Source organism: Orbicella faveolata, unplaced genomic scaffold, assembly GCF_042242905.1.
Source record: "Orbicella faveolata isolate gen_17 unplaced genomic scaffold, um_ofav_v1 contig_2, whole genome shotgun sequence".
NCBI classification, from domain to species: Eukaryota; Metazoa; Cnidaria; class Anthozoa; order Scleractinia; family Merulinidae; genus Orbicella; species Orbicella faveolata.
The window spans coordinates 32,721,339-32,793,161 of NW_028301547.1; the positions used below are offsets into that span (position 1 = coordinate 32,721,339).

General features: G+C 46.0%; 3 protein-coding genes, 2 long non-coding RNA genes and 1 other non-coding gene across 6 annotated transcripts; 4 read left to right on the plus strand and 2 right to left on the minus strand.

Annotated features, from left to right (window-relative positions):
• Nucleotides 1-5,656: 5,656 nt before the first annotated feature.
• Nucleotides 5,657-7,750, minus strand: LOC149112858 (uncharacterized). Its single transcript, XR_016207000.1, has 2 exons — nucleotides 7,464-7,750; nucleotides 5,657-7,066 (listed from the first exon to the last, which is right to left on the minus strand). It is a non-coding gene; the product is annotated as an uncharacterized LOC149112858 (long non-coding RNA).
• A 43-nt stretch (nucleotides 7,751-7,793) lies between these two features.
• Nucleotides 7,794-8,578, plus strand: LOC149112859 (uncharacterized). The gene is made up of 2 exons (XR_016206999.1): nucleotides 7,794-7,939; nucleotides 8,364-8,578. It is a non-coding gene; the product is annotated as an uncharacterized LOC149112859 (long non-coding RNA).
• A 36,443-nt stretch (nucleotides 8,579-45,021) lies between these two features.
• Trnam-cau (transfer RNA methionine (anticodon CAU)) lies at nucleotides 45,022-45,093 on the minus strand. The gene has a single exon. It is a non-coding gene; the product is annotated as a tRNA-Met (tRNA).
• Nucleotides 45,094-47,712: 2,619 nt separating this feature from the next.
• LOC149112861 (uncharacterized) lies at nucleotides 47,713-50,095 on the plus strand. Its single transcript, XM_089289382.1, has 2 exons — nucleotides 47,713-48,479; nucleotides 49,124-50,095. The coding sequence occupies exons 1-2, from the start codon at nucleotides 47,901-47,903 to the stop codon at nucleotides 50,093-50,095; spliced, it is 1,551 nt and encodes a 516-aa protein (XP_089145508.1). The 5' UTR covers nucleotides 47,713-47,900.
• A 2,321-nt stretch (nucleotides 50,096-52,416) lies between these two features.
• LOC149112862 (uncharacterized protein F54H12.2-like) lies at nucleotides 52,417-54,049 on the plus strand. Its single transcript, XM_089289930.1, has one exon. It carries the CDS (start codon nucleotides 52,607-52,609, stop codon nucleotides 53,987-53,989), a length of 1,383 nt encoding a protein of 460 aa, XP_089146056.1. The 5' UTR covers nucleotides 52,417-52,606; the 3' UTR covers nucleotides 53,990-54,049.
• A 1,097-nt stretch (nucleotides 54,050-55,146) lies between these two features.
• LOC149112863 (uncharacterized) lies at nucleotides 55,147-55,821 on the plus strand. The gene has a single exon (XM_089289629.1). It carries the CDS (start codon nucleotides 55,151-55,153, stop codon nucleotides 55,802-55,804), a length of 654 nt encoding a protein of 217 aa, XP_089145755.1. The 5' UTR covers nucleotides 55,147-55,150; the 3' UTR covers nucleotides 55,805-55,821.
• The last annotated feature ends 16,002 nt before the right edge of the window (nucleotides 55,822-71,823 follow it).

Genomic DNA, 71,823 nt, shown 5'->3' on the forward strand with positions numbered 1-71,823 from the left:
GAAATGGACACAGCCAATTTTTTTGAACGCATACTGTCGAAATTCTGGGGAGAAATATAGCCCCACTTCACTTTAAAACTGAAAGAGTAGCCGAGACCGCCTTTAGGCGCATCGTGATTTTGACCAACTTCGGCTCGAGTTTCCGGAACTTAAGGGATATTTTTCAGTCCCAGGAACTCTAAACTAACTCACGATGGCCTTGGTTTTCAGTTAAATTGAGAGAGCAAAACTTTTTGAACGCTCACTTTCGAGCTTCTGGACCGAAATATAGCCCTACTTCACTTTAAGACTGAAAGAGTAGCCGAGACCGCCTTACGCGCATCGTGATTTTGACCAACTTCGTCTCGATTTCGCGGAACTTGGGGGATGTTTTCCAGTTCCGGGGACTCTAAACTAACTCCTGATGGCTTTGGTTTGCAGTGAAATGGACACAGGATAACTTTTTGAACGCTCACTTTCGAGCTTCTGGGCCGAAGCATAGCCCTACTTCACTTTAAGACTGAAAGAGTAGCTGAGATTGCCTTACGCGCATCGTGATTTTGGGTTACTTCGGCTCGATTTCCCGGAACTTGGTAAATAATTTCCAGTCCCGGGCACTCTAAACTAATTCCTGATGGCCTTGGTTTTCAGTGAAATGGACACAGCCAAACTTTTTGAACGTTCACTTTCGAGCTTCTGGGCCGAAATATAGCCCCACTTCACTTTAAGACTGAAAGAGTAGCCGAGACCGCCTTACGCGCATGGTAAATTTGTCCAACTTCGGCTTGATTTCTCGGGGTTTGGGGGATATTTTCCAGTCCCGGTAGCTCTAAACTAACTCCTGATTGGCTTGGTTTTCAGTGAAATGGACACAGGTAAAAGGAGCGCACGCTAGGTTTCCAGGTTGTAGGCCGAAATCTAGCCTCACTTTATTTTAAGACTGAAAGGGTAGACGAAACCGCCTTAAGCGCATCGAAATTTTTAGCCACTATGGCTCGATCTGCCAAAACTTGGGGGATATTTTCCAGTACCGGGGACTCTAAGCTAACTCCTGATAACCTTAGTTTGCAGTAAAATGGTCACAGCTAACAGGAGAGCACGCTCCCTGTCGAGCTTCTAGGTCGAAATAAAGCCCCACTTCATTTTAAGACTGAAAGAGTAAAGGAAACTGCCGTACGCTTATCGTAATTTTAAGAAACTATGGCTCAATTTGCCGAAACTTGGAGGATAGTTTCCAGTCTCGAGGACTCTAAACTATCTCCTGATGGACTTAGTTCTTAGTGAAAAGGACACAGGCAAAAGGAGCGCACGCTCGGTGTCAAGCTTGTAGAACCGAAATATGGCCCCACTTCCTTTTTAGAGTGAAAGAGTAGCCGAGACCGCCTTACTCGCATCTTGATTTTGAGCATGTTTGGCTCGATTTGCCAGAATTCGGGGAATATTTTCCAGTCCCGAGGACTCTATGCTAACTCATGACAAACTTAGTTTTCAGTGATATGTACACAGGCAAAAGGAGCGCACGCTCGGTGTCGAGCTTCTCGGCCGAAATATAGGCCCACTTCATTTTAAGACTGAAAGAGTAGCCGAGACCGCCTTACGCGCATCGTGATTTTGAGCAACTTTGGCTCGATCTGCCAGAATTTGGGAGATATTTTCCAGTCCCAAGGACTCTAAACTAACTCCTGATGGCCTAAGATGTCAGTGAAATGGACACAGGTAAAATTAGCGCACGCCCGGTCTCGAGCTTCTAGGTCGAAATATAGCCCCCCTTAATTTTAAGACTGAAAGAGTAGCCGAGACCGCCTTACGCGCATCGTGATTTTGGGCCACTTTTGCTCGATTTCCCGGAAGTTGGCGAATAATTTAAAGTCCCGGGCACGCTAAACTAACTCCCGATGACCTTGGTTTGCAATTTAATGAACACAGCAAAACATTCTGAACGCTCACCTTCGAGCTTCAGGGCCGAAATATAGCCCTACTTAAATTTAAGACTGAAAGAATAGCCGAGAGCCCGTTACGCGCATGGTGATTTTGATCAACTTTGGCGCGATTTCCTGGAACTTGGAGAATATTTTGCAGTCCCAAGTTCTCTAAACTAACTCCTGATGGCCTTGTTTTGCAGTGAAATGGACACAGCAAAACTTTTCGAATGCGCACTTTCGAGCCTCTGGGCCGAAATATAGCGCAACTTCACTTTAAGACTGAAAGAGTAGCCGGGACCGCCTTGCGCGCATCGTAATTTTGACCAACTTGGGCTGGATTTCCCGGAACTGGGGGGATATTTTCTACTTCCGCGTACTCTAAACTAACGCCTGATGGCCTTACTTTGCAGTGAAATGGACACAGCAAAACTTTTTGAACGCTCACTTTCGAGCTTGTGGGCCGAAATACAGCCACACTTCACTTTAAGACTGAAACAGTAGCCGAGACCGCGTTACGCGCATCGTGATTTTGATCAACTTCTGCTGGATTTCCCGGAACTTGGGGAATATTTTCCAGTCCCGGGGACTCTAAACTAACCCCTGATTGCCATGTTTTGCAGTGAAATTTACACAGCACAAGTTTTTGAACGCACACTTTCGAGGTTCTGGACCGAAATAGAGGCCCACTTGACTTGAAGACTGAAAGAGTAGCCGAGACCGACTTACGCGCAATCCTGATTTTGAGCAACTTCGGCTCGATTTGCCGGAACTTAGGGGATATATTCCAGTTCTGAGGACTCTAAAATAATTCCTGATGGCCTTGGTTTGCAGTAAAATGGACACAGCAAAAGTTTTTGAACGCTCAATTTCGAGCTTCTGGGCCAAAATATAGCCCCACTTTACTTTAACACTAAAAGGGTAGCCGAGACCGCCTTACGCGCATCGTGATTTTGACAAACTTCGGGTTGATTTCCCGGAACTTGGGGGATATTTTCCAGTCCCGGGGACTCTAAACTAACTCCTGCTTGTCTTGGTTTGGAGTGAAATGGAAACAGCAAAACTTTTTGAACGCTGACTTTCCAGCTTCTGGGCCCAAAAGTTTAGCCCCACTTCATTTTAAGATTGAAAGAGTAGCCGAAGCCGCCTTATGCGCATCGTAATTTTGACTAACTTAAGCTCGATTTTCGGAAACTTGGGGGATATTTTCCAGTCCCGGAGACTCTAAACTAACTCCTGATGGCCTTGCTTTGCAGTGAAATGGACACAGGAAAACTTTTTTAACGCTCTTGTGCGAGCTTCTGGGCCAAAATATAGCCACACTTCACTTTAAGACTGAAAGACTAGCCGAGACCGCCTTATGCGAATCGTGATTTTGACAAACTACGCCTCGATTTCCCGGAACTTGGGGGATATTTTCCAGACCCAGGAACTTTAAACTACCTCCTGATTGCCTTGGTTTGCAGTAAAATGGAAACGGCAAAACTTTTTCAACGCTCACTTTAAAGCTTCTGGGCCAACACATAGCCCCACTTCACTTTAAGACTTAAAGAGTAGCCGAGACCGTCTTAAGCGCATCGTGATTTTGACTAAGTTCGGCTCCATTTCCCGGAACTGGGGGGATATTTTCCAGTCCCGGGGACTCTAAACTAACTTCTGATTGCCTTGGTTGGCCGAGCAATGGACACAGGAAAACTTTTTGAACGCTCACTTTCGAGCTGCTGGGTCGAAATATAGCCTTACTTCACTTTAAAACTGAAAGAGTAGCCGAGACCGCCTTGCGCGCAACGTGATTTTGATCAACTTCCGCTTGATTTCCCGGAACTTGGGGGATATTTTACAGTCCCGGGGACTCTAACGTATTTCCTCTTGGCCTTGGTTTGCAGTGAAATGGACACAGGAAAACTTTTTGAACGCTCACTTTCGAGCCTTTGAGCCGTAATATAGCACATAACGCCTTCCAAACTAAAATGTGGTGTTCCAATTTGATAAAATTCAGAGTAAATACCAAGAACCACTTCAAAAATGGCTACTTTTTCGGTGTAAAATAGAAACCTGTCTCGGAGAAAAGTTATTTTTACGTTGCAGGCTTGGAAGTTCCGTTGGAAATGAGTGCAAAATTGGCCTAAAGTGAAACGTGGAGCTTAGACGGAAGTCTATGATTGCCATTTAATTCCAAAGACGATTTTTGCAATATACTAAGAATCTTAAACTGGTGTTAAAACTCAGAGGAAAAGTTTCCCTGTTTGCAAGGAATTAAAAAATTCTTCCAAGCAATTTCCTATTCTTTATTTGAACTGAAATGTAATGTTTAAGTCACGCATAAGACACCAAATGATTTTTTTGAATTTCTCGTCTCGAGAGGTACCTCCATAGAAAACGATTCAAAATTTCTGATCCCCAAACAACACAAGAGAGGATTCAAAATTTCAAATCCCCAAAAGAACACTAGAAAGGGTTCAGAATTTCTGATCTCCCAAAGAACATTAGAAAAGGTTCAGAATTTCTGATCCCCCGAAGAACACTAAAAAGGGTTCAGAATTTCTGATCCCCCAAAGAACACTAGAAAGGGTTCAGAATTTCTGATCCCCCAAAGAACACTAGAAAGGGTTCAGAATTTCTGATCCCCCAAAGAACACTAGAAAGGGTTCAGAATTTCTGATCTCCCAAAGAACATTAGAAAAGGTTCAGAATTTCTGATCCCCCGAAGAACACTAAAAAGGGTTCAGAATTTCTGATCCCCCAAAGAACACTAGAAAGGGTTCAGAATTTCTGATCCCCCAAAGAACACTAGAAAGGGTTCAGAATTTCTGATCCCCTAAAGAACTCTAGAAAGGGTTCAGAATTTCTGATCCCCCAAAGAACACAGGAGAAGATTCAGAATTTCTGATCCCCTGCAGCAAAGCCAGTGTTACATCCAATGTAGCCACATTAAATCATAACATTGAAGACAGGGTTTAGATCTTGCTGCCTGCCTGAACAATGTCTAATCAAAATATTTTTTCTTGATAACAATATTCAATTAGAAATTTTATACAAATATAGCATAATTCTTAACAGATTCCATACACAGTCTCAGATTATACTGAGAGAGTGATGAAGAACAAGTTTCTTCACAGCAGTCCATTAATATAAGTAACTGTAAACATCACACATTGTATTACAATGATCTATGCACTTCAAAATTACAGTAGCTGTAAGTCTAAAAAAACAATATCAAACAGTACCTAAGAGGATAGGAAAGTTCAGAATTGACCAAAAAAGTGAGATTACTCAAACTGCACAACTGTAGGCATAAATGCAGACTCCACCTCCTCTGGCAGAATTAGCTCACCTTGTGTGAAGGAAAAATTTCTAACAATTTCTGTTTAACATGGAAACAAGGCACCTCACTGTTATCAAACAAAAAGAGCGTTCAGGAACACTGCAGTGCATTACAGGGATGACAATTAAAGACTGCAATTTACATGTACATTTAAATTTGCAGTTGATACATTTAAGTGGGTCAATGTACTCTACATACATGTATACAGTGTCCTCCAAAAACCTGTTGTCATATAGCAGCGGCCATGGACTTTAGCTTTGCCCAACATGTTTTTACATCTTCAGTCTAACTTTTTGAGTGGGCTACCAGTTCATTCACACTTCAGTTACGCAACCAGTTTAACCATGCTCAAAGGAGAAGGGTGTGGGTAAAATTGTTTTTATAAAGACCTGACAGATATGGATGCAAGTATTGCAGCTAATGCTACAAGCAATTCTATTCTTTCTTTTTTAATTTGGCACACTCATCTTGGAGATGTTTCCTGGTAGCTGGCAATAGTTTGCTGTCCTCAGTTAAAGAAACCCTCCCAAAAACGATCATATCTTATTACTAGTTTATTACTAACTTCATGCTACTTGCAACTATCTCATTCCTGGTTGACGGATGAAAATCTCTATCTTTTTCTATCCAAGAGGTTTTGTAGATAGAGGATAGCTATCTTTGGCATGGCTTAAAGTTAACTAATATCTATCCATCAGATAGTTAGGAAATAGATAGACTAGCTAAAAACTAGCTTCCTGTATAGATATTCAACAGATACTTAGATGGCCTAGCTATCCACTAACTTGTCTATCCAAAAACCACCACTACTGTAGTAAGCCAAAAACTATCTGAAGTCTAGTCCTTATATTGAACAATAAAACACTATCCCATCTGAAACCTACCTCTGCTGTAGTTAGTAAAAAGATAGCCTATCTGAAAACTACCCATCACTCATATCGCACTGTGATAAGCTACCCAAAAGCCAGAGATAGTAAAAAGATAGCAGCCAATCTAAAAATTATCCATCACTCATGTACACGTAGCACTTTAATATTAACCTAGCCAAAAGCTTTCTTAGTCACAGGTGGTGAATATATAGCTAACTATTGAAAACTCTTCATTACTCATTTTATATTGAACTTTGATACCTGCTCTTCAAATCCTAAACCTGAGTGAAATCTCTGTATTTACATAGGAAAATGTATAAATAACTCATAGTTTTATTTAAACCTGCTACAGTTGTACATTAAAATTTAATACCAAAAACCAGGCACATCCAGATGCAAAAGGAGGACAAAATCTGCCTGAAAATGAGTTTCCATTATGTTGTGATTTATCACAAAACTTACTTAAATTTAATATATATCTTTCAAAAATCCTGTTTGAAACACTTCTCAGCTACTTAAATTGGAGTCTAGTAAATGTTTACATTCTTCAGTAAATTTTCATGAAATGTAAACAGATTTCGTGACCGGAAAAGCACAAAATATTCTTGAAATGAATTTCAAATTTCAATTACATTAATTTCTTCATGAAAGTATTTTTTTCAATTAATTTTATCCATGAATCATGTGTTTTTCAAATTATGGTAAGCCTTATGTACAAATTTCTGGAAGTGGTGAAAAGTAATTTTCCGTAACCTAGCTGTGAATTATATCTGCTGTTCTAAATAACCTCTATTTGCATAATGAAATGCCAAATTATAAAAAAACCTTTGAAATACTGCCCAATTAAAGAGAACTTCAACCACCCTAATGAAAATAACATCAGTCTTTTGCAACTCAAGTAATAGGTGGCAAACAAAAGGTCTTGATAATGTAATATGCACATCTAACATAACCTCAAGAGCACCACCATCAACCTGAAAATCAAAAAGGTGAAGGATGTTGCTTTTTGATATCTTGTGTTTTAGTTGTTGTATAATAAATACATGTATGCCCACTTGATCCTAGACAAGATATACACTAGCTATATGAAGTATAGGTAAACTACATGAGAGAGCTCACATTTATTGCACTTATTGTACTTTTACAATGAATGATTTTCCCAACGCGAAATTGTTTGTATTTTGTTGTGTTGAATACAGTTGCTTTCATAACTCCTTTAGGAAATGAACATTTGCATTCACGAAATCAACAAGACTTAACAGTGTGTTAAAGCATCTGCATCTTCTGTAATCTTCCACGATCAATTGAACCGGCCAGAACGTTTCCAGTATTTCAAGAACCTTCACAAATTATGCAAGAAAATCAGTTTACCTTGGAAAGCTGCAGGGACCATAAGCTTTCTGTAAACCTGACGAGTGTAAGAGAAACCGCCAGCTGCTGGCAAATAGTTTGATTGCCACACTGTTTTGCCGACGAAACTTCATACTTTTCCACCTTTACTGGGATTTGACTCAACTGGAATAACAACGGACATCTGTAAACAATTTGTGACTGCTTTCCAACGTAGAGCAAGGCTATAAAATAACAGAGCTTTGTTATCGAATCCTAACAACATTCACCACGATCTTCGCCCGCCATTTTGGTGTTTCCGGCCGATCCCATAATCCTTCGGTGAATCTGATAAATGAATACTTTTGACCAGCAGATTCCCTTTCTAAAGGAGTCGGTTATTTGCGCGCAATTTCGAATCCAACATTGTCAATAGCAGCAAGAAACATGGAATGATTTGTCCAAGTTCAAATGAGTATCTTGATTGCTTCGGTGAAAGAAAGGCAAGTCGCAGAAAAGTAAGTATATCATAATTGTTGCTCAACATTATAGTTAGCTGCTCAATCTTTGAATCGAAATCAATGTTGTGGCTGAAGAAATTTCGTTGTTATATTTATTTCGCGATCACTGAAACACAAGAAAAACGTTTGTTCTCCTGATTTTATTAGCACCCGTAACAAGGAAATTATTCACACGCATTTCCTATGTATGAAATGCTTGCATAATAGCTTGTTAGTGTGCTTTTTGAAGAGGTAACTTAAAGTTCACACTGAATTGATTTGAAGCTACAGATCACGCTCGATACACTTCACTACCGCATTGCCTACATACTGCTCTTTATTCTTTACAAAAGAATACACTCCCGATCAATTGATTAATGAAAAATAATGTTAATTCTATCGCTATTTATAAAAATATTTAGCTTCAATTGCTTCATTGCAGAGCAGAGGGAAAAAAAAGGCAAGAATAGCGGCCGTCAATCCGAAACGAACACATTAAAGCAGAAACGGAGGTGGCGCAGACGGCAGCTGAGTCCTGATTAAAATTCTTGTTATCTTTGATGTGAACTTTAAATAACATCTTGTAATTCTGGAGCCTAAATTCATATCTTTTTGAATTGAAAATAAAACCTTTCACTGTCCGGCATGAAACTGCAATTTTTGTCTCGATCCTTTGGCGTGGTTTTAAATCGTTATAAATAATGACCTATCTGTGAATATTTCATTTGTGTACTTTTCTGATGCCCTTTGCTCTGTGATCCATTTTGTCTGTAATGTGTTTAAAGTTACTATCCAATCGTTACTTTTTAGCTATCAGACATCTAGTTAATTTCTTGTGAATTATAAATAGACGGCTATTTCTGTCCTGTCACCTGATAAGGGGGATCAGAAATTCTGAATCCTTTTAAGAATTATAGGTAGATGACCGTTTTGTTCTGATAAGTTGTGCAGTGGGGGATCAGAATTTTTGAATCCCTTTAAGTCATGTGGGATCAGAAATTCTGAATTGTTGTAGAATTATAAATCGACAGCTCTTTCTATCGTGTTGGCAGATTTGGTGGGGGAGGGGTATCAGAAATTCGCAATACTTTTAGAACCATGAACAGATAGCCGTTTTTGTCCCGTGAAGTGATGGGGATCAGAAATTCTGAATGCTTTTAGAATTATAAGTAGATGACTGTTTTGCTCTGACGGGTTGTGGACTGGGGATCAGTTTTTTGAATCTATTAAAGTCTTGGGGGATCAGAAATTCTGAATCCTTTTAGAATCATAGATAGATGACCGTTTTATTCTGATAAGTTGTGGGCCGGGAGATCAGAAAATCTGAATCTCTAAAAAAGGAAAGCGCGATGGGTGCACGATCTTTTTTACATTAAATTGTACATTTTGGTGAAATTGGATGTATTGTCCCTGGCGGACTCAACTGAACACTTCTTTTTCTCCTTCCAATAAGCCAAAACCAATCGGAAACACAAACTTTTTCGGCGTCAAATACCAGTACCCTTCGGAATTGTTCCAAATTGGAATGCCACATTTTAGTTTGGAAGGCGTTACATTTCATTTTAAGGCTGAAAGAGTAGACGAGACCGCCTTACGCGCATCGTGATTTAGAGCCTCTATGGCTCGATTTCCCGGACCTTGGGGGATAGTTTCCAGCTTTGGGAGCTCTAAACTAACTCCTGATTGCCTTAGTTTTCAGTGAAATCGACACAGATTAAATTAGCGCACGCTCGGTGCCGAGCTTCTAGGTCGAAATATAGCCCCACTTCAGTTTAAGACTGAAAAAATAGACGAAACGGCCTTACGCGCATCGTGATTTTGAGCAACTTTGGCTCAATTTGCCGGAACTTGTGGGATATTTTTCAGTCCCAGGGACTGTAAACTAACTCCCGATCGCCTTGGTTTGCATTGAAATGGACAGGGCAAAACATTTTAAACGCTCACCTTCAAGCTTCTGAGCCGAATATAGCCCCACTTCACTTTAAGCCTGAAAGAGTAGCCGAGACCGTCTTACGCGCATCGTGATTTTGACCAACTTTGGCTTGATTTTCCGGAACTTGGGGGATATTTTCCAGTCCCGGGGACTCTAAACTAACTCCTGATGGCCTTGCTTTGCAGTGAAATGGACACAGCAAAACTTTTTGAACGCTCACTTTGGACCTTCTGGGCCGAAATATAACCCCACTTCACTTTAAGACTTAAAGAGTTGCCGAGACCGCTTTACGCGCATCGTGATTTTGACCATCTTCGGCTTGATTTCCCGGGACTTGGGGGATATTTTCTAGTTCCGGGGACTATAAACTAATTCCTGGATGCCTTGGTTTGCAATGAAATGGACACAGCAAAACTTTTTGAACGCTCATCTTCGAGCTTCTGGCCTAAAATATAGCCCCACTTCACTTGAAGACTGAAAGAATAGCCGAGACCGCCTTAGAGACATCGTGATTTTGACCAAGTTCAGCTCGATTTTCCGAAACTTGGGGGATATTTTCCAGTCCGGAGGACTTTAAAATAACTCCTGATGGCCTTGTTTTGCAGTTAAATGCACGAAGCGTAACTTTTTAAACGGTCACTTTCGAGCTTCTGGGCTGAAATATTTCCCCACTTCACTTTAAGACTGCAACAATAGCCAACCCGCGTTTCGCGAATCCTGATTTTGACCAACTTCGGATCGATATCCCGGAACTTGGGGGATATTTTCCAGTCCTGGGGACCCTAAACTAACTCCTGATCACCTTGGTTTGAAGTGAACTTGACAAGGGAAAACTTTTTGAACGCTCACTTTCGAGCTTCTGGGGCGAAATATAGCCCCACTTCACTTTAAGACTGAAAGATTAGCCAAGACCGTCTTACGTCCATGGTGATTTTGACGAACTTAGGCTAAATTTCCCGGAATTTGGGGGATATTTTCCACTCCCTGGGTCTCTATACTAACTCCTGATGGCCTTGGTTTGCAGTGAAATTGACACAGCAAAACTTTTTAAACACTCAGTTTCGGGCTTCTGGGGCGAAATATTGCCCCACTTCACTTTAAGACTGAAAGAGTAGCCGAGACCGCCGTACGCGCGTCGTGATTTTGACCAACTTCGGCTAAATTTCCCGGAACTTAGGGGATATTTTCCATTCCCAGGGACTCTAAACTGACCCCCGACGTCCTTGGTCTGCAGTAAACAGGACACAGCAAGGCTTTTTGAACGCTCATTTTTGAGCTTCTGAGACGAGATATAGCCCCACTTTACTTTAATACTAAAAGAGTAGCCGAGCCCGCCTTACGCGCATCGTGATTTTGACCAACTTCGGCTCGGTTTCGCGGAACTTGGGGAATATTTTTTAGTCCCGCGGACTCTAAAGTAACTCCTGATTGCCTTGGTTTGCATTGAAATGGACATAGGAAAACATTTTGAACGCTCACCTTCGAATTTCTGGGCCCAAATATAGCCCCACTTCACTTTAAGACTTTAAGAGTAGCCGAGACCGCCTTACGCGCATCGTGATTTTGACCAGCTTAGGCTCGATTTCCCGGAACTTACGTGATATTTTCAAATCCGGCGGACTCCAAAGTAACACCTAATTACCTTGCGTTGCAGTGAATTGGACACAGCATACCTTTTTCAACGGTCACTTTCGACCTTCTTTGCCGAAATATAGCCACACTTCACTTTAAGACTGAGAGAGTAGCCGAGGCCGCCTTACGCGCATCGTGATTTTGACCAACTTCGGATCGATTTCTAAGAACTTGAGGGGTATTTTCCAGTCCCGAGGACTCTAAACTAAACCCTGATCGCCTTGGTTTGTATTGAAATGGACAGAGGAAAACATTATGAACGCTCACCTTCGAGCTTCTGGGCCGAAATATAGCCCCACTCTACTTTAAGATTGAAAGAGTAGCCGAGTCCGTCTTACGCGCATCGTGATTTCCCGGAACTTAGGGGATATATTCAAGTCTCGATTTCCCGGAACTTAGGGGATATATTCAAGTCTCGGGGACTCTAAACTATCTCCTGATTGCCTTGGTTTGCGGTGAAATGGACACAGCAATTTTTTTTGAACGCTCACTTTGGACCTTCTGGGCCGAAGTAGAACCTCACTTCACTTTAAGACTGAACGAATAGCCGAGACGGCCTTACGCGTATGGCCTTCGTTTGCAGTGAAATAGACAGAGCAAAACTTTTTAAACGCTCACTTTCAAGCTCTTGGGCAGCAATGTAGCCCCACTTCACTTCAAGACTGAAAGAGTAGCCGAGACCGCCTTACGCGCATCGTGATTTTGATCAACTTCGGCTCGATTTTCCGGAAATTGGGGGATATTTTCCAGTGCCGGAAACTCTAAACTAAACCCTGAAGTATTTATTTTTTGCTGAAATGGACACAAGTTAAAGAAGCGCAAGGTAGGTGTCGAGCTTCTAGGCCGAAATATAGCCCCACTTCATTTTAAGACTAAAGGAGTAGCCGAGACCGCCTTACGCGAATGATGATTTTTGGGCATCTTTGGCTGGATTTGCAGGGACTAGGGGGATAGTTTTTCAGTCCCGGAGACTCTAAACTAACTCCTGATTGCCGTATTATTAAGTGAAAAGGACAGAGGTAAACGAAGCGGACGCTAGGTGTGGAGCTTCTAGGCCGAAATATAGCCCCACTTTAATTTAAAACGGTAAGAGTACCATAAACTCTTACGCACATCGTGATTTTCAGCAACATTGGGTGATTTCCGGATTTTGGTTGATATTTTACAGTCCCGGGGACTCTAAACTAACTTCTGATGGCCTTAATTTTTACTAAAATGGACACAGATAAAAGGAGCGCTCGCTCGGTGTCGAGCTTCTAGGCCGAAATATAGCCCCACTTCACTTTAAGACGGAAAGAGTAGCAAAGAACGCCTTCCGCGCATCGTGATTTTCACCAACTTCGGCTCGATTTGCCGCAACTTCGAGGATATTTTCCAGTCCCGGGATTTCTAAACTAACTCCTCATTGTCGTGGTTTGCAGTGAAGTGGACTTAGCAGAACTTTTTCAACGCTCACTTGTGAGTTTCTGGAACAAAATATAGCCCAACTTTACTTTAAGATTGATAGAGTAGCCGAGACCGGCTTAGGCGCATGGTGATTTTGACCAAATTTGGCTCGATTTCCCGGAACTTGGGGGATATATTCCAGTCCCGGGGACTCTAAACTAACTCCTGATGGCCTGGGTTTGCAGTGAAATGGACACAGCAAAACTTTTTGAACGCTTCCTTTCGAGCTTCTGGGCCGAAACATAGCCCCACTTCACTTTAAGAATTAAAGAGTAGCCGAGACCGCCTTACGCGCATCGTGATTTTGACCATCTTCGGCTTGATTTCGCGGGACTTGGGGGATATTTTTTAGTCCCGGGGATTCTAAACTTATTCCTGATGGCCTTGGTTTGCAGTGAAATGGACACAGCAAAACGTTTTGAACGCTTATCTTCGAGCTTCTGGCCTAAAATATAGCCTAACTTCACTTTAAGACTGAAAGAATAGCTGAGACCGCCTTGCGCGGAACGTGATTTTGACAAACTTCGGCTCGATTTCCCGGAATTTGGGGGATATTTTCCAGTCCCGGAGACTCTAAACTAACTCCTGATCGTCTTGGTTTGCATTGAAATGGACACAGCGAAACTTTTTGAACGCTCACTTTCGAGCTTCTGGCCTGAAATATAGCCCACTTTACTTTAAGACTGAAAGAGTTGCCGAAACCGTCTTGCGCGAATCGTGATTTTGACCAACTTCGGGTCGATTTCCCGGAGCTTGGCGGATATATTGGAGTCTCGCGAGCTCTAAATTAACTGCTTATGGCCTTGGTTTTCGGAGAAATGGACAGAGCAGAACTTTTTTAACACTCACCTTCTAGCTTGTGGGCTTAAATAGAAGCCCACTTCACTTTAACCCTGAAATAGTAGCCGAGACCGCCTTACGCGCATCGTGATTTTGACCAAGTTCAGCTCTATTTCCCGGAACTTGGGGGATATTTTCCAGTCCGGGGGACTCTAAACTAACTCCTGATGGTCTTGGTTTGCAGTGAAATGCACAGAGCATAACTTTTTTAACGATCACTTTCCAGCTTCTGGGTCGAAATATAGCCCCACTTCACTTTAAGACTGAAAGAGTAGCGGAGACCGCCTTACAGGCATCCTGATTTTGACCAATTTCAGCTCGATTTCCCGGAACTTGGCGGATATTTTCCAGTCCCGGGCATTTTAAACTAACTCCTGATGACCTTTGTTTGCAGTTAAATGCACAAAGCGTAACTTTTTAAACGGTCACTTTCGAGCTTCTGGGCCGAAATATAGCCCCACTTCACTTTAAGACTGAAACAATAGCCGAGATCGCGTTTCGCGCATCGTGATTTTGACCAACTTCGGATCGATATCCCGGAACTTTGGGGATATTTTCCAGTCCCGCGGACTCTAAACTAACTGCTGCTCGCCTTGCTTTGCATTGAAACTGACAGAGCAAAACGTTGTGAAGACTCACCTTCGAGCTTCTGGGCCGAAATATAGCCCCACTTCTTTTTAAGAGTAAGAGTAGCCGAGTCTGTCTTACGCAAATCGTGATTTTGACTAACTTCGGCTCGATTTCCCGGAACCTGGGGGATATATTGCAGTCCCGGGAACACTAAACTAACTCCTGATGGCCTTGGTTTCCAGTGAAATTGACACAGCAAAGTTTTTTGAACCCTTACTTTGGAGCTTCTGGGCCGAAATAGAGCCCCACTTTATTTTAACACTAAAAGAGTAGCCGAGACAGCCTTACGCGCTTATTTATTTTGCCAAACTTTGTCTCACTTTTTCGGCACTTACGGGATATTTTCCAGTCCCTGGGACTCTAAACTAACTCTTGATGGCTTTGGTTCGAAGTGAAATTGACACAGGAAAACTTTTTGAACGCTCACTTTCGAGTTTCTGGGGCGAAATATAGCCCCACTTCACTTTAAGACTGAAAGATTAGCCAAGACCGCCTTACGCCCTGGTGATTTTGACAAACTTAGGCTAAATTTCCCGGAATTTGGGAGATATTTTCCACTCCCTGGGTCTCTAAACTAACTCCTGATGGCCTTGGTTTGCAGTGAAATTGAGACAGCAAAACTTTTTAAACACTCAGTTTCGAGCTTCTGGGCCGAAATATTACCCCACTTCACTTTCAGACTGAAAGAGTAGCCGAGACCGCCGTACGCGCGTCGTGATTTTGACCAACTTTGGCTAAATTTCCCGGAACTTGGGGGATATTTTCCATTCCCGGGGACTCTAAACTGGCCTCCGACGTCCTTGGTGTGCAGTAAAATGGACACAGCAAAACTTTTTGAACGCTCACTTTCGAGCTTCTGGGCCGAAATATAGCTCCACTTTACTTTAAGATTGAAAGAGTAGCCGAGACCGGCTTATGCGCATCGTAATTTTGACCAACTTCGGCTCGATTTCCCGGAAGTTGGGGGATATTTTCCAGTCCCGCGGACTCTAAAGTAACTCCTGATGGCCTTGCTTTGGAGTGAAATGGACACAGCAAAACTTTCTGAACGCTCACTTTCAAGCTTCTGGGCGGAAATATTGCCCCAGTTCACTTAAAGAATGAAAGAGTAGCCGAGACCGCCTTACGCTTATCGTGATTGTGACCAACTTTGGCTCGATTTCCCGGGAAATGGGGGACATTTTCCGGTACGGGGGACTCTAAAGTAACTCCTGATTGCCTTGGTTTGCATTGAAATGGAGAGAGCAAAACTTTTTGAACGCTCCCCTTCGAGCTTCTGAGCCGAAATATAGCCCCACTTCACTTTAAGACTGAAAGAGTAGCCGAGACCGTCTTACGCGCATCGTGGTTTTGACCAACTTCGGCTAGATTTCCCGAAACTTCGGGGATATATTCCAGTCCCAAGGACTCTAAAGTAATTCCTGATGGCCTTGGTTTGCACTGATATGGACACAGCCAATTTTTGAACGCATACTGTCGAAATTCTGGGGAGAAATATAGCCCTACTTCACTTTAAGACTGAAAGAGTAGCCGAGACCGCCTTACGCGCATCGTGATTTTGACCAACTTCGTCTCGATTTCGCGGAACTTCGGGGATATTTTCCAGTTCCGGGGACTCTAAACTAACTCCTGATGGCTTTGGTTTGCAGTGAAATGGACACAGGATAAGTTTTTGAACGCTCACTTTCGAGCTTCTGGGCCGAAGCATAGCCTTACTTCACTTTAAGACTGAAAGAGTAGCTGAGATTGCCTTACGCGCATCGTGATTTTGGGTTACTTCGGCTCGATTTCCCGGAACTTGGGAAATAATTCCCAGTCCCGGGCACTCTAAACTAATTCCTGATGGCGTTGGTTTTCAGTGAAATGGACACAGCCAAACTTTTTGAACGTTCACTTTCGAGCTTCTGGGCCGAAATATAGCCCCACTTCACCTTAAGACTTAAAGAGTAGCCGAGACCGTCTTAAGCGCATCGTGATTTTGACCAAGTTCGGCTCCATTTCCCGGAACTGGGGGGATTTTTTCCAGTCCCGGGGAGTCTAAACTAACTCCTGATTGCCTTGGTTGGCCGAGCAAAGGACACAGGAAAACTTTTTGAACGCTCACTTTCGAGCTGCTGGGTCGAAATATAGCCTTACTTCACTTTAAAACTGAAAGAGTAGCCGAGACCGCCTTGCGCGCAACGTGATTTTGACCAAGTTCCGCTTGATTTCCCGGAACTTGGGGGATATTTTCAAGTCCCGGGGACTCTAAACTAACTCCTGATGGCCTTGCGTTGCAGTGAAATGGACACAGGAAAACTTTTTTAACGCTCTTGTGCGAGCTTCTGGGTCAAAATATAGCCACACTTGACTTGAAGACTGAAAGAGTAGCCGAGACCGCCTTATGCGAATCGTGATTTTGACAAACTAAGCCTCGATTTCCCGGAACTTGGGGGATATTTTCCAGAACCGGAAACTTTAAACTAACTCCTGATTGCCTTGGTTTGCAGTAAAATGGAAACGGCAAAACTTTTTCAACGCTCACTTTAAAGCTTCTGGGCCAACACATAGCCCCACTTCACTTTAAGACTTAAAGAGTAGCCGAGACCGTCTTAAGCGCATCGTGATTTTGACCAAGTTCGGCTCCATTTCCCGGAACTGGGGGGATATTTTTCAGTGCCGGGGACTCTAAACTAACTCCTGATTGCCTTGGTTGGCCGAGTAAAGGACACAGGAAAACTTTTTGAACGCTCACTTTCGAGCTGCTGGGTCGAAATATAGCCTTACTTCACTTTAAAACTGAAAGAGTAGCCGAGACCGCCTTGCGCGCAACGTGATTTTGATCAACTTCCGCTTGATTTCCCGGAACTTGGGGGATATTTTCAAGTCCCGGGGACTCTAAACTAACTCCTGATGGCCTTGCTTTGCAGTGAAATGGACACAGCAAAACTTTTTGAACGCTCACTTTGGACCATCTGGGCCGAAATATAACCCCACTTCACTTTAAGACTTAAGAGCAGCTTTGCCTAAATATCAACTAGACTTGGAAATAGCGAAAAAATCGAATTTCTTCAAACTCGCCCAGAATGAAGCCCTACGGGCGCTAGTTACAAAAATATCGTTCTAAGTTCGATAAATCAAAAATTATTTTTTTCCGCAATTTTTTCGTTGCGATGCTCCAAATCGGCCAAAATCCATCGAAAATGAGCGGCATATTCAGAGGCTTGTAAACTCAAAAGTAAAAATCTTCATTACAAACTGATTGCACGTCGTATTTGTACTTCCCTTTTTGTCTATTTAGAGCTAAATAGATCGTGATTTGATTAGAACTTAAATATTTGACGAATTTTGTAAATTAACGACCCAAGACAGCTTTACAAGAAGTCTACATTTAGCCTATTTTCAAATGCTAAAAAGGCGTTCTGGTACACGGCTTTTCCCAAAACGACTAGTTTGGTGTGAAAGAGCATTCTTTCTTCTTCAAATTAGTGAAATAAAATTTTTGGGTAAATAAAATCGCGAGCGCTGAGATAGCGAACAAAATGCAGCACTTCTTCCTGAAAACGTGACCTTTGACCCGAGCGTAACGAAACCGATTACTGCAAGAAAACCCGGAAGAAAAGCAAACGCTTCGTTATTTTGAAACAATTTCTAGTGATATCTCTCCGAAACCATGATTGCAAGAAACTACTTCCAGATATGAAATCTTACAGGGTCAAAAAAGGAGCTAAAGGGCGCATTTTGACACAATAACTTTGTTTGCTGAGAATTGAAGTCAATGACCGTTAACGAATTCCAGTGAAATTTGCAAACTTGAAGTATGTTAGCCGATACTTACCTGAATATTTATATTAATAGAAGAGTCGTCTTCTTGGATTAACCTTCAAAAGAAGCAGGATCCAGATTTGAAAACCTCTAAAAGAGGAAATGTTTAATGTTCCGTGACCTGCCCGCTGCTATAAATTAGCGCAAATTCCATGCACATGCCGACCGCATGTTTGTCGTAAAACCAACTGAACTCCACTGACAGTTTCCAATGTGCTGCATTTTGTTCGCTATCTCAGCGCTCGCGATTTTATTTACCCAAAAATTTTATTTCACTAATTTGAAGAAGAAAGAATGCTCTTTCACACCAAACTAGTCGTTTTGGGAAAAGCCGTGTACCAGAACGCCTTTTTAGCATTTGAAAATAGGCTAAATGTAGACTTCTTGTAAAGCTGTCTTGGGTCGTTAATTTACAAAATTCGTCAAATATTTAAGTTCTAATCAAATCACGATCTATTTAGCTCTAAATAGACAAAAAGGGAAGTACAAATACGACGTGCAATCAGTTTGTAATGAAGATTTTTACTTTTGAGTTTACGAGCCTCTGAATATGCGGCTCATTTTCGATGGATTTTGGCCGATTTGGAGCATCGAAACGAAACAATTGCGGAAAAAAAATAATTTTTGATTTATCGAACTTAAAACGATATTTTTGTAACTAGAGCCCGTAGGGCTTCATTCTGGGCGAGTTTGAAGAAATTCGATTTTTTGGCTATTTCCAAGTCTAGTTGATATTTAGGCGAAGCTGCTCTTAAAGAGTTGCCGAAACCGCTTTACGCGCATCGTGATTTTGACCATCTTCGGCTCGATTTCCCGGGACTTGGGGGATATTTTCTAGTCCCGGGGACTTTAAACTAAGTCCTGATGACCTTGTTTTGCAGTGAAATTGAAACAGCAAAAGTTTTTGAAAGCAGAGTTTCGAGCTTCTGGGCCGAAATATAGCCCCACTTCACTTGAGGAGTGAAAGATGAGCCGAGTCCGCCTTACGCGCATCGTGATTTTGACCAACTTCGGCTCGATTGGTCGGAACTTAGGGAATATTTTCCAGTTCGTGGACTCTAAACTAATTCCTGATGGCCTTGGTTTGCAATGAAATGGACACAGTAAAACTTTTTGAACGCTCATCTTCGAGCTTCTGCGCCAAAATATAGCCCCACTTCACTTGAAGACTGAAAGAATAGCCGAGACCGCCTTACAGACATCGTGATTTTGACCAAGTTCAGCTCGATTTCCCGGAACTTGGGGGATATTTTCCAGTCCGGGGGACTTTAAAATAACTCCTGATGGCCTTTTTTGCAGTTAAATGCACGAAGCGTAACTTTTTAAACGGTCACTTTCGAGCTTCTGGGCCGAAATATAGCCCCACCTCACTTTAAGACTGCAACAATAGCCAACCCGCGTTTCGCGAATCCTGATTTTGACCAACTTCGGATCGATATCCCGGAATTTGGGGGATATTTTCCAGTCCTGGGGACCCTAAACTAACTCCTGATTACCTTGGTTTGAAGTGAACTTGACAAGGGAAAACTTTTTGAACGCTCACTTTCGAGCTTCTGGGGCGAAATATAGCCCCACTTCACTTTAAGACTGAAAGATTAGCCAAGACCGTCTTACGTCCATGGTGATTTTGACGAACTTAGGCTAAATTTCCCGGAATTTGGGGGATATTTTCCACTCCCTGGGTCTCTATACTAACACCTGTTGGCCTTGGTTTGCAGTGAAATGGACACAACAATTTTTTTTGAACGCTCACTCTGGACCTTCTGGGCCGAAGTAGAGCCTCACTTCACTTTAAGACTGAACGAATAGCCGAGACGGCCCTACGCGTATCTTCATTTTTACAACCTTTGTCCTCATTTTGCGCACTTACAGGATATTTTCCAGTCCCTGGGACTCTAACCTAACTTCTGCTCGCCTTTGTTTGCAGTGAAATTGACATAGGAAGATCTTTTGAACGGTCACTTTCGAGCTTCTGGGCAGAAATATAGCCCCACTTCACTTTAAGACTGAAAGATTAGCCGAGACCGCCTTACGCACATGGTGATTTTGACCAATTTCGGCTAAATTTCCCGTAATTTGGGGGATATTTTCCACTCCCTGGGTCTCTAAACTAATTACTGATTGCCTTGGTTTGCAGTGAAATGGACACAGCAAAACTTTTTGAACGCTTATCTTCGAGCTTCTGGCCTAAAATATAGCCCAACTTCACTTTAAGACTGAAAGAATAGCTGAGACCTCCTTGCGCGCATCGTGATTTTGACCAACCTGGGCTCGATTTCCCGGAATTTGGGGGATATTTTCCAGTCCCGGAGACTCTAAACTAACTCCTGATCGACTTGGTTTTCAGTGAAATGGACAAAGGAAAGCTTTTTGAACACTCTCTTTGTAGCTTCTGGGCCGAAATAGAATCCCACTTCACTTTCAGACTGAAATAGTAGCCGAGACCGCCTCACGCGCATCGTGAGTTAGACTAAGTTCAGCTCGATTTCACGCCACTTTTGGGATATTTTCCAGTCCGGGGGACTCTAAACTTACTCCGGATGGCCTTGGTTTGCACTGAAATGCGCACCGCATAACTTTTTGAACGCCCACTTTGGAGCTTCTGGGCCGAAATATAGCCCCACTTCACTTTAAGACTGAAAGAGTAGCCGAGATCGCCTTGCGCGCATCGTGATTTCGACCATTTTCGGATCGATTTCTCGGAACTTGAGGGGTATTTTCCAGTCCCGGGGACTCTAAACTAACTCCTGATCGCCTTGCTTTGCATTGAAATGTACAGAGGAAAACTTTTTGAACGCTCACTTTCGAGCTTCTGGACAGAATTATAGCCCGACTTTACTTTAAGACTGAAAGAGTAGCCGAAACCGCCTTAAGTATATCGTAATTTTGACGAACTTCGAATGGATTTCCCGGAACTTGGGGGATATTTTCCAGTCCATTGGACGCTAAACTAAGTCCTGATGGCCTTGTTTTGAAGTGAAATGGACACAGCAAAACTTTTTGAACGCTCACTTTCTAGCTTGTGGGCCGAAATATAGGCACACTTGACTTTAAGACTGAAACAGTAGCCGAGACCACGTTACGCGCATCATGAATTTGATCAACTTCGGCTCCCATTCCCGGGACTTGGGGGATATTTTCCAGTCCCGGGGACTCTAAACTAACTCCTGATGCCCTTGGTTTGCATTGAAATGGACACAGCACAATTTTTTGAACGCACACTTTCGAGATTCTGGGCCGAAATATAGCCCCACTTCACTTAAGACTAAAAGAGTAGCCGAGACCGCCTTGCTCGCATCGTGAGTTTGACAAACTTCGGGTCGATATTTCGGAACTTGGGGGATATTTTCCAGTCCCAGGAACTCTAAACTAACTCCTGATGGCCTTGGTTTGCAGTGAAATGGACAGAGCAAAACTTTTTGAACGCTCACCTTCGAGCTTCCTGGCCGAAATAAAGCCCCACTTTACTTTAAGACTTAAAGAGTAACCGAGACCACCTTACGCGCATTGTGATTTTCACAAACTTCGGGTGGATCTCCCGGAACTTGGGGAATATTTTCCAGTCCCTTGGACGCTAAACTAAGTCCTGATGGCCTTTTTTTGCAGTGAAATGGACACATCAAAACTTTTTGAACGCTGACTTTCGAGCTTGTGGGCCGAAATATAGCCACACTTTACTATAAGACTGAAACAGTAGCCGAGACTGCATTTCGCGCATCGTGATTTTGATCAACTTCGGCTCGCTTTCCCGGAACTTGGGGAATATTTTCCAGTCCCGGGGACCCTAAACTAACTTTTGATGTGTTTGGTTTGCAGTGAAATGCACACAGCAAAACTTTTTGAACGCTCACTTTCGAGCTTCTGGACAGAAATATAGCCCCACTTCACTTTAAGACTGAAAGGGTAGCCGACACCGCTTTGGGAGCATCGTGATTTTGACCAACTTCAGCTTGATGTACCGGAACTTGGGGAATATTTTCCAGTCCCAGGGACGCTAAACTAACTCGTGATGGCCTTGTTTTTCAGTCAAAGAACACAGCAAAACTTTTTGAACGCTCACTTTCGGGCTTCTGGGCCGAAATATAGCCCCACTTCACTTAAAGACTGAAACAGTAGCCGATACCGCATTTCGCGCATCGTGATTTTGATCAACTTCGGTTCGATTCCCCGGAACTTGGGCAATATTTTTCAGTCCCGGGGACTCTAAACTAACCCCTGATGGCCTTGGTTTGCAGTGAAATGGACACAGCAAAACTTTTTGAACGCTCACTTTCGGGCTTCTGGCCCGAAATATAGCCCCACTTCACTTTAAGACAGAAAGAGTAACCGAGACCACTTTAGGGGCATCGTGATTTTGACCAACCTCGGCTCAATTTCCCGGAGCTTGGGGCATATTTTCTTGTCGCGGGTACGCTAAACTAACTCCCGATGGCCTTGGTTTGCAGGGAAATGAACACAGCAAAACTTTTTGAACGCTCACTTTCGGGCTTCTGGCCCGAGATATAGCCCCACTTCACTTTAAGACTGAAAGAGTAGCCGAGACTACCTTACGCAAATCGTGTTTTTGACCAACTTCGGCTCGATTTCCCGGAAGTTGGGGGATATTTTCCAGTCCCGGGGACTCTAAACTAGCTCTTGATGGCTTTGGTTTACAGTGAAATAAACACAGGGAAGCTTTTTGAACGCTCACTTTCAAGCTCCTGGGCAGGAATAAAGCCTCACTTCACTTTAAGACTGAAACAGTAAGCGAGACCCCCTAACGCGCACCGTGATTTTGACCAACTTCGGTTAAATTTCCCTGATCTTGGGGGATATTTTCCAGTCCCGAAGACTCTTAAGTAACCCCTGATGGCCTTCGTTTGCATTGAAATGGATACAGGAATACTTTTTGAAGTTGACTTTTGAGCTTCTGGGCCGAAATACAGCCCCACTTCACATTAAGACTGAAAGACTAGCCAAGACCGTCTTGCCCGCATCGTGATTTTGACCAACGTCTTCTCCATTTTCCGGAACTTGGGAAATATATTGCAGTCCCGGGGACTCTAAACTAACTCCTGATGGCCTTGGTTTGGAGTGAAATGGACACAGCAAATTTGTTGCACCGCTCACTTTGGAGCTTCTGGGCCAAAATAGAGCCCCACTTCACTTTAAGACTGAAAGAGTAGCCGAGGCCGCGTTAGGCGCATCGTGATTTTGACCAACTTTGGCTTGATTTCCCGGGAAATGGGGAATATTTTCCGGTACCAGGGACTCTAAAGTAACTCCTGATTGCCTTGGTTTGCATTGAAATGGAGAGAGCAAAACTTTTTCAACGCTCCCCTTCGGGCTTCTGAGCCGAAATATAGCCCCACTTCAGTTTAAGACTGAAAGCGTAGCGGACACCGTCTTACGCGCATCGTGATTTTGACCAACTTGGGCTCGATTACCCAAAACTTCGGGGATATATTCAAGTCCCAAGGACTATAAACTAACCCCTGATGGCCTTGGTCTGCAGTGAAATGGACACAGCAAATTTTTTTGAACGCTTACTTTCGAAATTCTGGGCCGAAATATAGCCCCACTGCACTTTAAGAGTGAAATAGTAGCCGAGACCGCATTAGACGCATCGTGATTTTGACCAACTTCGGCTTGAGTTGCCAGAACTTAAGGGATATTTTCCAGTCCCGTGGACTCTAAACTAACTCATGATGGCCTTGGTTTTCAGTTAAATTGAGAGAGCAAAACTTTTTCAGCGCTCACTTTCGAGCTTCTGGGCCGAAATATACAGCGACGTCACTTTAAGACTAAAAGAGTAGCCGAGACTGCTTTACGCGCATCGTGATTTTGACAAACGTCGGCTCGATTTCCCGGGACTTGGGCGATATTTTGATGTCCTGGACACTGTAAAAAATCTGCTGATGTGGCTTGGTTTGCGATGAAATGGACACAGCAAAACTTTTTGAACTTTCACTTTCTAGCTTCTGGGCCGAAATATAGCCCCAGTTCACTTTAAGAATGAAAGAGTAGCCGAGACCGCCTTACGCGCATCGTGATTTTGACAAAATTCGGCTCCATTTCCCGGAACTTGGGGGATATTTTCTAGTCCCGCGGACCCTAAAGTAACTCCTGATGGCCTTGCTCTGGAGTGAAATGGACACAACACAACTTTTTGAACGCTCACTTTCCAGCTTCCGGGCGGAAATATTGCCCCAGTTCACTTTAAGAATGAAAGAGTAAGCGGGACCGCCTTACGCGCATCGTGATTTTGACCAACTTTGGCTCGATTTCCCGGGAAATGGGGGATATTTTCCGATAGCGGGGACTCTAAACTAACTCCTGATTGCCTTGGTTTGCAGTGAAATGGACACAGCACAACTTTTTGAACACTCACTTTTGAGCTTCTCGGCCGAAGCATAGCCCTACTTCACTTTAAGACTGAAAGACTAGCCGAGACCGCCTTACGCGCATCGTGATTTTGGGCTACTTCGGCTCGATTTCCGGGAACTTGGGAGATAATTCCCAGTCCCGGGCACTCTAAACTAAATCCTGATGGCCTTGGTTTTCAGTGAAATAGACACAGCCAAACTCTTTGAACGTTCACTTTCGAGCTTCTGGGCCGAAATATAGCCCCACTTCACTTTAAGACTGAAAGAGTAGCCGGGACCGCCTTACGCGCATGGTAATTTTGTCGAACTTCGGCTTGATTTCCTGGGATTTGGGGGATATTTTCTAGTCCCGGAAGCTCTAAGCTAACTCCTGAATGTCTTGGTTTTTAGTGAAATGGACACAGGTAAAAGGGGCGCACGATAGGTTTCCAGGTTGTAGGCCGAAATATAGCCCCACTTTATTTTAAGACTGAAAGTGTACACGAAACCGCCTTAAGCGCATCGAAATTTTTAGCCACTATGGCTCGATCTGCCAAAACTTGGGGGATATTTTCCAGACCCGGGGACTCTACCCTAACTCCTGATAACCTTAGTTTTCAGCAAAATGGTCACAGGTAACAGGAACGCACGCTCCTTGTCGAGCTTCTAGGCCGAAATGTAGCCCCAGTTCATTTTAAGACTGAAAGAGTAAACGAAACTGCCGTACGCTTATCGTAATTTTAAGAAAGTATGGCTCAATTTGCCGAAACTTGGAGGATAGCTTCCAGTCTCGAGGATTCTAAACTATATCCTGATGGGCTTAGTTCTTAGTGAAATGGACACAGGTAAAAGGAGAGCACGCTCGGTGTCGAGCTTGTAGAACCGAAATATAGCCCCACTTCATTTTCGGAGTAAACGAGTAGCCGAGACCGCCTTACGCGCATTGTGATTTTGAGCATCTTTGGCTCGATTTGCCGGAATTCGGGGAATATTTTCCAGTCCCGACGACTCTATGCTAACTCCTGATGAACTTAGTTTTCAGTGATATGTACACAGGCAAAAGGAGCGCACGCTCGGTGTTGAGCTTGTCGGCCGAAATATAGCCCCACTTCATTTTAAGACTGAAAGAGTAGCCGACACCGCCTTACGCGCATCGTGATTTTGAGCAACTTTGGCTCGATCTGCCAGAATTTGGGAGATATTTTCCAGTCCCAAGGACTCTAAACTAACTCCTGATGGCCTAAGATGTCAGTGAAATGGACACAGGCAAAATTAGCGCACGCCCGGTCTCGAGCTTCTAGGTCTAAATATAGTCCACGTTAATTTTAAGACTGAAAGAGTAGCCGAGACCGCCTTAGGCGCATCGTGATTTTGGGCCACTTTTGCTCGATTTCCCGGAAGTTGGCGAATAATTTAAAGTCCCGGGCACGCTAAACTAACTCCCGATGACCTTGGTTTGCAGTTTAATGAACACAGCAAAACATTCCGAACGCTCACCTTCGAGCTTTAGGGCCGAAATATAGCCCTACTTAAATTTAAGACTGAAAGAATAGCCGAGAGCCCGTTACGCGCATGGTGATTTTGATCAACTTCGGCGCGATTTCCTGGAACTTGGAGAATATTTTCCAGTCCCGGGGACTCTATACTAACTCCTGATGGCCTTGGTTTGCAGTGAAATGGACACAGCAAAAGTTTTTGAACGCTCACTTCGGAGCTTGTGGGCCTAAATATAGCCACACTTCACTTTAAGACTGAAACAGTAGCCGAGACCGCGTTACGCGCATCGTGATTTTGATCAACTTCTGCTCGCTTTCCTGGAACTTGGGGAAGATTTTCTAGTCCCGGGGACTCTAAACTAACTCCTGATGGCCATGGTTTGCAGTGAAATTCACACAGCAAGAGTTTTTGAACGCACACTTTCGAGCTTCTAGGCCGAAATATAGTCCCACATCACTTACGACTTAAAGAGTAGCCGAGACCGGCGTGCGCGCATCGTGATTTTGACCAACTTCGGGTCGATATTTTGGAACTTGGGGGATACTTTCCAGTCCCAGGGACTCTAAACTAACTCTTGATGGCCTTGGTTTGTAGTGAAATGGAGACAGCAAAACTTTTTGAACGCTCACCTTCAAGCTTCTGGGCCGAAATATAGCCCACTTTACTTTAATACTGAAAAAGTAGCCGAGACCGCCTTACGCGCATCGTGATTTTGACAAACTTCGGGTGGATTTCCCGGAACTTGGGGGATATTTTCCAGTCCCTTGGACGCTAAACTAGTTGCCGATGGCCTTGTTTTACAGTGAAATGGACACAGCAAAGCTTTTTGAACGCTCACTTTTGAGCTTGTGGGCCGAAATATAGCCATACTTCACTTTAAGACTGAAACAGTAGCCGAGAGCACGTTTCGCGCATCGTGATTTTGATCAACTTCGGCTCGATTTCCCGGAACTTGCGAAATATTTTCCAGTCCCGAGGACTCTAAACTAACTCGTGCTGGTCTTGGTTTGCAGTGAAACGGACACAGCGAAAGTTTTTGAACGCTCACTCTCGAGCTTCTGGGCCGAAATAGAGCCCCATTTTACTTTAAGACTGAAAGAGTAGCCGAGACCGCCTTACGCGAATGGTGATTTTATAGCATCTTTCGCTGGATTTGCGGGGACTAGGGGGATATTTTTCAGTCCCGGGGACTCTAAACTAACTCCTGATTGCCGTATTATTAAGTGAAAAGGACAGAGGTAAACGAAGCGGACGCTAGGTGTGGAGCTTCTAGGCCGAAATATAGTCCCACTTTAATTTAAAACGGTAAGAGTACCATAAACTCTTACCCACATCGTGATTTTCAGCAACTTTGGTTCATTTGCCGGATTTTGGTTGATATTTTACAGTCCCGGGGACTCTAAACTAACTTCTGATGGCCTTAATTTTTACTAAAATGGACACAGATAAAAGGAGCGCTCGCTCGGTGTCGAGCTTCTAGGCCGAAATATAGCCCCACTTCACTTTAAGACGGAAAGAGTAGCAAAGAACGCCTTCCGCGCATCGTGATTTTCACCAACTTCGGCTCGATTTACCGCAACTTCGAGGATATTTTCCAGTCCCGGGATTTCTAAACTAACTCCTCATTGTCGTGGTTTGCAGTGAAATGGACTTAGAAGAACTTTTTAAACGCTCACTTGTGAGTTTCTGGAACAAAATATAGCCCAACTTTACTTTAAGACTGATAGAGTAGCCGAGACCGGCTTACGCGCATGGTGATTTTGACCAAATTTGGCTCGATTTCCCGGAACTTGGGGGATATATTCCAGTCCCGGGGACTCTAAACTAACTCCTGATGGCCTGGGTTTGCAGTGAAATTGAAACAGCCAAACTTTTTGAAAGCAAAGTTTCGAGCTTCTAGGCCGAAATATAGCCCCACTTCACTTGAGACTAAAAGAGTAGCCGAGACCGCCTTGCTCGCATCGTGAGTTTGACAAACTTCGGGTCGATATTCCGGAACTTGGGGGATTTTCCAGTCTCAGGAATTCTAAACTAACTCCTGATGGCCTTGGTTTGCATTGAAATGGACAGAGCAAAGCTTTTTGAACGCTCACCTTCGAGCTTCCTGGCCGAAATAAAGCCCCACTCTACTTTAAGACTGACAGAGTAACCGAGACCACCTTGCGCGCATTGTGATTTTGACAAACTTCGGGTGGATCTCCCGGAACTTGGGGAACTTTTTCCAGTCCCTTGGACGCTAAACTAAGTCCTGATGGCCTTGTTTTGCAGTGAAATGGACACAGCAAAACTTTTTGAACGCTGACTTTCGAGCTTGTGGGCCGAAATATAGCCACACTTTACTTTAAGACTGAAACAGTAGCCGAGACTGCATTTCGCGCATCGTGATTTTGATCAACTTCGGCTCGCTTTCCCGGAACTTCGGGAATATCTTCCAGTCCCGAGGACCCTAAACTAACTTTTGATGTGTTTGGTTTGCAGTGAAATGCACACAGCAAAACTTTTTGAACGCTCACTTTCGAGCTTCTGGACAGAAATATAGCCCCACTTCACTTTAAGACTGAAACAGTAGGCGATACCGCATTTCGCGCATCGTGATTTTGATCAACTTCGGTTCAATTCCCCGGAACTTGGGCAATATTTTTCAGTCCCGGGGACTCTAAACTAACCCCTGATGGCCTTGGTTTGCAGTGAAATGGACACAGCAAAACTTTTTGAACGCTCACTTTCGGGCTTCTGGCCCGAAATATAGCCCCACTTCACTTTAAGACAGAAAGAGTAGCGGAGACCACTTTAGGGGCATCGTGATTTTGACCAACCTCGACTCAATTTCCCGGAGCTTGGGGCATATTTTGTTGTCGCGGGGACGCTAAACTAACTCCTGATGGCTTTGGTTTGCAGTGAAATGAACACAGCAAAACTTTTTGAACGCTCACTTTCGGGCTTCTGGCCCGAAATATAGCCCCACTTCACTTTAAGACTGAAAGAGTAGCCGAGACTACCTTACGCAAATCGTGATTTTGACCAACTTCGGCTCGATTTCCCGGAAGTTGGGGGATATTTTCCAGTTCCGGGCACTGTAAACTACTTCCTGAGGGCCTTGCTTTGCAGTGAAATGGGCACAGCATAACTTTTTGAACGCTTACGTTCGAGCTTCTGGGCCCAAATATACAGCCACGTCACTTTAAGACTCAAAGAGTAGCCGAGACTGCTTTACGCGCATCGTGATTTTGACAAACTTCGGCTCGATTTCCCTCAACTTGGGGGATATTTTGATGTCCCGGAGACTGTAAACTATCTCCTGATGTGGCTTGGTTCGCGGTGAAATGGACACAGCAAAACTTTTTGAACTTTCATTTTCGAGCTTCTGGGCCGAAATATAGCCCGAGTTCACTTTAAGAATGAAAGAATAGCCGAGACCGCCTTACGCGCATCGTGATTTTGACCAACTTTGGCTCGATTTCCCGATAAATGGGGAATATTTTCCGGTACCGGAGACTCTAAAGTAACTCCTGATTGCCTTGGTTTTCATTGAAATGGAGAGAGCAAAACTTTTTCAACGCTCCCCTTCGGGCTTCTGAGCCGAAATATAGCCCCACTTCAGTTTAAGACTGAAATAGTAGCCGACACCGTCTTACGCGCCTGGTGATTTTGACCAACTTCGGCTCGATTTCCCGAAACTTCGGGGATATATTCAAGTCCCAAGGACTCTAAACTAAACCCTGATGGCCTTGGTTTGCAGTGAAATGGACACAGCAAATTTTTTTGAACGCTTACTTTCGAAATTCCTGGCCGAAATATAGCCCACTTCACTTTAAGACTGAAATAGTAGCCGAGACCGCCTTAGACGCATCGTGATTTTGACTAACTTCGGCTTGAGTTGCCAGAACTTAAGGGATATTTTCCAGTCCCGTGGACTCTAAACTAAATCATGATGGCCTTGGTTTTCAGTTAAATTGAGAGAGCAAAACTTTTTGAACGCTCACTTTTGAGTTTCTGGGCCGAAATATACAGCGACGTCACTTTAAGACTCAAAGAGTGGCCGAGACTGCTTTACGCGCATCGTGATTTTGAAAAACGTCGGCTCGATTTCCCGGGACTTGGGGGATATTTTGTTGTCCCGGACACTAAGCAATCTGCTGATGTGGCTTGGTTTGCGGTTAAATGGACACAGCAAAACTTTTTGAACTTTCAGTTTCTAGCTTCTGGGCCGAGATATAGCCCCAGTTCACTTTAAGAATGAAAGAGTAGCCGAGACCGCCTTACGCGCATCGTGATTTTGACAAAATTTGGCTCGATTTCTCCGAACTTGGGCGATATTTTCCAGTACCGAGGAGTCTAAACTAACTCCTGATGGCCTTGGTTTGCAGTGAAATGTACACAGCAAAACTTTTTGAACTTTCACTTTCTAGCTTCTCGGCCGAAATATAGCCTCACTTCACTTTAAGAATGAAAGAGTAGCCGAGACCGCCTTACGCGCATCGTGATTTTTGACAAAATTCGACTCGATTTCTCCGAACTTGGGCGATATTTTCCAGTCCCGAGGAGTCTAAACTAACTCCTAATGGCCTTGGTTTGCAGTGAAATAAACACAGTAACACTTTTTGAAGGTTTATTTTCGAGCTTCTGGGATAAAATATAGCCCCATTTCACTTTAAGACTGAAAGAGTAGGCGAGACCGCCTTACGCGCATCGTGATTTTGACAAAATTCGGCTCGATTTCCCCGAACTTGGGCGATATTTTCCAGTACCGAGGAGTCTAAACTAACTCCTGATGGCCTTGGTTTGCAGTGAAATGTACACAGCAAATCTTTTTGAACTTTCACTTTCTAGCTTCTCGGCCGAAATATAGCCCCGCTTCACTTTAAGAATGAAAGAGTAGCCGAGACCGCCTTACGCGCATGGTGATTTTTGACAAAATTCGACTCGATTTCTCCGAACTTGGGTGATATTTTCCAGTCCCGAGGAGTCTAAACTAACTCGTGATGGCCTTGGTTTGCAGTGAAATGAACACAGTAACATTTTTTGAAGGCTTATTTTCGAGCTTCTGGGCCGAAATACAACCGTATTTCACTTTAAGACTGAAATAGTAGCCGAGACCGCCTTACGAGCATCGTGATTTTGACCAAGTTCGGCTCGATTTCCCCGAACTTGGGGGATATTTTCCAGTCCGGGGGACTTTAAACTAACTCCTGATGGCCTTGGTTTGCAGTTAAATGCACAAAACGTAACTTTTTAAAGGGTCACTTTCGAGCTTCTGGGCCGAAATATAGCCCCACTTTACTTAAAGACTGAAAGAGTAGCCGAGACCGCCTTACGAGCATCGTGATTTTGACCCACTTCCGTTCGATTTCCTTGAACTTCGGGGATATATTCCAGTCCCGGGGACTCTAAACTAATTGCTGATGGCCTTGGTTTGCAGTGAAATGGACACAGCACATTTTTTTGACCGCTCATTTTCGAGCTTCTCGGCCGAAATATAGCCCTACTTCACTTTAAGACTGAAAGAGTAGCCGAGACCGCCTTACGCGCATCGTAATTTTGACCAACTTCGGCTCGATTTCCCGGAAGTTGGCGAATATTTTCAATTCCCGGGGAAGCTAAACTAACTTCCGATGGCCTCAGTTTGCAGTTAAATGGACACAGCAAAACTTTTGGAAAGCTCACTTTCGAGCTTATGGGTCGAAATATAGCCCCACTTAACTTTAAGACTGAAAGAGTAGCCGAGAGCGCCTTACGCGCATCGTGATTTTGGGATACTTCGGCTCGATTTCCCGCAAATAGGGGGATATTTTCCAGTCCCGGGGACTCTAAACTAACTCCTGATAGCCTTGGTTTCCAGTGAAATGGACACAGGAACACTTTTTGAACGCGCACTTTCGAGCTTGCTTACCGAAATATAGCCCTACTTCTTTTTAAGACTGAAAGAGTAGGCGGGAGCGCCTTATGCGCATTGTGATTTTGAGGATCTTCGGCTCGATCTGGCGAAACTTGGGAGATATTTTCCAGTCCCAAAGTCTCTAAACTCACTCCTGGTTGTCTAAGATGTGAGTGAAATAGAGACAAAAATTTTTGAAGCCTTACTTTCGAGCTTCTGGAGTTAAATCTAAGCCCACTTTACCTTAAGACTGAAAGAGTAGCCGAGACCCCCTTAAGCGCATCGTGATTTTGACTAACTTCGGGTGGATTTCCCGTAACTTGGGGGATATTTCCAGTCCCTTGGACGCTAAACTAAGTCGTGATGGCCTTGTTTTGCAGTGAAATGGACACAGCAAAACTTTTTAAACACTCAGTTTCGAGCTTCTGGGTCGAAATATTGCCCCACTTCACTTTAAGACTGAAAGAGTAGCCGAGACCGCCGTACGCGCGTCGTGATTTTGACAAACTTCGGTTAAATTTCCCGGAACTTGGGGGATATTTTCCAGTCCCGGGGACTCTAAACTGACCCCCGACGTCCTTGCTCTGCAGTAAAATGGACACAGCAAAACTTTTTGAACGCTCACTGTTGAGCTTCTGGGCCGAAATATAGCTCCACTTCACTTTAAGAGTGAAAGAGTAGCCGAGACCGCCTTACGCCCATCCTAATTTTGACCAACTTCGGCTCGATTTCCCGGAACTTGGGGGATATTTTCCAGTCCCGCGGACTCTAAAGTAACTCCTGATGGCCTTGCTCTGGAGTGAAAAGGACACAGCACAACTTTTTGAACGCTCACTTTCCAGCTTCTGGGCGGAAATATTGCCCCAGTTCACTTTAAGAATGAAAGAGTAATATAATATTTTCCAGTCCCAGGGACGCTAAACTAACTCGTGATGGCCTTGTTTTTCAGTCAAAGAACACAGCAAAACTTTTTGAACGCTCACTTTCGGGCTTCTGGGCCGAAATATAGCCCCACTTCACTTTAAGACTGAAACAGTAGGCGATACCGCATTTCGCGCATCGTGATTTTGATCAACTTCGGTTCGATTCCCCGGAACTTGGGCAATATTTTTCAGTCCCGGGGACTCTAAACTAACCCCTGATGGCCTTGGTTTGCAGTGAAATGGACACAGCAAAACTTTTTGAACGCTCACTTTCGGGCTTCTGGCCCGAAATATAGCCCCACTTCACTTTAAGACAGAAAGAGTAGCCGAGACCACTTTAGGGGCATCGTGATTTTGACCAACCTGGGCTCAATTTCCCGGACCTTGGGGCATATTTTCTTGTCCCGGGGACGCTAAACTAACTGCTGATGGCCTTGGTTTGCAGTGAAATAGACACAGCGAAACTTTTTGAACGCTCAGTTTCGGGCTTCTGGCCCGAAATATAGCCCCAATTCACTTTAAGACTGAAAGACGAGCCAAGACCGTCTTGCGCGCATCGTGATTTTGACCAACGTCTTCTCCATTTTCCGGAACTTGGGAAATACATGGCAGTCCCGGGGACTCTAAAGTAACTTCTGATGGCCTTGGTTTGCAGTGAAATGGACACGGCAAATTTTTTGCAGCGCTTAGTTTGGAGCTTCTGGGCCGAAATAGAGCCCCACTTCACTTTAAGACTGAAAGAGTAGCCGAGGCCGCCTTAGGCGCATCGTGATTTTGACCAACTTCGGCTTGAGTTGCCAGAACTTAAAAGATATTTTCCAGTCCCGGGGACTCTAGACTAACTCATGATGGCCTTGGTTTTCAGTGAAATTGAGAGAGGAAAACTTTTTGAACGCTCACTTTCGAGCTTCTGGACCGAAATATAGCTTTACTTCATTTTAAGACTGAAAGAGTAGCCGAGACCACCTTACGCGAATCGTTATTTTGACCAACTTCGTCTCGATTTCGCGGAAGTTGGGGGATATTTTCCAGTTCCGGGCACTGTAAACTGCTTCCTGAGGGCCTTGCTTTGCAGTGAAATGGGCACAGCATAACTTTTTGAACGCTCACTTTCGAGCTTCTGGGCCCAAATATACAGCCACGTCACTTTAAAACTAAAAGAGTAGCCGAGACTGCTTTACGCGCATCGTGATTTTGACAAACTTCGGCTCGATTTCCCGCAACTTGGGGGATATTTTGATGTCCCGGAGACTGTAAACTATCTCCTGATGTGGCTTGGTTCGCGGTGAAATGGACACAGCAAAACTTTTCGAACTTTCACTTTCGAGCTTCTGGGCCGAAATATAGCCCGAGTTCACTTTAAGAATGAAAGAATAGCCGAGACCGCCTTACGCGCATCGTGATTTTGACCAACTTTGGCTCGATTTCCCGGGAAATGAGGAATATTTTCCGGTACCGGGGACTCTAAAGTAACTCCTGATTGCCTTGGTTTTCATTGAAATGGAGAGAGGAAAACTTTTTCAACGCTCCCCTTCGGGCTTCTAATCCGAAATATAGCCCCACTTCAGTTTAAGACTGAAAGCGTAGCGGACACCGTCTTACGCGCATCGTGATTTTGATCAACTTCGGATGGATTTCCCGAACCTTCGAGGATATATTCAAGTCCCAAGGAATCTAAACTAACCCCTGATGGCCTTGGTCTGCAGTGAAATGGACACAGCAAATTTTTTTGAACGCTTACTTTCGAAATTCCGGGCCGAAATATAGCCCCACTTCACTTTAAGACTGAAATAGTAGCCGAGACCGCCTTAGACGCATCGTGATTTTGACCAACTTCGGCTTGAGTTGCCAGAACTTAAGGGATATTTTCCAGTCCCGTGGACTCTAAACTAACTCATGATGGCCTTAGTTTTCAGTTAAATTGAGAGAGCAAAACTTTTTGAACGCTCACTTTCGAGCTTCTGGGCCGAAATACACAGCGACGTCACTTTAAGACTAAAAGAGTAGCCGAGACTGCTTTACGCGCATCGTGATTTTGACAAACGTCGGCTCGATTTCCCGGGACTTGGGAGATATTTTGATGTCGCAGACACTGTAAACAATCTGCTGATGTGGCTTGGTTTGCGGTGAAATGGACACAGCAAAACTTTTTGAACTTTCACTTTCTAGCTTCTCGGCCGAAATATAGCCCCAGTTCACTTTAAGAATGAAAGAGTAGCCGAGACCACGTTACGCGCATGGTGATTTTGACAAAATTCGGCTCCATTTCCCGGAACTTGGGCGATATTTTCCAGTCCCGAGCAGTCTAAACTAACTCCTGATGGCCTTGGTTTGCAGTGAAATGAAGACAGTAACACTTTTTGAACGCTGATTTTCGAGCTTCTGGGATGAAATATAGCCCCAGTTCACTTTAAGAATGAAAGAAGAGCCGAGACCGCCTTACGCGCATCGTGATTTTGAGCAACTTCGGCATGATTTTCTAGAATTTTGGCGATATTTTCAAGTCCCGGGGACTGTAAACTAACTCCAGATGGCCTTGGTTTGCAGTGAAATGGACGCAGGAAAACTTTTTGAACGCTCAGTTTCGAGCTTCTGGGCCGAAATACAACCGTAATTCACTTTAAGACTGAAAGAGTAGCCGAGACCGCCTTACGAGCATCGTGATTTTGACCAAGTTCAGCTCGATTTCCCCGAACTTGGGGGATATTTTCCAGTCCGGGGGAGTCTAAACTAACTGCTGATGGCCTTTGTTTGCAGTGAAATGGACACAGCACATTTTTTTGAACGCTCACTTTCCAGCTTCTCGGCCGAAATATAGCCCTACTTCACTTTAAGACTGAAAGAGTAGCCGAGACCGCCTTACGCGCATCGTAATTTTGACCAACTTCGGCTCGATTTCCCGGAAGTTGGCGAATATTTTCAATTTCCGTGGAAGCTAAAGTAAATTCCGATGGGCTTAGTTTGCAGTTAAATGAACACAGCAAAACTTTTGGAACGCTCACTTTGGAGCTTATGGGTCGAAATATAGCCCCACTTAACTTTAAGACTGAAAGAGTAGCCGAGACCGCCTTACGCGCATCGTGATTTTGGGATACTTCGGCTCGATTTCCCGCAAATAGGGGGATATTTTCCAGTCCCGGGGACTCTAAACTAACTCCTGATAGCCTTGGTTTCCAGTGAAATGGACACAGGAACACTTTTTGAACGCGCACTTTCGAGCTTGCTTACCGAAATATAGCCCTACTTCTTTTTAAGACTGAAAGAGTAGGCGGGAGCGCCTTATGCGCATTGTGATTTTGAGGATCTTCGGCTCGATCTGGCGAAACTTGGGAGATATTTTCCAGTCCCAAAGTCTCTAAACTCACTCCTGGTTGTCTAAGATGTGAGTGAAATAGAGACAAAAATTTTTGAAGCCTTACTTTCGAGCTTCTGGAGTTAAATCTAAGCCCACTTTACCTTAAGACTGAAAGAGTAGCCGAGACCCCCTTAAGCGCATCGTGATTTTGACTAACTTCGGGTGGATTTCCCGTAACTTGGGGGATATTTCCAGTCCCTTGGACGCTAAACTAAGTCGTGATGGCCTTGTTTTGCAGTGAAATGGACACAGCAAAACTTTTTAAACACTCAGTTTCGAGCTTCTGGGTCGAAATATTGCCCCACTTCACTTTAAGACTGAAAGAGTAGCCGAGACCGCCGTACGCGCGTACTGATTTTGACCAACTTCGGTTAAATTTCCCGGAACTTGGGGGATATTTTCCAGTCCCTGGGACTCTAAACTGACCCCCGACGTCCTTGCTCTGCAGTAAAATGGACACAGCAAAACTTTTTGAACGCTCACTTTTGAGCTTCTGGGCCGAAATATAGCTCCACTTCACTTTAAGAGTGAAAGAGTAGCCGAGACCGCCTTACGCCCATCCTAATTTTGACCAACTTCGGCTCGATTTCCCGGAACTTGGGGGATATTTTCCAGTCCCGCGGACTCTAAAGTAACTCCTGATGGCCTTGCTCTGGAGTGAAAAGGACACAGCACAAGTTTTTGAACGCTCACTTTCCAGCTTCTGGGCGGAAATATTGCCCCAGTTCACTTTAGGAATGAAAGAGTAACGGGGACCGCCTTACGCGCATCGTGATTTTGACCAACTTTGGCTCGATTTCCAGGGAAATGGGGGATATTTTCCGGTACCGGGGACTCTAAAGTAACTCCTGATTGCCTTGGTTTGCAGTGAAATGGACACAGCACAACTTTTTGAACGCTGACTTTTGAGCTTCTGGGCCGAAGCATAGCCCTACTTCACTTTAAGGCTGAAAGACTAGCCGAGACCGCCTTATGCGCATCGTGATTTTGGGCTACTTCGGCTCGATTTCCGGGAACTTGGGAGATAATTCCCAGTCCCGGGCACTCTAAACTAAATCCTGATGGCCTTGGTTTTCAGTGAAATAGAAACAGCCAAACTCTTTGAACGTTCACTTTCGAGCTTCTGGGCCGAAATATAGCCCCACTTCACTTTAAGACTGAAAGAGTAGCCGGGACCGCCTTACGCGCATGGTAATTTTGTCGAACTTCGGCTTGATTTCCTGGGACTTGGGGGATATTTTCCAGTCCCGGAAGCTCTAAACTAACTCCTGAATGCCTTGGTTTTTAGTGAAATGGACACAGGTAAAAGAAGCGCACGCTAGGTTTCCAGGTTGTAGGCCGAAATATAGCCCCACTTTATTTTAAGACTGAAAGTGTACACAAAACCGCCTTAAGCGCATCGAAATTTTTAGCCACTATGGCTCGATCTGCCAAAACTTGGGGTATATTTTCCAGTCCCGTGGACTCTACCCTAAGTCTTGATGGCCTTAGTTTTCAGTAAAATGGTCACAGGTAACAGGAGCGCACGCTCGGTGTCGAGCTTTTAGGCCGAAATGTAGGCCCAGTTCATTTTAAGACTGAAAGAGTAAACGAAACTGCCGTACGCTTATCGTAATTTTAAGAAAGTATGGCTCAATTTGCCGAAACTTGGAGGATAGCTTCCAGTCTCGAGGATTCTAAACTATCTCCTGATGGACTTAGTTCTTAGTGAAATCGACATAGGTAGAAGGAGAGCACGCTCGGTGTCGAGCTGGTAGACCGAAATATAGCCCCACTTCATTTTCGGAGTAAACGAGTAGCCGAGACCGCCTTGCGCGCATCGTGATTTTGAGCATCTCTGGCTCGATTTGCCGGAATTCGGGGAATATTTTCCAGTCCCGAGGACTCTATGCTAACTCCTGATGAACTTAGTTTTCAGTGATATGTACACAGGCAAAAGGAGCGCACGCTCGGTGTTGAGCTGGTCGGCCAAAATATAGCCCCACTTCATTTTAAGACTGAAAGAGTAGCCGAGAGCGCGTTACGCGCATCGTGATTTTGAGCAACTTTGGCTCGATCTCCTGGAACTTGGGAAATATTTTCCAGTCCCGGGGACTCTAAACTAACTCCTGCTTGTCTTGGTTTGCAGTGAAATGGACACAGCGAAAGTTTTTGAACGCACACTTTCGAGCTTTTAGGCCGAAATATAGTCCCACATCACTTACGACTTAAAGAGTAGCCGAGACGGGCGTGCGCGCATCGTGATTTTGACCAACTTCGGGTCGATATTCCGGAACTTGGGCGATATTTTCCAGTCCCGGGGACTCTCAACTAACTCCTGCTTGTCTTGGTTTGCAGTGAAATGGACACAGCGAAAGTTTTTGAACGCTCACTCTCGAGCTTGTGGGCCGAAATAGAGCCCCATTTTACTTTAAGACTGAAAGAGTAGGCGAGACCGTCTTGAGCGAATCCTGATTTTGACCAATTTCGCGTTTATTTCCCGAAACTTGGAGGATATATTCCAGTCAAAGGGACTCTAAAGTAACTCCTGATGGCCTTGGTTTTCAGTGAAATGGACAGAGCACAACTTTGGAGCTTCTGGGCAGAAATATAGCCCCACTTTACTTTAAGACTGAAAGAGTAGATGAGACCGCCTTACGCGTATCGTGATTTTGATCAACTTCGGTTCGATTCCCCGGAACTTGGGCAATAGTTTTCAGTACCGGGGACTCTAAACTAACCCCTGATGGCCTTGGTTTGCAGTGAAATGGACACAGCAAAACTTTTTGAACGCTCACTTTCGGGCTTCTGGCCCGAAATATAGCCCCACTTCACTTTAAGACAGAAAGAGTAGCTGAGACCACTTTAGGGGCATCGTGATTTTGACCAACCTCGGCTTAATTTCCCGGACCTTGGGGCATATTTTCTTGTCCCGGGAACGCTAAACTAACTGCTGATGGCCTTGGTTTGCAGTGAAGTGAACACAGCAAAACTTTTTGAACGCTCAGTTTCGGGCTTCTGGCCCGAAATATAGCCCCACTTCACTTTAAGACTGAAAGAGTAGCCGAGACTACCTTACGCAAATCGTGATTTTGACCAACTTCGACTCGATTTCCCGGAAGTTGGGGGATATTTTGCAGTCCCGGGGACTCTAAACTAGCTCCTGATGGCCTTGGTTTGCAGTGAAATAAACACAGGGAAGCTTTTTGAACGCTCATTTGCAGGCTCCTGGGCAGGAATAAAGCCTCACTTCACTTTAAGACTGAAAGAGGAAGCGAGACCGCCTAACGCGCACCGTGATTTTGACCAACTTCGGCTAAATTTCCCTGAACTTGGGGGATATTTTCCAGTCCCGAAGACTCTTAAGTAACCCCTGATGGCCTTCGTTTGCATTGAAATGGATACAGCAAAACTTTTTGAACGCTCACTTTCGAGCTTCTGGGCCGAAATATCGCCCCACTTCACTTTAAGACTGAAAGACTAGCCAAGACCGTCTTGCGCGCATCGTGATTTTGACCAACGTCCTCTCCATTTTCCGGAACTTGGCAAATATATTGCAGTCTCGGGGACTCTAAACTAATTCCTGATGGCCTTGCTTTGCAGTGAAATGTGCACAGCATAACTTTTTGAACGCTAACTTGCGAGCTTCTGGGCCCAAATATACAGCCACGTCACTTTAAGACTAAAAGAGTAGCCGAGACTGCTTTACGCGCATCGTGATTTTGACAAACGTCGGCTCGATTTCCCGGAACTTGTGGGATTATTGATGTCCCGGAGACTGTAAACTATCTCCTGATGTGGCCTGGTTCGCGGTGAAATGGACACAGCAAAACTTTTCGAACTTTCACTTTCGAGCTTCGGGGCCGAAATATAGCCCGAGTTCACTTTAAGAATGAAAGAATAGCCGAGACCGCCTTACGCGCATCGTGATTTTGACCAACTTTGGCTCGATTTCCCGGGAAATGAGGAATATTTTCCGGTACCGGGGACTCTAAAGTAACTCCTGATTGCCTTGGTTTGCATTGAAATGGAGAGAGCAAAACTTTTTCAACGCTTCCCTTCGGGCTTCTAATCCGAAATACAGCCCCACTTCAGTTTAAGACTGAAAGAATAGCCGACACCGTCTTACGCGCATGGTGATTTTGACCAACTTCGGCTCGATTTCCCGAAACTTCGGGTATATATTCAAGTGCCAAGGACTCTAAACTAACCCCTGATGGCCTTGGTCTGCAGTGAAATGGACACAGCAAATTTTTTTGAACGCTTTCTTTCGAAATTCCTGGCCGAAATATAGCCCCACTTCACTTTAAGACTGAAATAGTAGCCGAGACCGCCTTAGACGCATCGTGATTTTGACCAACTTCGGCTTGAGTTGCCAGAACTTAAGGGATATTTTCCAGTCCCGTGGACTCTAAACTAACTCATGATGGCCTTGGTTTTCAGTTAAATTAAGAGCGCAAAACTTTTTGAACGCTCACTTTCGAGGTTCTTGGCCGAAATATAGCCCTACTTCACTTTAAAGAGCAGGCGAGAGCGCCTTACGCGCATCGTAATTTTGACCAACTTCGGCTCGATTTCCCGGAAGTTGGCGAATATTTTCAATTCCCGGGGAAGCTAAACTAACTTCCGATGGCCTTAGTTTGCAGTTAAATGGACACAACAAAACTTTTGGAACGCTCACTTTCGAGCTTATGGGTCGAAATATAGCCCCACTTAACTTTAAGACTGAAAGAGTAGCCGAGACCGCCTTACGCGCATCGTGATTTTGGGATACTCCGGCTCGATTTCCCGCAAATAGGGGGATATTTTCCAGTCCCGGGGACTCTAAACTAACTCCTGATAGCCTTGGTTTCCAGTGAAATGGACACAGGAACACTTTTTGAACGCGCACTTTCGAGCTTGCTTACCGAAATATAGCCCTACTTCTTTTTAAGACTGAAAGAGTAGGCGGGAGCGCCTTATGCGCATTGTGATTTTGAGGATCTTCGGCTCGATCTGGCGAAACTTGGGAGATATTTTCCAGTCCCAAAGTCTCTAAACTCACTCCTGATTGTCTAAGATGTGAGTGAAATAGAGACAAAAATTTTTGAACACTTACTTTTGAGCTTCTGGAGTTAAATCTAAGCCCACTTTACCTTAAGACTGAAAGAGTAGCCGAGACCCCCTTAAGCGCATCGTGATTTTGACTAACTTCGGGTGGATTTCCCGTAACTTGGGGGATATTTCCAGTCCCTTGGACGCTAAACTAAGTCGTGATGGCCTTGTTTTGCAGTGAAATGGACACAGCAAAACTTTTTAAACACTCAGTTTCGAGCTTCTGGGCCGAAATATTGCCCCACTTCACTTTAAGACTGAAAGAGTAGCCGAGACCGCCGTAGTTGCGTCGTGATTTTGACCAACTTCGGTTAAATTTCCCGGAACTTGGGGGATATTTTCCAGTCCCTGGGACTCTAAACTGACCACCGACGTCCTTGCTCTGCAGTAAAATGGACACAGCAAAACTTTTTGAACGCTCACTTTTGAGCTTCTGGGCCGAAATATAGCTCCACTTCACTTTAAGAGTGAAAGAGTAGCCGAGACCGCCTTACGCCCATCCTAATTTTGACCAACTTCGGCTCGATTTCCCGGAACTTGGGGGATATTTTCCAGTCCCGCGGACTCTAAAGCAACTCCTGATGGCCTTGCTCTGGAGTGAAAAGGACACAGCACAACTTTTTGAACGCTCACTTTCCAGCTTCTGGGCGGAAATATTGCCCCAGTTCACTTTAAGAATGAAAGAGGAACCGGGACCGCCTTACGCGCATCGTGATTTTGACCAACTTTGGCTCGATTTCCCGGGAAATGGGGGATATTTTCCGGTACCGGGGACTCTAAAGTAACTCCTGATTGCCTTGGTTTGCAGTGAAATGGACACAGCACAACTTTTTGAACGCTGACTTTTGAGCTTCTGGGCCGAAGCATAGCCCTACTTCACTTAAAGACTGAAAGACTAGCCGAGACCGCCTTACGCGCATCGTGATTTTGACCAACTTTGGCTCGATTTCCCGGGAAATGAGGAATATTTTCCGGTACCGGGGACTCTAAAGTAACTCCTGATTGCCTTGGTTTGCATTGAAATGGAGAGAGCAAAACTTTTTCAACGCTTCCCTTCGGGCTTCTAATCCGAAATACAGCCCCACTTCAGTTTAAGACTGAAAGAGTAGCCGACACCGTCAGTAGTAAAGGACGTTAATAGGGGCCGTAACCAATCAGCGTGCAGGGATTGTACCACGTGACCTAGTTTTTCCCATACATTCTTTTAAATTGTAAAATCCAAGATGGCGCCTAGGTAGGCAAAACATGGCGCCCGTGACGTCACGCATCACGTGCATGTCCAAATAGGGCACTAGCCAATGCCTGAAATCGAGGTTCGTATGGGGTTATAAAAATGGGTTTTGCCAGAGTATCGAGTGAGTATTGTTGTATCGACAAGAAGAATGAAGCTGCCAACAAGGGATATCCAGACGAAGGTGGAGAGTGTTGGTGAAGAGGTGTTGCCGCACGACAAAGACTTTGCGGAGAGAGTGCTGAGTACCGTTCATGAGGGTGTTCTTGAAAGGATCATGAAGAACGCTGTTTCTGACGCCATGGATGTCGTCCTGAAGAAAGAAGTGACGAAGCTGGCGGATGAGGTGATGAGGTTCCGAAGACTCCTGTCTGAGAAGATGCTTGCGGACGAGTCCAGATCGTTTCAAGACCCTGTGTGTTTGGAGAATTTGCCGGAGGGATTTTTGGCCGGATGGAAGGAGTGGAAGGGCGATGGTGCCAATAGAGAAGAGTTAGCGTACCAAGCATTTGTGCAGGAAATTTCACCACGACAACCCACAGAGTGAAAAAACATTTTTTTAATAAAGAGCCTTTAACGAGAGAATATACAGTGTTTGTTGCGTGATATTTTTAATCATGTCTAGGGCTTGCACGTCATGGGTTCCCAGGTGCAATAGGGATAGCATCATGGTCTGGGGGTCGATAAATTCTCCGTGAAGGCCTGAGGAGGATTCGAACACGCGTCCGAAGGGCCATAGGTCTGAGAGGTCTTTTCTCAGGTACCACGGGTAGGGAAAATGTTGAGCTAGGAAGAGGAGCATGACATCTTCGTCTGGGTGTGGTTCATCTAATTTGATTTTACAGGCCAGGGGTCTCTATGTGAAAAAGAAAAAAATTTTAATGCTCCGACCAGGAATCGAACCTGGGTCTTTGAGGCCACAACTCAACGTCTTAGCCATTAGACCATCGAAGCGCTTACCTCGTTAGGACTTGTGTTAGCGAATGACATGAGTCTGAAAATGGAACAAAAAACATTTTTTTATTGGACACGACTTAATTTTTACATAGTGGGACGTGTGCAATATCCTAGTGACATGCGCCCTTATTTACAAGAACGATTTGACATGATTGACACGTGACAGGGCCTCAGCATAGTGGTTTCCCAGGAAGACGGGTTCGTAACGGTTCGTTTCCGTGTTGATGTACATGCCATAGATGGCACCGCAACAGGTTTTCCAGACGCACCCTAGTCCCCAGGCTTCTCTCAACTGTCCCTTGACGGGTTTTATGGATTTGTCGTGGGTCCCATTTTTACTCAATTCGAGTATCGGGCTGCGGCAGCACGGTCTTTTTTGTTTGCATACGTAGCAATGATCGTGTTCCATGTCTGAAAAAATTTTCATAATAAATGTTGGTAGATGTTTCGTGCCCAGTCTACGTGAATCACTATATCATTTATGTCGTCCTCGTCGGCGGTCCCTAACCTCTCTTCGAGGCACAAAAGATCTACTGCGTCCAGAGCTACCCCGATGAAACCTAAAAGGTTTTCTAGGTCGCGGTACAAGGGGGTCTCTTCTTCGTCCTTCATCCACTCGCTCACTAGATTTCTCAAGGTGTTTAACTCGGTATTACAACGCTCTAATGCTTCCATACTCACTTGGGACGTTGAGAATCCACAGCAATGTGAGGGTCCACAGTCTTCTATAATGAGCGGTGGCCATACAATGACTTGGAGTGAACGGGTCGGTCCGCTCGTTTTTATACGATCGGTAGGATGGTGTCCAGTCTACGACCGGGGGGCGTGGTTGGGGGATACCCCCCTATCCCCTGGGTCTACTCAGACCACGTGACTTCTACTCGAGCTGCGATTGGTTGGTGTTTGACTTTATAAAGCGGATCGACCTCGTTTACGCATCACTCAGAGTTTTTGAGCGTCGCTATGGCCCTTAGAGAGATTGGTCTGCAAAACCACGTGCCGAGAAAACCTGATGTGACTTACGATGAGGCGATCTATATGGTGGACGAGGCATGGACCCGTTTTTACGAAGCGATGGATTTCCCGATCCGAGATTTGTTGTCGGGCCGTCGGTGGTTTATCCGTTTTAAAACCTCGAGCCAGCTCGAGGTGATGTTGCACCAGATCCTGTTATTCGTGGACGAACAGCGTGAGAATTGGACACGTAGCAGGCGCCAATATCGCGTTGCGGAGAAAGTGTTTGGAAGAACTTTGTTTAATGCCATCAAGGCTATTCGTAAGAACCTGGTTTGGAACCAGACGGTGAAGCCGCCTGTAGACAGGATCACGTTTCACCGAATGATGTTGTGCTACGGTTTTGAGCCGTTTCAGTCCAAGTGGACTCGAAGACAAAAGAAGACGGCGAGACGCCATGTCAGTGTCATTGACTTTTATTACAACACATTTAACCAATGTAATCAAGTGACAATGAGATCTATGATTGATGCAGATGATAGGTTACCTCATGTGTAGAAAAATAAAAAACGGAGTGTTTAAAAAAACTGTGTCTGTGCGTAAAATGGGCGGGGCGAGGTTTCGATCCTCGGACCTTTGGGTTATGAGCCCAACGCGCTTCCACTGCGCTACCCTGCCATTCTTAGTTTGGGTTCTGTCCATGAATCAGTATGTCTTGGGCTATCCCGCGTGGGTATTCGTCGATCCATTGAAAGAACTTGCAGTTACGCTTGGGACACTTGAGATAGAGCCTGTCTGGGTTGGACTGGGAGTGGGAGGTGGCTAAGACCAGTGACTTGTTGCATAGACATCGGAAACGGGCTGGGTCGATGTTCCTGTAGCATGGGTGGGTCTGTGCGTCGACGCGTTGCAGGTACGCACTCACACCTTCCTTCACACCGCAGGTCACATAACACTTGGTGTAGAATCGTTCGGAGGGACATCGGTAATACTCAAACCAGATACCCCCTTCTTTGGTTTTCACACACCCGTATTTCATGGGTACCATACAACGGGGGCAGATGGGAACTTGGGGGGTCATTTGGTTCAGGAACTGATCGGGGTCGAATTCCTCCAACACTTGGACTTCGGTGGATTCTCCTCGTTGATCCACTTCAGGCGGTAGTTCTATGAGGTTGTCTTTCTTGAACCTATCGAGTCCCATGGCTTCCAGGACTTGCACGGTTCTAGGAGGTGATTCACTGATCACGGTCATGCATCCACCTTGAATGGCAGGTAGCTTTTCATTGTCTATATGATGAAAAAATGTAGAGTTAGTATCCCAGCAAGGTGTTTTCTCGTCGCATGGTTTCTAGGACGTGTCGGGTTTTTCTAATGTTTTTGAGTGTCAGCTTTTGCCTTCGCAGGGCATGGTTACTTTTCATGTCGCGTTTGACTTCTTGGCGTTGGATCGAAAAGGCGCTCCAGGGTTCCGAGAAGCCTTTGAGTGGTACGGTGGTCCAACTGACCGAGTCAGGGGTGATCTCTTTGAGGAGGACGCGCTCTTTGAAACGGAGTCTGGCACGAGGTTTTTTGAATAACCATCGATCTAAAGTGGATTGTAGTTGTTTACCTTCTCTTTCCACTCTCTTGGGTAACATCAGTTCCAGTTTCTTCTTGGACATTTTTTTCTTTTTCTTGACGGGTTCGACGTGTGAATCCATGACGACTTCTGCTTAAAAGTGACTCGTGATGGAATGCGTGGTTCGACTTTATGGACGTTTTTGACCAATAGGCGACGGGTGGTGTGATGGGATCATGTGACGGTCTTCGTTCCGATTGGTGTATCTGCACGTGATACGTAAAAGTACGTGTACTGAGTGAATGTGGATGTGACGCGCGGAGGGTATAAAAGGAGCACGCACGACGCAGTGAAATCATTCGCGGTGATGAATCCTAGGATTTTGGATGAGAGAGACGTGCAAGAGATCCTGGAAGATCTGAGAGAACAGTTGAATCGAGCTTCTGGCGTTTTGGATTCGGTCGAAAAAGAAGGCGAAAAATACACTGTACACGCAAGGATCATTGAATTGGAATTACGTCTTGTCTCTCCTTTGTACTATAGGCTCCAGAGGCACTTGATTGACTGGGGTGTGCGTGATTGCTATCCTCATTTGTCGGGCTTGGAGATCACGAAGCGAGCGGATCGAGAAGGAAAGAAGTTTAACGAGTTTGTCTGAGGGTGTCAAGATGGATTACTATAGCAACTCGAACCAGATTTCTGATCTCGTGGAGCAGGTCGTGGATCAGAAGGTACACACGTTAAGAGAGCTCGATGCCATTAAGGATGTCAGGGTGGACATGTACATTTTTGACAATCTCTTCGAACCGTTAGGTAGGATACCCGATAGTATGTGGTCTTTTCAGCTCTTGATGAGACGTCGTCCTGACTGGGGTGGTACGATTTTGGAGATGATGAAGAAGAACGAAAATGTTTACCTTTTCTGCGGTGAGTGGTGTCGCGTGATGTACAGAAGTGGTAGCGGTCAATTCAAATTCGTTTATTGTCGTGATCCCGTCCTGGACGCCGAACGTGTCTGTTTGATCGCCACGAATCAACTCACGTACAGGATGAGCGAGGTCATCCGTGATCTGTTCGAACCCTTGCGGTTCGCGCGCGATCTGTCACGAAGGGTGTTGGAGGCAGACGAGAGTCCCAGGGTGGGTGAGTTACTGACTTTCAGAAAGGGAGATTACAGGGAAACGTGTCTGAAGTTGGAAGAGTTGATCTACGATATCATGCATCAACGTAATCTGTGGAAGGATCGGTTTTTCTTCGGTGCCATTGAAGCGGAGGAGGATGACCTATGCAGTGAGTGTAAGGAGAGTATGCGCCAAGCATTCTATGTGAAGGGGAACGAAGCGGAAGCCCTGAAGTGGAGACCTGGTAAAGGGGAATGCGGTTTTAAAAATTGTGGATATTATGCCATGGATACCTACGAGGAAGACTGTGATAATGAGTACGCACGAGATCTTAAGAACAATGAACATGTTGATTACTTTACAGATTCAGACTAAGTCTTTCGCCTTCTTTTTCGCGTTATCCAATCAGAGTCGATTTTTACGTAAGAACCAATCAGGCACGACGTTTTTGTACCTATATAAGAAAGTTTGAATAAAAAATTGGGTTTAAAAATCATGTCTCATGCTTTGAGTTGGTTGATCTCGAGAATGTGCACGGCCCTAGCCGATCGATGGTGTTGGACGACCTTGTGTTACAAGTGCGCTAGTGTCTATGCGCGTTACGGTCGTGAACCCATCCCCGACCATTTCAGCGATTCGCCCTTGGAGGTGTTTGACTATACCGACGTCGAACCCAACGTGATGCGTTTTGTGGTTTATATCTTGTGGTTGAAACGCCAACCCGATTCATTTAAGAAGTATCTCGAGGTACGTGAGCAACGTTTCGAGTTGTGGAGACAGTGCGTGTACAAACTTTATCGACTATGAAGAAAGGTCAAAAGAAGCAAAAGCCGCTTTCGACAGGAACGTTACTGGGACGGTATCGGGATCCTTCCAGACCCGGTAGTCTGGGTGGTCTGACGCGATTCGCACAGGCCAATAAGATCTCGGTACCCCGTGCAAGAGAGGTCCTGCAGCGTGATTTGGGGTACACGCTACACAAACCACGACGTCGTCGGTTTCCCACGGCCCCTGTGGTGGTGTTCGGCATCGACGAGCAGTGGACGGCCGACCTGATCGAGGTGGTCAACATCGCCAGGTACAATAGAGGGTATCGTTATCTCTTGACGGTGGTGGACGTGTTTTCAAAGCACGCCTGGGTCCAACCCTTGAAGAGCAAGACGGGTAAAGCGGTGACGGAGGGCATGGCTAAGATCTTGAAAGGAGGTAGAAAACCACTCAATCTACAGACGGACGACGGGAAGGAATTCTACAACAAGACGTTTCAGGATTTGATGAAGCAGAAAGGCATTCATCATTTTTCGACGCGGGGTGATACGAAAGCCAGCGTGGTGGAACGGTTCAATCGGACCCTTAAAGAACGTTTGTACCGTTACTTCACCGTGAAGAATACGTTGAAGTTTGTACCCGTGTTACAAGAGTTGGTCCAGGGGTACAATCGATCGTATCATCGCAGTATCAAGATGGCTCCCAATAAAGTGACTTTAGCCAATAGCGATGACGTATGGGAGACTCTTTACGGAAACCGCAGAAATATTGAAGAAGTATTGAAGAAACCGCAACTCAACGTCGGGGATCGTGTGAGATTGAACAAGAAGTTCCGACAGTTCAAGAAAGGGTATTTACCCGGTTGGACCGAAGAGGTGTTTGTGATACGTAGGGTGCGTCCGGGTAAGGTCACCACGTACAAGGTGGAAGAATGGGACGGGACTGCGGTCGAGGGCACGTTTTACGTGCAGGATTTGCAAAAGGTGAACGTGAAAGACGACGATTTGTTCCGCATCGAGAAGATCGTCAAACGAAAAGGGGATAAAGTCTTGGTACGCTGGAAAGGTTGGCCAGTCAAGTACGACAGTTGGGTGGATAAGAAAGGCTTGTACGTGACCCAAAAACCCAAGACGAAAAAACAATGAGAGAGTTTTACGTGCAGTTGATGAGCAATGCCAGCACGAACGAGTTTCCGGACAACAAGGCCAACAGTTTCAAGAACCGTCTGCCAAACCCGCTCCTGTTCGAGTCCGACAAGGAATGGAAAGTGGGTTTGAGTAGTGTTTCTTATCCGCCTCCACCCCCTCGACGTTACACACAACTGCCTCACCGACCCCACCTCTTCAAAGACGACGACAAGCTTATGGAATTTAAATGGAGTATGTTAACACAAACACAGAGACCAGACGGTAGCTGGTTTCCACGACCCTTCCGTACCACCTTTACCGTCAGGGGGTCTGATCTGCACGAGGACCGAGTCAAAGTCACAAGTGGGAAAGCGCTCTTGCGATACTTGGTGGGTCGTTACCAAGACCGTCTGACGCACTTCCTGGAAAACGAAAAAGAAACTCTACGCACTCCCGACGGGAAGAAGTACTACGCCGTGTTTCGTTGGGAAGGGGACTCTTTGATCATCGACAACAGTGATACCTTCCTCGATGAAACTCCCGGTAACATGGTACTATTACGCCCCAAAATTTGGTTTGGTCCTGAATTGGTCAAGAAGATGAAGTGGGTGGAAAGGACTGGACTTGCCGATTACAGATTGAGTTATCACGTGGTTAAACTCTTCAAAGACGATGTGGTGCCCGCTTTCAAACTCGATTGGAAGGATCAAAACAACTTGCAATCCACGAATTTTTGGAACATCACGAACGATGGGTCCTTACAGCTCAGTCCCTATTGCAATTGGCGCATCGACTATCTGGACGAGCTCTACGAGCAACACTATGGGGGTGACGTCCAAGTCAGTCATAGTATTCGTCCGCCCCTGTACTTGTATTCGAATGTGGGGCGCGGTACGATCACGGGGAATCGCGTGACGGATCTCTTGAGAGAAGTCCCTCACGACCCTGACAAGGTCAACTTCGAACCCGCTCACATCCAATATAAGCCCGTACGCAGCAACGTGATGGATATTTTGGAGGTGCAATTGGCTGAGAACGATGGAAAACTGGTGAATTTTTCATCGGGCGTGACCTCGGTGACCTTACACTTTAAGGATGGTTGAGCCTCCCAGTGAACTTTACGTGCAGTTGATGAGCAATGCCAGCACGAACGAGTTTCCGGACAACAAGGCCAACAGTTTCAAGAACCGTCTACCCAACCCGCTACAGTTGAGAGAATCGGGATGGAAAGTGGGTGTCAGCGACCTCTCGTTTCCGTCTGCGGTGCGTAAGATGGACTATAAAGATAATATTCTGTTTCAATTCTGGTGGCTGGTACTGTTAAATCCTCGACACAACCTCTACACAGAACAAACGATCCAGATTAAAGAAGGTGATTTGGACTTCACGCCTAGGACAGGTACCGAGCTCATGAACATTATACGAGATCGATACATGATGGGTTTGAGGGATCAAACGGTGCACGGCCTGCAAATGTTCAAGAAAAAGAGCAACGTCAACGATCCCACTGAACTGCTGTACACGGTCATGCGTCGGGCCGAGAATGGACAATGCGTCATCGACAACTCGAGAACGTGCACCACTCTCAAGATCAATGATAATGCTAGGTATCCGCAGCTGTCCATCGGCATGGAATTGGCCAAGAAGATGAAATGGATCAAGCTGGGAACGTTGCAAAACGGACAGCCGGGTTACGTCATGGGCCCCAACTTGAGAAAAGAATTTCCCACCGAGGTCGTACCCAATGCCACGGACTTGATCGTGGCCACGAATAATGGGGACGAGATTTTTTACAGGATCGACTCGAGAGCGTTACATTTGAGTTGTTTCATCAATTGGGTGTTCACGAACCTGGATCGTAGTTACGAAGAGGCGTTTGGTAATAACCGTCGTTCCTTGTTCGTGTATTCGAATGTGGGACAGAGTATGGTGACGGGAAATCAAGTCACGGATCTGTTGAAACAAGTTCATTACGATCCGAACGTCGTCGACTTTCAACCGAGACACATCCTATATCTACCGGTGCGCACCTCGGTCTTGGACATTGTCGAGGTGCAATTATCTGAGGACGACGGAAAACTGGTGGACTTTGCATCGGGCGTGACCACGATCACGCTGCATTTCAAGAAAGGATGAGTTTTTACGTCAGCTTACCCAGTCACAGCAGTAAGGGAGAGTTTCCTAAAAACGTAGCGAACAATTTCAAGATCAGGTTGCCTAATCCCATACGCCTGGAGGGACTAGGATGGAAAGTGGGGATGAGCAGCATCACCTTGCCGGATGATCAAGTGACGCTTTTTTCCTTGTCGCCGACTGATCCTGACGATAAAAAAGTCACCTTGGCCGCTTACGTGTGGCGACGCCTCTTCGGCAGTGGACATAATCTGGGAGCCACCCGATTCGATACGGCGGATCTCAAAGAGGTGTTCCAAAACGTGGATGGAGTTGGATTCATGAAATCCATGATCGCCTATTTCCAGAGACAACGCATCTTCGCGGACAATGGACCCAAATTAGGTGCCAAATATGTCACGTCTGATGGGAAGAGAACCTACGTAGACTTCAAGTGGGAAGGCAATGAATTGGTCACACACAATGAGGATACCTTACGACCCATCACAGACGTGCCTGCATTACAATTCAATGTCGACCTGGCTATTAAAATGGGATGGCTCGTTAAGAATGGAAGTACGTACGAACTGGGACCTAACTTGCAGATCGAATTCTTCAAAGATGAAATTCCCGACATTGGCATCATCGGGGACTTACACGACTCGGATGGATTACCTGCTTTTTGGACAGTCACAACAGAATCATCGGGTGACAGTTTTTTGAAACTCAGCATCTATTGCGATTGGCGTTTTCTGAACCTGAACAAGGCGTTTGAAGCCGTGGTGGGGAGCACTTCACGTCCCCTGTTTGTGTACTCCGACGTGGGAGGCAGTAGCGTGGTGGGGAATCAAGTCACAGATTTACTGAGAGAGGTCAACTTGATTCGAAAAGGTGAAGGTACTCAGTATTTCGAACCTTACCACATTCAATATATTCCCGTGCGCAAAGACGTCCTCGACATTATAGAGGTGCAAGTGGCTGAGACAACCGGTAAACTAGTGAAGTTTGGTAGCGGCAATACGATCGTGACGTTACACTTCAAGAAATCATGATAGGCGGAACACTAGTACGATTTCATCCCGATAAAATGAAGCAATCTGGAGACGGATTCGGGCCCATGTGGAAAGACGTCAAGAAACGAGGTCCTACCATTCTAAGAGACGTTTTGACCGAGACGGCCATGGAGGGTCTGAAAGGTTTAAATGCGGGTGGCAAAGGAAAAAAGCCCAATTGGAGAGGAGGACTCGCAGGTATCAAGAGAGGAGCGACACGGGCCGTGAAACGTAAAGCGACGCAAGAGCTACAGCGAGCGTTGTCAAAAAGAGTGAGAAAAGACCTCTTTGGAATATGATTCCCATCTACTCGAGACGTGTGAGACGTATCCCTGTAGGGGTACGCACGTATAAAGGTGGTTCGATCATACGCGCGCGCTCAAAACGTCCAAACTATCGTTGGGTACAGTCCGCACTGAGAAGGAAACGAAGACGACCTAGACGACGACGATGACGGACATGGTGGCTCATGCCAGGTCGGCGGGGGTTCGTAACCCTCGCCTGAACATGTTCAGTGTCCCTCCCACGGATCTGAGCATGGCGTCTCGACGCGTGGTGAGAATCAACCCGTTCAATACGGGCATCAACCCTGTGACGTTTCAAGTCGACCCTCAGGAAGACTTTATCGACTTGAACGAGAGTTTCTTTGAAGTGGAATGGGGTGTCAAGAAAAGCGACGCTTCGAATCTGCTGACTGCTGATGTCATGGGGCTTGCCAACAATATTGCCAACACCCTCTTCAAACAGATCAACGTGAGATTGAATGGGACTCTGATCAGCCCCCAGACCGATACTTACCACTACAAAGCCTACCTAGAAGCGCTGTTGAACTACGACCGAGACGACGGTGAAACGATCCTGGCACCCAATGGGTGGTACAATTGTCTCGGTGTACCCGACGACGGAGATTCCGATGAATTTGATGCCAATAAGATGAATCCCGCTCACGCAGCTTACAAATCGCTGCCTGAAGATCTCAAGAACTTGGTCGATTCTCGACTTCAGTTCATAGGTGGAAAGAGAGTGACTTTGAGGTTCAAACCTTACCTGGAAGTGTTTCATCTCAGCAAGTTACTGGTACCTGGCGTTCAGATCCAGATAGACATGTACTTCAATGACCCAGCTCTGTGGACCATCCGATGGGCCGGTGCCACTTCTCTGAGACTGACAGAACCCGACGTGAATGTGAGATTGTTCCTGTCTCAAGTGAGAGTGACTCCCTCGGTGTACCGAGAAGTCATGTCTACCATGAAAAGTGGAAGAGTGGTCACTTACCCCACGGTGAGAGGTGAAATTCGTACCTACTCTCATCCCAGCGACGATCGTCATTTCGAGTGCAACAATCCTTTCCACAACCAGCTGCCTAATCGGTTAGTCGTGGTGTTGTTGAAACAAGCTGCCTTTAATGGAACCATCACGGAGAGTCCGTTCAATTTTGGAAGATTCAATCTCTCTTCCATCAAACAATTGGTGAGAGGTGAAGAATACCCCTACGAGACCTTGGAGCTCGATCACGATGGGGACGAAAAAGATCAGAGAGGCTACTACAGATTCCTCCAAGCCTCGGGAGCTTTGTGTAGGGGAAAAGGAAACATGGTCAGAAAAGTGGACTGGGGTCACGGCAAGAGATGCAACCTGTTTGTATTTGACAACACAGCCAACGGATGTTTGGACAGTCCAGTGTTGAACCCCAAGCAGTCAGGCGAGTTGCGTCTGATGATCGATTTTGGAGCCAACCCGGGAGAAAACCTGACCGTCTTGTTATACGCCGAATTCGAGAACTTGCTGGAGATCAACGAGAACAGAGTCGTCACCTACGACGTGTACCAATGAGATAAATGGAGAAAGTAGCCTTGAATAATTTACAATTGGATCATTTGGCACGAACGAATCCGTCCCTACGCTGTGTCTTTTACGGGACTGTGCCCTGCGATCGCCTTCCCAGGACAGTCCCACAAGAAGGACCGACCGCTTACATCGTGAACACGGACCCTCACGACAAACCGGGCGTGCATTGGATCGCTTTGTGGGCCGACAAGGACAAGTGCGAGATCCTGGACAGTTACGCCCTGCCGTTGGACGCGTACGGAACCGTCCAACCTCTCCAAGCGTGGTTGGACCGTCATTTCAAGTACCATATTTACAACGGCAAGAGTTTACAGTCCCTGTTCAGTCAGAGTTGCGGCGACTACGCCTTGATGTTCCTGATCGACCGAGCCGAAGGTCGAGACATGAACGCGTTCTTGAATCGTTTTAAGAAAAACGAATTTGTAGAGAACGATCGTAAAGTAGGACAGATGTTGAAACGTTTGATCGTGGACGAGTTGACCTGGCGCAAGATTTGTAAAACCCCGTGTCACCAGGACACGGTCGGTTCCTTTAGAGGAGTGCGCCATTTGTTATAAAAAGATGATTGAAATAAAAAAAGCGTTCATTTCGAGTAGTAGTCATTCATGGATCTACAGTTTAGAGGGCATCGATATTTGGACGACGTGATAGCCAATTTGGAAAAACGCTACGGAAAACCGAGTAAAAAAACACCTCAACCCAGTGCTTTCAACATGGTACGACAAAAACAACCCCGACCTGCAAGAATAAGAAGAGTCGCTCTTCAACAGGCTCCAAGGGGTGTCCTTGACACTGGTGACTTACCTACGACTGTGACCACGCGTAGGAAACGCAAGAGAGCCACGCCCGCTAAGCCGATGCTTTCAGAGAAGGAAGATAGGAAAAGAAGAATGAAAAAGAGGCATTGGTACGAAGACAAGTTCGGAGACTTGAGTAAATTCGTCAAGAAACCTGGAAAGAGAGCCGCTGCCAAGAGGGCCATGGCCAAGATCAAGAGTCGTGCCAAGAAAAAACCCGTCTGTTTCAATCGTAAGGTCACCCTCTTGGGTCTCTTGAAACGCATCCCTGCCGTCAAGACCCCCTTGTCCAAGTTGTTCAAATAAAACACCGAGCGTCTCGATACCCTGGACCATTTTCTTCGAGATCATGGAACGACGCAAAGCGTTTCAATTTCACACGCCGTCGAGTTTGTTGATAGCGGGTCCGTCCGGCTGCGGCAAGACGGTGTTCACCACCAAACTTCTCTTGGAGAACGGCGACTTGTTCCGAGAACCGCCCCATAGTATTCATTACTGCTACGGTTCGTGGCAAGATGGTTTCAAAAAGCTCAAGAAGGGCGGGGTCAAGTTTCACGAAGGCATCCCCGACAGCGACGAGTTACCCCGATGGTTTCCTGGAGGAGGTGTGTTGGTCCTGGACGATCTGATGGACGAGGGGGGCAACGACAAGCGCGTGTTGGATCTCTTCACCAAACACTCGCATCATCGGAACATCACGGTGATTTACTTGTGTCAGGATCTATTCCCCAACGGAAAATTCGCCAAGACCATTTCACGCAACGCGCATTACATCGCGGCCTTCAAGAACCCTCGTGATCAATTGGGGATACGAAATTTACTTCTGCAATCGTTTCCCACGCAATGGCAGGAGGTGTTGGACACGTTTCGAAAGGTCACCGATCGACCTTACGGCTACATGCTATTGGATCTTCATCCAGCCAGTCAGGACGATCAACGCGTCATCAGCCGAGTGTTAAAAGACGAGGGATTCGTCCGATGCCATCAGTTTGCACCATGTTGAGGAGCGAGGTCGAGTGGTTTCCGCTATTCATCCACCTGTGTAAAAACAGGCTCAAATACATCATGAATCCAAACGAGCTGGACTACGAACCGATGAGACAGGTCACCGAATGCGAGAGTTACCGTCAAGTACGGTCCGTCATCAACGCATATAATGGGGAAGGTTTCGATTATTTGGTTCATAAACAACGAGAACTCGCCGAGAAGAAGATAGAAAGAGAAAGGTACATGGATAAAAGTGAGCTCTTATGGTAGAGAGATGAGTTCAACAATCGACAGTGACGAGTTCAACCTCTCGGCTCTGGACGATTATTCGCCTTTGGGGTCTGGGTTTAGAACGAGTACTCCCGTTCCTTCACCGCGATCGGAACTGTCGACACCGCCTCTGCCCAATGTATCGCGAGTCGGAGTAGGCACTGCAGGCGTGTCACAGACCAACGTCCCTGCGGGTGTCGGTAGCGCTGTCCCAGGACCCTCGCGCTCCAACGTCACAGTGGGTGTCGGTTCAATAACAGACGCTACACCTTTGGCCAGAGCTACCCGAGGAGGAAAACGACCTAGACGTGTCCCACGTCAAAACACACCCACGTCGTCCAGTGATGCTGGGAGTCGTAGACGAAGTAGCGCCAGTGGTAGCGGCGGTGGCAGAGGTAGAGGCAGAGGCAGAGGTAGAGGCAGAGGTAGAGGCGGAGGTAGAGGCGGAGGCGGAGGCGGAGGTGGAGGCGGTGGAGGTGGAGGTGGAGGCGGAGGAGGAGGTTCAAGTAGTAGCGGTGACGACTCCACACCTCCTTCTCGAGGGGGTCGTAGAAGAAGGCGAGGAGACCGTATTCTCAACCAAGCCGAGATGCAGCAACAACTGGAAGAGATTTTGCAACAACAACAACAAACGGCTGCAGGTCGTCGCATTGCAGGTATCACGACCACCAACACGATCACCACCACCTATAAAAACGGACAACGTCCTACCGTGACACGCAATTCGACCAGTGTACGTAACTGAGAAACAACCATGAGAAGACGTCGTATTGTTCGCAATAAAAGGAGAAAGCAGTGGGGTGGAGCTATCACAGGTGCCTTGTCCACGTTAGCTCCCGTCAGTAAAGGGGCTGCCTTGGCATTGGCCAAAGCAATTGGTAAACGCGCAGCGAGAACAGGCATCCGAGTTGGAAGGGCCGCCGCCCTTGGTGCAGCCACGGCTGGTGTGGGTCGAGGGGTACGAGGACTGTTGAGACGCAAGAAAAAACGGCGCCCTCGACGATGAAAAAAAGTATCCGCACTTCGGTCTGTCTATTGGATGAACCTTTCACCACTGTGGTGGAGTTGGACTCGCTGAAACGTTTGGACGGATTGTATGCGTTCTATCACAAGTATTGGTGGTGTCGAAGACAGATGTTTGATCATCACAAATTGTGTAATGCCATTCTCAACGGACTGTCCTTACTGTGCGTGGCCGCGAGCATCGTCTTGGGATCCGTGTGGAAAGACGGGTACGCAGCGATTGGACTGACGGCTTTCGCCACCTTACTGAAAGGATGGAACGATTTCAAGAAGTATTCGTTCAAGATGGACATGTCAAAGTTCGCTTACACGACCTACGAAAAGACACTGACCGAACTGAGGAACTACGCGATGGTCGGTGTGGATGAATTGGATGGGTTTTTGACCAAGATGCAAACATTGGACGACGTGGTCACGGATTTCACACCTCCCACGTACGACCGATACGTTCTAGACTACGACACACGATTTCATCACGTACCGCTATAAAAGTGACCCTTGATTGACTCTTGTACACCATTTACATCATGTACATGAGGCGCCGAAGAACGTTGAAAAGGAGGAGTAAGAATATGATGATGGGTAAGAAGAGGAAGATGACGCGTAAGAGACATAAGGGCGGTATTTTTCCCTTAGCAGCTCTCATACCCGCTCTGATAGCCGGAGGTAAAGCCGTGGCGTTGGGTGCTGCGTCAGGGGCAGCCAGTTTCGGTGCCAAGAAAGCACTCGAAGCCGCTACGCGAAAAAGACGATAAAAGAGATTGTACAATCCTACGTACACCTCACACGTCACCATGACAGCCCGAAGGAGGAAGAGACGAAGAATGATGAAAAATAAACAAAAGCCCAGGAAAAGAAGTAAACAGAGGGGTGGAGCACTGGCACGACGCAAACCTAGATTGGTAGACAAGATCGCCGAAGGAGCCAGTATGTTCTTATCGGGACCCTCACCTACCTTTATTACGGCAGCATTGAAATTAGCGGGTCAAGCATCAAAAGGAATCAGAGACAATGTGGTGGCCTTCAGACGTAGATGAAAGCGATAAAAAGGAGTACATCAATCCGCTCGTACGCATAAGTCCACGATGGAGCGGTTACGACGACAACGTCGTTTCTTGACGGGCATCCTGAAAGAAGCCAATCGAAACAGACGTCAACAGATGCTGCAATACGCCGACAAAGATCAGATCAACGCCATCAGCGAGATGGTTTTCAATTTGCTGAAAAAGAGGATACCCATCAACGCTACGACTTATGGGAAACTGAAAAGACATAAAAAGGTTTTGCGCGAAGTGGGTCGCCGCAAAAACTCACTCAAGCGTCGGAGAGAGCATCTCATGAGTCAGAACGGGGCAGGGTTCTGGAGCGGATTACACGGTTGTTTCAAAGCATGTTGTGTACGGTGAAAGGGCGTAGTGAAGACGGTTACCCTTTGGAGGGAATCGACGTCGTACCCAATTTTCCCCCGAGAGAAGACCATACCATTCCTAAACTCGTGCAACTGTTGCAAGATGCCAATCGACGCGAAGCCCGATGGAAAGACTCGTCCGAGTACTGGGGTAGAAAGTACCACGCCCTGTATCAAGAATACATGGCTTTAAAATTCGATGACTTTTGCCAAACCTGTCAAACGAAACGAGATACCACGCCGCCTGGTGGGTGCATCGAGTTGTGCCGCGAGTGCGGGAAAGGCAAGCAAACCGTTCAAAGTCTCAAACTCGAGTTGGAAAAGAAAGACGAATCCATACGGTACTGGCAAGACTGTTACGAGACGGCCTTGAGAGAATTGTCAGAGTTTCCTGACACGACTCTGAGTCAGCAGAAGGTATGAACGAAGTCATGATGGTACCCGTTCAAGATTTCAATCGATTGCAAGATTATTACAAGGGTCAGATTACGGAGAATGCCTTGTTGGACAAAGCGGGTCGTTTGGCCGCCGAAGAACATCTCATCTTGAAAGACAGGCGTATTCCCGACAGCATAGCCGTCAAGATGACCAAACCCCTCGCCACCGAAGAAAGTAAACTAGTGAAACGTATACGGACGGGTAAAACCGGTCCTATCTCGTACCAAGGGACGACACAACCCGAAGGCATGGTCGACACACCCGTCGAAAATCTGTTGAAACAGATCCTCAAGGGAGCCAACAAAGAACCCACACCTCCCGTAATCATCAAACAAGAACCCCTTTCCACGACAGGTCTTAAAAAGGAGCTGAAAACGCCCAAACCTCCCATTCAATCCAAACCCAGCAAGAGGCCGTCCAAGAGTTTAAAAGGGAGTGTGAAAAAAGCAGCCCTTTCTGCAGGAAGAAAGCAGTTACTGAGTTCACTCGGTATTGAAGACGACGACGGTGGTTACAGTCCCAAAGGCAAGGCAAAGAGGTACCAGAAGGCCAAGAAGACAGAGGCTGAAAAGTTACGAGAAGGCTGGGAAGATTGGGACGCTCCCATAAGACGAAGACTGAGATATGACACGGATTAAGAAGAAAAAAGCACCCCCTATGAGAAGAACACGTCGCCGTCAACGCGGGTATGGGGTCGACATCCAAAAATGGTTGGGCAAGACTGGGATCGAGTTTCATTGGCCCGGTTATCAGTACATGGGACCTGGTACCAAACTGAAGAAACGTCTAGCGCGCGGAGACCCCGGGATCAATCGTCTGGACCGACTGGCCAAACAACACGACATTGACTATTCCAGGGCCAAAAACTTACAGGACAAATGGAAAGCCGACACCAAGATGATCAAAGCCATCGACAAATTACCCGGACGTAAAACCATGACAGAACGCGTTGTTAAGAAAATCATGCAAGCCAAGAAACGTTTGAAATTGTAAACTTTATTGAGGTTGAAATAATTAAAGAAAAAAAGTTACACTCTTTGTCGTTGTTTTTTAATTCAAGACTCGCACGCCATACCTTCGTGGTACAGAGTATCAGAGACACGCGAGGTCACAAACAGTCGTTCGACTCTTATTCGGTCCACAACCGTGTTCGAAGATACGAACAACAATCTAAACCTAAGTCTGGGTATGAAATTGTACACTCTATAAGGGGTGTTGAAATAAAACATGCGATACACTTCCATGCGTATGTGATCGTACGCAATAATATGGAAGGGCATGAACACGGTGCCGTGAATGTACAGGGGGCTTCGCCCCTCAGTGGTTCGCACAAAGTTCTCCAACTCGCGATAGTAATGGAACCACACCGTAACAGGAATGGGATATCGCAAGCGATTCCACGAACGCGTCAAGGAATTGTGTGTCTCAAAGGGTCTTCCCGTGTCTCTGAAATGCCAAATATCATCCTGAATTCTTTGGCGTTGTTCATACACTATAAAATAAAAAAACAGTGTCAGTTCCATAGTCCGTCCTCATTGTAAATAGACGGTCCTCCAGGAAAGGGTAATACGCAGAGATGCTGAATCACAATATTCCTTAGTCCTTCCACGCGTCTAAAGAAGAGTCTGAACCTTAGAATTCGAATCAAGTTAAACGTGCCGTAAGGAGTGTTGAATATGAATAGACGGTACAAAACATTCCTGATCTCTCGTACAGGTTCTACGGGGAGATGCACGCATCCGTGCACGTACATGATTTCATTCGTAAACAGAGTCACGAAATTTTCTAACATGGTGTAATAACATTGCCAAATGTCGGGGTCGAGGTCATACGGTAAATCATTCCACATATACGACCCCTCGTGATGACAGTGTCTAGGTCTATCCTGACCACGATATCGAGACAACTCTTGCCTAAATCTAACTAAACCGTTCGCACCTGAAGGTAACACGAACGGATCGATATCATCATCGTCGAGTTCCTCATCGGTTTCCAGCACGATCTCAGGCTGATTATCTTCAATCACGCGTCGACAGTTACCGCAGGTTCGCACTCGTATTGTCATATCCTGGTAGCAACGACGATGCATGAAGACATTGCAGCATGGAGTGCGTTGACATAGCGTCAAGGAGCCAATGTCGATATCTCTCTGACAAATGAAACAAACTTGCTGAATAGGCGCTTCTTCGGGTTGCAGACCTCGAAGTCGACGACTGCGTCTAGGTTCAATCGACATGACTCAAAAACTGAAATGCGCTGACCTCGCTTTTTTAATCAAGTCATACACCAATCGCAGTACGAGTATAAGTCACGTGGTCTGAGTAGACCCAGGGGATAGGGGGGTATCCCCCAACCACGCCCCCCGGTCGTAGACTGGACACCATCCTACCGATCGTATAAAACGAGCGGACCGACCCGTTCACGGCACTCTGAGTGTCTTCACTTGTATTGAGCGCTTCATCATGGACGAGATCACTGACTATGAGCTGAACGAACACATGAATCAACATGAAGAAGTGAGTATCTAAAAAATGGATAATATAACGTGCACCCTATGTGATAAAGTTATCCTTAGAACCGAAACCTGCGCTCGTACCAAGTGTTGTCGTTACTACACGCATTACGATTGCTACGTACAAGCACTAGACGATCAGATGATCAAGGGAGTTATCAAAGAAAAGTTGTACTGTCAGATCTGTCACACGCCTTGTTATCTAAGTACGGTCGTAGCTTCCCTAGACAACTGAGACTCGTCCTCACCTTCTTTTTTCATAGAGTTACTGGGATTGGCTACCCCCTGAAATCCAGACATACATCATTCGCCTCAGAGAGGCACAGTATCTAATAGATATACGCAAACGTGAAATGTGGAAAGCCCTGTGCAACGAGATACATGCCTTCGCAAATGTACGCGCCGCCTGGGGGCTAGGTCCAATCAGAATAAAGATAGAGAAGTGCCTGCTAAAGCATTGTCCCAAAGGAAAAGTTCCCGGAACGAAAAATAAGCACATGGTCGTGAACGGATTCTACACGCAAACACACAACACAACCCAACACAGATACGAAGTATTTCTAGGGTACGGACTTAATCATGCCTATTACAGAATCAACGATGTTAAAAGACTTTTACGATTGTAGAGTCGTTGGGATTGGCTTCCTCCAGAAATACAAGATTACATCATGCGTCTAACCAGGAATCAAATCCTACTAGAACGTAGAAGAAACAAAAAGTTACGACGTCTTCTCCGTGAAATAATACAATACGGCAAAATGAAAGAACAATGGGGAATAGGACACATTAAGATTGTCAGGGTTCTATGCGATGCAGGATGTTGTATAAAAAAGAAGAAAGAAGACAGATTCAGAGACACTAAAATAATAGGTTGTTACATTGACGTTTACGACAAACCTAGAGAAACGTATTTAGGTTACACTATAAAAGGTGTCAAGAAACGTATCCCCATAGAAAAGACTTTTATTTATCCTACCTTTTATGAAATTCAACACGCTGAATTTTATGGATTAACTAAGTAACCACTCTCTTACAGAGTTACTGGGATAGGCTACCAGAAGAACTAAAGTGTTACGTGATTGACTTGGCAACCTGGCAGTGTATACGCGATCGAAGGAACAATAAACTTTTGAGTCTACTTAACAAAGTAATCTTAGATTATGGCGAGCTGAAACGCCAATGGGGTTACGGACACATAGAAATACGCAATAGGAAATGTAATCTAAGTGTTTGTGCATTAATGTACGGTACTAGACCTTATCACACGACTTACTATGGGCATTATATCAACATTCGTAACGAGAAAAAGAAAGTCTATCTAGGAATCAGTTTAAGAAACGCCTTAAATCATGTAAGTAAAAAAAAATCAAAGTTAGACGCTCATATGCTCGTGTATCATGATTATTGGTTATTGTAAAAATAAAAAGCGATGTTGATGACATTTTTGTCTCGTTCATGTCTTCACAGAACAGACGAACCCACGACGAAGCTTTCCCCTTCGACGACGATGACGACTGGATCTTCGATCCGGCTCTCAACCGAGTGATGATCCAATCAGGTGGTGGTAGCGCAAGACCACCTCTAGAATTCGAATTAAGACCCATAGGCGCTCGACGTAACTGGAGAAACGTCCTCAACAAACAACGATTCGAAGCCACGCTCAGACAAAACAGAGACGTGACTCACAGTGAGAATCTAGGTCAAGAATTGACTCGCGCCCTTCAACGATCCATCGAGCAACAAATCGCTCAGGATAATACCCTAACACCCAACTCCACGGTCCATTTCACCATGCAGTCGCGTGCCTTCACGCACGCCTTTCAGTCCACCACCTTCACAGTGAGAGAATTCGAAGAAGGGAGTGAAAGACTAGACACTTATCTCCAGTCTCTCGCGGCCAAACTCAACTCCAACGAAGAATTCACCCCCGACGACACGTTTACCATGGAAACCACTTTCATACGTACCCCGGGTCGTGGCAGCGGAAAAAAACGATACAAGCCGAGTTGTGCTGCCGTGCGGAACATCCTCAAACGGTCGCGCGTGACCATCCAAAACAAAGACACTCTCTGCTGCGCCCGAGCCATCGTCACCATGAAAGCCCTAGCTGACGCGAACTATAATTCGCGTGACCCAGATTACCACAATCTCAAACAGGGACGACCCGTCCAAGAGCGATTGGCCCAAGAGCTCCACCGTCGAGCCGACGTTCCAGAAGGACCTTGCGGCATTCACGAACTGCAAAAGTTTCAGACCGCCCTACCTGGCTACCAGATCAAAGTCATGTCCATCGACCCACCCCACATGATCATCTACGTGGGACCCGAACCCTCCGATAAGATCATTCGTCTCGTCAAAGAAGACGATCACTACGACGGATGCAATTCGTTTAAGGGATTCCTCGGCAAATCCTACTTCTGCGACGAATGCAATCGAGGCTACGATCACGACGACTTTCGTCATCATCCCTGCCTCGGTCAATGGTGTCCCGCCTGCAAACGAAAGGACTGTCACGATTTCATCGAGAAAAAACGACTCCTAGCGCCAGGCAAGTTTCCCGAACCCACCTCGATATGCCGATGGTGCCACAGAAAATTCTTCGGGGAGCAATGCTACAACGACCACCTGCAACGACGTAGCTCGAACATCCCATCCATCTGCAACACTTACAAAAAGTGTCCAGACTGTTGCCACGTCTACGAACTAAAAGATAGGAAAGGGCGAGGTGGTGACCGTCGTTCCCCCGATCACAAGTGCGGATGGGGCGAATGCAGTATCTGTGAAAATCAAGTCTATCTGGAGACGCACCGTTGTTACATCCAACGCATCCACGAAGGCGAAGACGAGCCCAAAAAGATACGCGTGTCGCGCGACCAAGTCAACGGTCGACCCTTCGAAGAACCTGGTCCCGACGATAAAGACACGCGAGTCTGGGTAGACAAAGACCCACCCCTTCAAGTGTACTGCGACTACGAAGCCATCACCGACGCCGAAGGGAATCAGACACCCATTCTACTCTGCCTGGAAAACGACGAAGATGAGATATGTCACTCCTTCTACGGACGCAACTGCACCGCCGACATGTTCGATCACCTCGAATCCCTCGCCGTCGACCAGGACAATAAGGATCGGAACGTCATCGTCATCTTTCACAATTTCAAAGGCTACGACGGGATGTTCATCCTGCAACACTGTTACGCCAACCATCGAGAAGTCACCGACCAAATCACTGTCGGCACCAAGATACTGTCCATGAAATCCGACAGACTGACTTTCAAAGATTCCCTCTGCTTTCTCCCGTTCCCGCTGGCCAACTTTCCAGCCACCTTCGGAATCACCGAACTGCATAAAGGATTCTTCCCACACAAATTCAACACCCTAGAAAACCAAGCGTACGAAGGACCCATGCCTCCGAGAGACATGTACGATCCCGACGGCATGTCCGCCAAAAAGAAAGCCGAGTTCGAACAGTGGTACCAAGAGAAAGTCGACAACGACTACCATTTCGTACTAAGGGAAGAAATGGAAGCCTACTGCGAGTCGGACGTCAAACTCCTCAAAGCGGGCTGTCAAAAGTTCCGGCAAGAATTCAAACAAAAAGCCGACTTTGACCCCATAGAGAAATGCCTTACCATCGCCTCCGCTTGCAACCGATTCTGGCGCAAGAAACTCGTTCCGATCAACACCATCGCCTCCAGACCCCCGAGAGGATGGCACGGTGCCCGATCCAATCAGTCCGTCGAAGCCCTGAAATGGCTCGCATGGCAAGAACACTCGTTGCAACGCACGGGTCAAGGCGATCGTATCCGCACCGTGCGAAACGGCGGCGAAGTACGACTAGCCAATCAGCTCGTGGACGGATACGATCCGACCACTCGGACCGTCTACGAATTCCATGGATGTCTATGGCACGGATGTCCTCGCTGTTTCCCGACCCATCGAGACCGATATCCCATCTATCACGCCGATCGCACCATGCAGGAAGTCTACGAGGCCACACTCCGCAAACACGACCTTCTCAGTCGCCAAGGTTACCAGCTCTGCGTCAAGTGGGAATGCGACTGGGCCCTAGAAGTCAAAACCGACCCTGATCTCAAACAGTTTCTAGACACGTTCGAAATCGTCCAACCGCTCGAACCCCGAGACGCTTTCTTCGGAGGACGCACGAACGCTGTCAAACTGCATCACGTGGCCGACGTGACTCAAGGAGAGAAAATCAAGTACATCGACGTGACGTCGCTCTACCCTTGGGTCAACAAGAAAGGTGAATACCCCGTAGGACACCCGCAAGTCATCGTCAACCCCGACGACCAAGACATCCATCACTACTTCGGTATGGCCAAAGTGGACATACTTCCACCTCACGGACTTTACCATCCCGTTCTACCTTTTCGGCACGATAAAAAACTCACCTTCCCACTCTGCCAATCGTGCGTGGAAGACGAAATGTCCAAACCCCTCCTCGAGAAATCACATCGATGCTCTCACACGACCGAGCAACGCACGCTACGAGGAACCTGGTGCACCCCCGAAATCCAGAAAGCCGTTGCCATGGGATACACGCTCATCAAGATCCACGAAGTACACCATTTCCCTGAAAGACAACGCCGTACAGGACTCTTCGCCGATTACGTGAACACATGGCTAAAAATCAAACAGGAATCCGCTGGATACCCGAACTGGTGTCACACCCCCCAAGACAAGACACAGTACGTGCAACAATACCTCCAGAAAGAAGGCATCGCTCTCGACCCTACCATGATTCAGAAAAATCCCGGACGCAAAGCCACTGCCAAACTCATGCTCAACTCTTTCTGGGGCAAGTTCGGTGAAAACCTACACAAACCCACCACCGAAGTCGTCTACACCGCAGCGCACCTCTTTGCCCTCGTTTCCAATCCCTTACACGAGATAAAACAAGTCAGAATCGCCAACGACGAAGCCCTAGAGGTAGTCCACGCCGAACTCGAAGACAATCAACCCGACAACGGACGAATCAACATCTTCATCGCCGCTTTCACCACCTGCTGGGCTCGACTCAAATTATACAGCTACCTGGAACAATTAAAACAACAAGTCCTCTACTTTGACACCGATTCCGTCATCTACTCGCACAAACCAGGTCAAGCCGACGTTCCGCTAGGCGATTACCTGGGCGAGATGACTAACGAGCTAGACAACGGTGATCATATCATCGATTTCACCTCCGCTGGACCCAAGAATTACGGGTACAAAACCCACCAAGGCAAAGTCTGCTGCAAAGTCCGAGGCTTCTCCCTCAATGTACGAGGACACCGGCAACTCAACTATGACGTCATGCGACAAAATCTCCTCGACGAACTCGAACAACCTCTAGAGCAACGACGCAACATCCCCGTCGTCAACCCCAACTTCTTCTACAGAAACCCAGCCACCAAACATCTCAAGGTCATCACACGCACCAAACAATACGGACTCGTCTTCGACAAACGCGTCGTAGACACGAACACTTTCATGTCGTTTCCATACGGATACTCACCCATGTAAAAAATGTACCAATAAAATTTTTGAAATTCACTTCCTGTATCTCGTCTTTATTTTTACACATGCGCGAAAATGCGTGACGTCACGGGCGCCATGTTTTGCCTACCTAGGCGCCATCTTGGATTTTACAATTTAAAAGAATGTATGGGAAAAACTAGGTCACGTGGTACAATCCCTGCACGCTGATTGGTTACGGCCCCTATTAACGTCCTTTACTACTACCGTCTTACGCGCATGGTGATTTTGACCAACTTCGGCTCGATTTCCCGAAACTTCGGGTATATATTCAAGTGCCAAGGACTCTAAACTAACCCCTGATGGCCTTGGTCTGCAGTGAAATGGACACAGCAAATTTTTTTGAACGCTTTCTTTCGAAATTCCTGGCCGAAATATAGCCCCACTTCACTTTAAGACTGAAATAGTAGCCGAGACCGCCTTAGACGCATCGTAATTTTGGGATACTCCGGCTCGATTTCCCGCAAATAGGGGGATATTTTCCAGTCCCGGGGACTCTATACTAACTCCTGATAGCCTTGGTTTCCAGTGAAATGGACACAGGAACACTTTTTGAACGCGCACTTTCGAGCTTGCTTACCGAAATATAGCCCTACTTCTTTTTAAGACTGAAAGAGTAGGCGGGAGCGCCTTATGCGCATTGTGATTTTGAGGATCTTCGGCTCGATCTGGCGAAACTTGGGAGATATTTTCCAGTCCCAAAGTCTCTAAACTCACTCCTGATTGTCTAAGATGTGAGTGAAATAGAGACAAAAATTTTTGAACACTTACTTTTGAGCTTCTGGAGTTAAATCTAAGCCCACTTTACCTTAAGACTGAAAGAGTAGCCGAGACCCCCTTAAGCGCATCGTGATTTTGACTAACTTCGGGTGGATTTCCCGTAACTTGGGGGATATTTCCAGTCCCTTGGACGCTAAACTAAGTCGTGATGGCCTTGTTTTGCAGTGAAATGGACACAGCAAAACTTTTTAAACACTCAGTTTCGAGCTTCTGGGCCGAAATATTGCCCCACTTCACTTTAAGACTGAAAGAGTAGCCGAGACCGCCGTAGTTGCGTCGTGATTTTGACCAACTTCGGTTAAATTTCCCGGAACTTGGGGGATATTTTCCAGTCCCTGGGACTCTAAACTGACCACCGACGTCCTTGCTCTGCAGTAAAATGGACACAGCAAAACTTTTTGAACGCTCACTTTTGAGCTTCTGGGCCGAAATATAGCTCCACTTCACTTTAAGAGTGAAAGAGTAGCCGAGACCGCCTTACGCCCATCCTAATTTTGACCAACTTCGGCTCGATTTCCCGGAACTTGGGGGATATTTTCCAGTCCCGCGGACTCTAAAGCAACTCCTGATGGCCTTGCTCTGGAGTGAAAAGGACACAGCACAAGTTTTTGAACGCTCACTTTCCAGCTTCTGGGCGGAAATATTGCCCCAGTTCACTTTAAGAATGAAAGAGGAACCGGGACCGCCTTACGCGCATCGTGATTTTGACCAACTTTGGCTCGATTTCCCGGGAAATGGGGGATATTTTCCGGTACCGGGGACTCTAAAGTAACTCCTGATTGCCTTGGTTTGCAGTGAAATGGACACAGCACAACTTTTTGAACGCTGACTTTTGAGCTTCTGGGCCGAAGCATAGCCCTACTTCACTTAAAGACTGAAAGACTAGCCGAGACCGCCTTACGCGCATCGTGATTTTGGGCTACTTCGGCTCGATTTCCCGGAACTTGGGAGCTAATTGCCAGTCCCGGGCACTCTAAACTAAATCCTGATGGCCTTGGTTTTCAGTGAAATGGACACAGCCAAACTCTTTGAACGTTCACTTTCGAGCTTCTGGGCCGAAATATAGCCCCACTTCACTTTAAGACTGAAAGAGTAGCCGGGACCGCCTTACGCGCATGGTAATTTTGTCGAACTTCGGCTTGATTTCCTGGGACTTGGGGGATATTTTCCAGTCCCGGAAGCTCTAAACTAACTCCTGAATGCCTTGGTTTTTAGTGAAATGGACACAGGTAAAAGGGGCGTACGCTAGGTTTCCAGGTTGTAGGCCGAAATATAGCCCCACTTTATTTTAAGACTGAAAGTGTACACGAAACCGCCTTAAGCGCATCGAAATTTTTAGCCACAATGGCTCGATCTGCCAAAACTTGGGGGATATTTTCCAGTCCCGGAGACTCTACCCTAACTCTTGACGGCCTTAGTTCTCAGTAAAATGGTCAGAGGTAACAGGAGCGCACGCTCGGTGTCGAGCTTCTAGGCCGAAATGTAGCCCCAGTTCATTTTAAGACTGAAAGAGTAAACGAAACTGCCGTACGCTTATCGTAATTTTAAGAAAGTATGGCTCAATTTGCCGAAACTTGGAGGATAGCTTCCAGTCTCGAGGATTCTAAACTATCTCCTGATGGACTTAGTTCTTAGTGAAATGGACACAGGTAAAAGGAGAGCACGCTCGGTGTCGAGCTTGTAGAACCGAAATATAGCCCCACTTCATTTTCGGAGTAAACGAGTAGCCGAGACCGCCTTGCGCGCATCGTGATTTTGAGCATCTTTGGCTCGATTTGCCGGAATTCGGGGAATATTTTCCAGTCCCGAAGACTCTGTGCTAACTCCTGATGAACTTAGTTTTCAGTGATATGTACACAGGCAAAAGGAGCGCACGCTCGGTGTTGAGCTTGTCGGCCGAAATATAGCCCCACTTCATTTTAAGACTGAAAGAGTAGCCGAGACCGCCTTACGCGCATCGTGATTTTGAGCAACTTTGGCTCGATCTGCCAGAATTTGGGGAATATTTTCCATTCTCAAGGACTCTAACCTAACTCCTGATGGCCTAAGATGTCAGTGAAATGGAGACAGGTAAAATTAGCGCACGCCCGGTCTCCAGCTTCTAGGTCGAAATATAGCCCCCCTTAATTTTAAGACTGAAAGAGTAGCCGAAACCACCTTACGCGCATCGTGATTTTGGGCCACTTTTGCTCGATTTCCCGGAAGTTGGCGAATAATTTAAAGTCCCGGGCACGCTAAACTAACTCCCGATGACCTTGGTTTGCAGTTTAATGAACACAGCAAAACATTCTGAACGCTCACCTTCGAGCTTCAGGGCCGAAATATAGCCCTACTTAAATTTAAGACTGAAAGAATAGGTGAGAGCCCGTTACGCGCATCGTAATTTTCATCAACTTCGGCGCCATTTCCTGGAACTTGGAGAATATTTTCCAGTCCCGGGGACTCTAAACTAACTCCTGATGGCCTTGGTTTGCAGTGAAATGGACACAGCAAAACTTTTTGAATGCTCACTTTCGAGCTTGTGGGCCTAAATATAGCCACACTTCACTTTAGGACTGAAACAGTAGCCGAGACCGCGTTACGCGCATCGTGATTTTGATCAACTTCTGCTCGCTTTCCTGGAACTTGGGGAATATTTTTCAGTCCCGGGGACTCTAAACTAACTCCTGATGGCCTTGGTTTGCAGTGAAATGGACACAGCAAAACTTTTTGAATGCTCACTTTCGAGCTTGTGGGCCTAAATATAGCCACACTTCACTTTAGGACTGAAACAGTAGCCGAGACCGCGTTACGCGCATCGTGATTTTGATCAACTTCTGCTCGCTTTCCTGGAACTTGGGGAATATTTTTCAGTCCCGGGGACTCTAAACTAAGTCCTGATGGCCATGGTTTGCAGTGAAATTCACACAGCACAAGTTTTTGAACGCACACTTTCGAGCCTCTAGGCCGAAATATAGTCCCACATCACTTACGACTTAAAGAGTAACCGAGACCGGCGTGCGCGCATCGTGATTTTGACCAACTTCGGGTCGATATTCCGGAACTTGGGGGAAACTTTCCAGTCCCAGGGACTCTAAACTAACTCTTGATGGCCTTGGTTTGCAGTGAAATGGAGACAGCAAAACTTTTTGAACGCTCACCTTCAAGCTTCTGGGCCGAAATATAGCCCACTTTACTTTAATACTGAAAAAGTAGCCGAGACCGCCTTACGCGCATCGTGATTTTGACAAACTTCGGGTGGATTTCACGGAACTTGTGGGATACTTTTCAGTCCCTTGGACGCTAAACTAGGTGCCGATGGCCTTGTTTTGCAGTGAAATGGACACAGCAAAGCTTTTTGAACGCTCACTTTCGAGCTTGTGGGCCGAAATATAGTCATACTTCACTTTAAGACTGAAACAGTAGCCGAGACCACGTTTCGCGCATCGTGATTTTGACCAACTTCGGCTCGATTTCCCGGAACTTGCGAAATATTTTCCAGTCCCGGGGACTCTAAACAAACTCGTGCTGGTCTTGGTTTGCAGTGAAACGGAAACAGAAAAAGTTTTTGAACGGATACTTTCGAGCTTCTGGACCGAAATAGAACCCCACTTCACTTGAAGACTGAAAGAGTAGCCGAGACCGCCTTACGTGCATCGTGATTTTGAGCAACTTCGGCTGAGTTGCCGGAACTTAGGGGATATATTTCAGTTCTTAGGACTCTAAAATAATTCATGGTGGCCTTGGTTTGCAGTAAAATGGACCTAGGAAAACTTTTTAAACGCTCAATTTCGAGCTTCTGGGCCAAAATATAGCCCCCCATTACTTTAACACTGAAAGAGTAGCCGAGACCGCCTTACGCGCATCGTGATTTTGACAAACTTCGGGTTGATTTCCCGGAACTTGGGGGATATTTTCCAGTCCCGGGGACTCTCAACTAACTGCTGCTTGTCTTGGTTAGCAGTGAAATGGACACAGCGAAAGTTTTTGAATGGTCACTTTTGAGCGTCTGGGCCGAAATATAGCCCCACTTCACTTTAAGACTGAAAGAGTAGCCGAGACCGTCTTACGCGCATCGTGATTTTGA

Coding starts and splice junctions, on each gene's coding strand:
- LOC149112862 (XM_089289930.1), top strand. CDS start 52,607: ATGACGGACATGGTGGCTCATGCCAGGTCGGCGGGGGTTCGTAACCCT.
- LOC149112863 (XM_089289629.1), top strand. CDS start 55,151: ATGGAACGACGCAAAGCGTTTCAATTTCACACGCCGTCGAGTTTGTTG.
- LOC149112861 (XM_089289382.1), top strand. CDS start 47,901: ATGAAGAAAGGTCAAAAGAAGCAAAAGCCGCTTTCGACAGGAACGTTA. Junction 48,480..49,123: donor GTTTGTACCGTTACTTCACC/GTGAAGAATACG, acceptor GAGTCCGACAAG/GAATGGAAAGTGGGTTTGAG.